This window comes from Manihot esculenta, chromosome 9, assembly GCF_001659605.2.
Source record: "Manihot esculenta cultivar AM560-2 chromosome 9, M.esculenta_v8, whole genome shotgun sequence".
In the NCBI taxonomy this organism is placed as follows: domain Eukaryota; kingdom Viridiplantae; phylum Streptophyta; class Magnoliopsida; order Malpighiales; family Euphorbiaceae; genus Manihot; species Manihot esculenta.
Window position 1 is genome coordinate 4640416 of NC_035169.2, and position 60948 is coordinate 4701363.

General features: G+C 34.5%; 3 protein-coding genes across 4 annotated transcripts in view; all 3 read right to left on the reverse strand.

Moving 5' to 3' along the window:
- Positions 1-852, reverse strand: part of LOC122724572 (putative disease resistance protein RGA3) — a 4824-nt gene extending 3972 nt beyond the window's left edge. Inside the window, exon 1 of the mRNA XM_043959869.1 lies at positions 482-852. The gene's annotated coding sequence lies outside the window, so the exon portion shown is untranslated. The remainder of the gene's footprint in view (positions 1-481) is intronic.
- Positions 853-10886: 10034 nt separating this feature from the next.
- On the reverse strand, positions 10887-60723 carry LOC110623799 (putative disease resistance protein RGA1). 2 transcript variants are annotated; one of them, XM_043960369.1, is made up of 5 exons: positions 32741-32891; positions 32577-32643; positions 26620-26961; positions 11466-13694; positions 10887-11315 (listed from the first exon to the last, which is right to left on the reverse strand). In XM_043960369.1, exons 3-4 carry the CDS (start codon positions 26926-26928, stop codon positions 11466-11468), a joined length of 2538 nt encoding a protein of 845 aa, XP_043816304.1. In that variant the 5' UTR covers positions 26929-26961; positions 32577-32643; positions 32741-32891; the 3' UTR covers positions 10887-11315. The 2 variants fall into 2 exon arrangements, with proteins under 2 accessions (XP_043816304.1, XP_043816305.1); XM_043960370.1 differs by lacking the exons at positions 26620-26961; positions 32577-32643; positions 32741-32891 and adding an exon at positions 60394-60723.
- On the reverse strand, positions 55382-57828 carry LOC110623796 (disease resistance protein RGA2-like). Its single transcript, XM_021768823.2, has one exon. It carries the CDS (start codon positions 57687-57689, stop codon positions 55437-55439), a length of 2253 nt encoding a protein of 750 aa, XP_021624515.2. The 5' UTR covers positions 57690-57828; the 3' UTR covers positions 55382-55436.
- Positions 60724-60948: the final 225 nt, after the last annotated feature.

Here is a 60948-nt window from a genome sequence, read left to right on the forward strand (position 1 = left end):
CAAATATGTTATCATCTAAAAAAATTTCTCATATTTCGTAATTTTAGATAAAATCATATTATTGTTTTGAGATTAAATATAAATTTCTTTTAAATTATTTTAAGACATTTTATTATTTTGCAATTGTTTATATATTTATTTCATTTGAGTATATATGTATACTATATAAAAATAAAATAAAATATTAAATTCCTAAAGCATTTCTAGGATAAATCTGTTTCTAAAAATAAAAAATTCAAAAATTAGCTCTAATTCTAATTTTTAACGAGAATCATATTAGAATTCAAACTAAATTATTCGTGAAATCACCTCTAAATTAAAGAAAATTATAATTTTTTTTATAAAACTAAAATTTTATTTTTTGGAAAAATATTGAATGTGAAATTTTATAAATATATAATAAATTTGTATATGTATAACATATAATAAATATCAGGATGAAATAAAAATAATTATAATATAAAACTAAATCGCCTCCTACCTTTTTGGTGGTGGTTCCATACAATTGAAGCACTCGTCTTCTCTGATCTTCACATTCAAATTCATCAAGCACATCCTCAGCATCATAGAGAGCATCCTTAAGCTTAGCCAACCACAACCGCAGTTGGTGGTCATTCACTTGCTTCTCCTCAGCATCCATTAGCACAGCTTTCACCGTCAACAAGATATCTTCAAGCTTTTTGAGTTCTGCTTTCAAGCCCCATGCAAAACATATCTCTTGGTAGGTATGGGATGCTATCTTCTCCAACACTTTCTCAGCAATATTAAAAGCGAATGACTCTATTGCCATTTTTGTGGATTTTGATTTTTATTTGAGTAGGAATTGAGATAGATAACAAAATTTGAATCAAAATCCCATGCATTTTATAGCTTACAAAACTCATTTGGCAAGCATCGAGTTTTCAAGGTTGTGAATTAAAGCATAAATTCTATTCTTTCTGCTGATGAACTTAAAGATTATACTAAGTCTTTGGAGTGTAAAATTCTATATTCTCCCATCTTCTTACTCATTCTTGGTATAGGCAAAAGTTACAAGCAACATGATGACTTTGGGTCCATTTGGTTTTGAAAATAGAAATGCAATATTGTATATATTAAGCTTATTTATATCATGTAAAAAAAGTATTTATTTATTTTTAAATATTTTTTAATGCTTGAGATATATTAGTGAAAATAGTTTTCTTTATAATTAAAAACTTAATTGTTTTTAAAGAAGATTAATTTTTCTTTTAAAGATCAAGTCATTTTTTATATTTTAAAATTTTTATTAACACCATTATATATTATGTCAGAAAATTTCTGGCGCTATTTAACATCGATATGTATAAATATATATTGTTTATTTTAATTTATACATCTTTGTCTCCCTCTCCTCAAATCGGCCAACTGATCTATCCAAAATCCCATAAGTTTTCTTTATCTCTCTTTCTTCACTTTCACCGTTCTCTCTACAAGTTCATGGTGATTTTTCAAGTTTGGTGACTGATATACTGAAAATTTTTCAAGAGAGAGATTAATAGTGTCACTAATAATTCATTCACACATTTCACCACCTCTTTCTTCATGTCGAGGTTTTAACTTGTATGTGTTTTTTGGGGTTTTGCAATTGGATATTGTTTGCCTTCGGAGCTTAGCATTTGATAAACCTTTTTTATTTTCTTTTGTTTTTCTAACGATGATAAAGCTACTTTTATTTATTTCTTTTAGTTGAAATATCAATAGTACTCATGATGATAAAACTTGTCTATACCGAGTTTACATGGACTGGTAACATAATGTAAATTAGTAAAACTTATCTAAATCGAATTTACATGGATTAGTAACATAATGTAAAATAATAGTGCAACCCACATGAAATGCATGTAATTATACTATGAATTTATATAGACTTAATTTAGATAGAAATGAAATGCGTGTAATTATACTATGAATTTATATAGACTTAATTTAGATAGAAATTGTAGAGAATACAAGATAACTACTGTTTTGTTATATTGTGTTATTATGTTTATGCTCTTGGGTTATATGGGTATAATTATCATATGTAAGGGTAAAGAGAGACTTTTCTTTTTTGATATGTTCTCACGTGTTACACAAAGTCATGTGATCTATAGGGTTATGTAACCCTCCTTAAACAGTTCTCAGACATAACATACTTTTTTGTACGATTCATTACATCTTGAATGAGAAACCAAATAGTTTTCTTCATCTTTCTCTTCATGGTATCAGAGCGAGTTAGGGTTTACACTCTTCCCTGTCCTCTCTCTTAGACTCCGGTCGTCCCTCAAAACAACACCTCTTCACATAAGATCCAGCTTATACGCCAGACAAACACCATCGCCGATCTCACATCGACTCTGGCTTGCATGGCAAGCAGATCTGGTTGAAATTCTTCTCTTCTTTCAAAATGACCACAACTTTGTCAAATCTAAAGTTTGTACATCAAGATCTGTACCTAAAATCAACAGATCTTGTGGATGATGGGGGACGAGGAAACAACAGTAAAGAAGGCAAAAACACGGAGATGAAGGACAAAGTTCATATCGCAACTGATAGAATCAAATTTAGACTATTTTATCATGTTGTTATTAATGTTAATTTATACTTTTTCTGCTTAATTCTGTGGTTTTGATCTTATTTTGCAGAAAATGGTGTAAAGAGGTCATTTGGTGAAAATACTCTTAAAACTGCCTAAAAAGGGATAAAAGAGAACAAGCTGTTTGCCCAAGTCAAGTTGCAGCTGAAGTGAAGATAAATAAGGAAAGTGTTAAATAAGGAAAGTGTAGTCAGCAGAGTAATTTGAAATTCAAATTTTAAATATTCAAGAAGTCTTTCCTTTATTGAGGAAGCCAAATCTCAAGAAGATGCACATTCAAAATTCAACATTCAAAATTTAAAATTTAAAATTCAAAATTCAGCTTGTTTAGGAAGCCAAATCTCAAGAAGACATATTTGCCTCCCAAGTAATCAAGATTCAAAATTCAAAATTCAAAAGAAGGCTCCACCTCATCTAGGGCAACACTCCCGCACTATAAAAGCATAAGGAGTGCCGCCCATCCTCTCTTCTCTTCCTCTCTTCTCCCACTCGGATTGGATCACACGCCTCCTTCTCCACCTTGCCGCCCGCCGATTCCATCTTTCCTTCTCCTCTTTCTTTTATTTTTTGTTTTATTTCAGCCATGAGTGGCTGAAACCTCTTTTTCTAGTTGAAGATTAGGTGAAACTTTAGTTGTTTTATGGATTGGGAGATCTGAACATACATTGTTTATCTTTTGTTTTTTAGTATTTATGCAATTTCATGCTTAATTTCATTGTTGCTTTGTTGTTTAGATCTATGTTGATTCTTGATTGCAAAGTAATAATTTGTTAGTTTGAATAGTTTTGAGTCTGTAATTGCTTGGATTATTCAAACACAAGAACACTTGGTGTAAAAACTAAGGAAATTGCATGATCTAGCGATATCACCATACGTTTGGGTAGCTTGAATTAGGTCTCTCTATTTCTTAATACAATTGACAGTTGTTAGATGCCAAAGGCCCAAGGACGTTCATTGGCAACTTGTTGATTAGTGATTAATTAGAGGACGTTCCCTAAGTGATTTATGCTTAAGGAGGGATATGGTGATGAGAAGCGTCTTCTATCTCCATAACTAATTTATTGAATCAGACAAAGGAACCTAAGTGTCAATGATCAATCCCAACAACTGAAGTGGATCCAACTCTTCAACTAGAACTTTTCTCATATTTGAATATTCTTTACTTTTATTATTTGCTTTACTTTATTGCTTTCAGTATTAGTTTAATTTAATCAATCTCAAAACTCCCCCTTTTTATTTTACTTTCAGTTTATTTTCTTGGTCTTGATAAGAAAAATAGGTGAGTATCAATTCCATGTGGATTCGATCCTTTTGCCACTATCTACAGTTGTAAGATTGTTGATAACCAAAAAGGTTATTTTTGACCGGCTTCGACAACCGCACAGTCAGCAACTAAAAATCTTGCGGATCCTCTAACTCTTCAGTTTTCGGACCATCCAGGTATGATTTTAGTGTCTGCTCCTCTGGTAGGGACAAACTTTAGATCTTGGTATAGAGCCATTAGGATAGCCCTAGGAGCCAAACAGAAACTCAAATTTATAGAGGGTGCAGTTACAGTGCCTAATAGAGAATCCGATTCCTATGAACAATGGAAGCGATGTGACTTTATGGTCACATCCTGGATCTTGAACTCTATATCCAGAGAGTTGGTAGATGGTTTCATTTACACAGCCTCAACCAGGGATCTCTGGCTTAAAATCACAGAAAGATTTAGTGAATGTAATAACACCATGATTTATGAGCTGAGAAGGAAAATATCCTTGATATCTTAAGACAATACCTCTACATCTGTCTATTTCACAAAATTAAAGGGGCTTTGGGACGAATTGGGCTCAATGGAAACTCTTCCACCATGCACATGTGGTGCATCAAAGGCAATAGATGAGCTAAACAATAGAAATAGGTTATTGCAATTCCTTATGGGATTGAATGATGCCTACAGGACAGTTAGAGATCAGATCCTAGGCATGGATCCTTTGCCCTCTGTGAATAAAACCTATTCTTTGTTACTCAAATTTGAGTCTTAGAAGGACATTCTGGGAAGTATAAATGGGAACACTGAACCTTTAGTCTTGATGAATAGGACGCAGAAACAATATCAAGGGAGGCAGAAAAGGCCTGACCAAAAAAAGGGACATTGTTCCTACTGTGACATGGATGGACATGTCAAAGAGGATTGTTTCAAGATAATAGGATACCCTGAATGGTTTAAAACAAAAACCAAAAATAATGGACAATTCTCCAAAACACTAGAACCATGGGACATGACAAGAGAGTTGTGGTAGCTGTTGAAGCCCCCCAAACAGAAAGGATACCCCCATTGACATGCCCGACACATCTACTCAAATAAATGACCTCAATATCATGCTGAGTTCCTTACAACAGGAGGACAGCAAACTAATCAAAGGAAAGGCTGTACTCAGCAAATACTCTCCAATTTGACTACACCAATGAATATGATTCAGATTCAGGTCTAGTCATCTTCACAGGTACCTCTAACTCTAAAAATCTGTCTTATGCATCTTTCCATAAGCACTGTAATTGGGTCCTTGACACTGGTGCCACTGACCATATGTCTTCAAATCAATTAGTTTTTCAATCCTTAGACTTATTAAATAAGCCAGTTTCTGTTTACTTACCTGATGGTAATGCTATGAAAGTCTGCTATACTGGTTCTATTATGCTTTCAGATTATATACACCTAAAAATGTATTGTTTGTTCCAAAGTTCAATTATAATCTTCTTTTTGTTAGCAAGTTAATCAAAGATTGCAAGTTGAGTTGTCTTTTCCTTCCTACTTGTTGCATTATTCAGGACCCTTTAACTAAGCGAGTGGTTGTTGTGGGCAAGGAAGAGGTAGGGTTATATAAATTGAATCAGATGAGTTTTTTGCCTATTGAAATTGATAAACAATTGACTGCTATTGTGAATACTATGTCTGAGTTGCAATCCTGTCGCATTGGGTTGCCTCCCAAGCAGCACCCTTCTTTACTGTCTTAGGCTGGACATTAGTAGCATGTTAGGCTTCATTGATTTTCCTTCTACAACCACTTCCATCTTCATATTCATTCAACACCCATATCAACTTCTTTGCTTTTAAAGGATTCAATTAGGTGGAGATTATGATCAGAAGTGTGTTATTACTTTAATTTTAGAGAAAAGTCTAAAATATCTTCAGTTGAAAAGACTAATTAATTTATAATTTTATAAAATTAAGGAAACAATTAATGAGATTTTTAATATTATACAAATTAAATAGTAGAATATTTAATATTTAAAATTAATAAGAACTGATTAATAGATTTTTTAATATCTCATAAATATTTTAATATATTTTTAAAAATTAAGAGATTAAATCATAAATTTTCTTATATTATAAAAATTAAATAATAAATTAGTCTAAAAAATAGTTTCACATGGACTTGTTAAATCCAAGTTGCTTAAAATAACAGTCCAAACATTTAAGAAAGGAATAATCTCCATAGTGCATCAAGAATAAACTTGCTTCACACAAAAATCTATCAATTTTCTGATATGTGCACCGCTTGTTACTCTTCCACAACAAGAAACTCAAAATATATGGATAAATATATGGATGATAATTATCGATTAAAAATATATAAACTTTTACTGACCAAAAAACTATATGCTTGATTTTTTTTAATTATTATTTTTTTTAAATTTTAAATAAATTTATAATTAATTTATAAAATAAAATTAATAAAACTAATATTTAACCTTTATGAGTATAATAATAAGGTAAGGTGAAGTGCAAAATCTACAATACATTAATAATATATCAAATATAAAATCTAAGATATCAATAAGATCCTTGCTATTCCTTTCAGCTTATTTCCGAATGAAGACGGCTATATTTGGCACTTTGAAGCTAATGGTAGATATACAACAAAGTCAGGCTATAGGCTGGCCATGGAACTATAAAAATCTGATAGAGTTGTGTTGGTTGGTAATCCGGGTCCTAATGCAAGTCAGGGAAAAATATTGTTTTGGAAAAGACTTTGAATGCCCTCATGCAATTGCAATTTGGTTCAATTCTTCCCTCCAGCTGAGGTCATCCTTGATACCACACATGCACATGATGGATTGCTTGGACAATCTTTATCAATTTTTAATTAAACAACAGGATGGAGCTCCCTTAGTTAAAATGGCAGGATCCCTGATGGGGCACATATGGAAGGATCGTAACATGTTCATCTTTGAAGGAAAGCAAAAGGTAGCCCTTGAGGTAATCAGACTTGCGTATCAGTAATTTGGGGATTACATCTTTGCCAACTCATCAACTGTTGAAGAAGAAAGGGTGGTACCAAATGATGCAGCAACTGAAGTCTCCTAGCAAGCTCCTCCTCTAAATATAATCAAATTAAATTTCGATGCAGCCATTGATACCAGGAATTCCAGAGGAGCGAGTGCAGTTGTTTCTCGTGATCATAGAGGCCACCTTTTACTTTGGAGCTGTAGGCTTTAGAACCATAACGTCGATCCTCTCTTAATGGAGTGCCTAGCATGTAGAGATACATTGCTTTTAGCAAAGAATAGGGGTTTGCACAGGGTATTTTTTAGGATGTATTAAGATATGAAACCTAATAATATATTATGGACTATACACTGTACCCTATAGCATTTTTCAGACATATAAATATATAATATTCTTTTGGTATATTTTGTTTGAATACTAACATAGAAATAAGAAAATTCTAGTTACCGTGAATATAGCCAAATTGGTAAATCACGTGTATTAATTTCTGATTCGATTTTTAATAAAATAATTCTGCAACCATTATCAAGCATGTTAAGGGAGACAAGCGCCTTTACTTATTCAAGATCTGATTATGGATATCTTTTTTTTTTTTTGGCTCAAGAGATTACCTAATATATATTTTTCTTTTGTAAGAAGGCATGGGAACCAAATGGAGCAAGCACAAGTTAAGAAGTTTAGTTTTGATGATGTTTTTTGGTGTAATCTGAATTACCAGCATATGTTCTTGCCGGTTTAACGGGCAGTAATAGTAGGAGTGAGCATTTGGTCGGTTTGGTTCAAATTCAAACCGAACCGAATAAATCAAAAATTGAAATTTTAGTATTTATAAAAATCAAATCGAATTGATTTTAGTCATAAATCAAATCGAATCAGATCAGTCTGATTTGATTCGATTCAGTTCAGTTTGATCGATTTTGATTTTTAATAAATTTTTTATTTTTTACACTTTATTTTTAGTATTTTAAAATTTAATTAAAATATTTTAATCTTAATATGATTTAATTTCTCTATTGAAAATAACATATTATTATCACTAATAGAGTCGGTTCGATTTTTTTTATTTTTTTTATCAAAACTGAACCGAACTGAAATTTTTAAAATTAAAAACCAAACCGAACTGAATTGAATAAAAAATCAAACTGAATTTTTAAATTAATTTATTTCAATTGATTTTTTCGATTTGAACCGAATACCGCTCATTCTGAGTAATACAACATATATTTTGAAAAAAAAAATAATTTATTTTCTTTATTATCCTTATTATTCTTATTATTTCTAAGCTAGATAGAAACATTTGCTTTACAAATAACAATTTTTTTCACATTGAATATATTTTTGAACACCATTATTAATATTTCACAATGTTTAAAATTCAAAATTTACATAATTTTTTTATCATTAAAAAATATAAATTAAGATGGATACTATTTTTAAAAAATTAACAAAATAATATAATAAATTTCTTAATATCTATTATAAATACATTATATATTAGTACTTAACAATAAATTAAATTCTAAAGAAAAAAAATTATTAATTAAGAAAACACAAAGATATTTGAAGTTAAAATAAACAAATAATTGATAAAGCAGTGGATCCAAGGGGGAAAAAATAGAAAAATATGCAAATAAATTCAGACAGATGAAAAAGGTCTAAATAATTAACAATTTGAAAAGAATATTTCCATTCTAAGGTGATGAAAATTGTAGAATTAAAATAGACATGTGTACACATGACTTCCCATTAAAAATGAAGAAGATGCCCCTAATGAATATGGATCTTAAGATCTTGAAATTGCTCATCTCCAAAAATCAAAGGAATGATTCAAGCATAAAACTTACAAACTCAAAACAAATTCTTGTAGTGTACAAATTTTAGAAGGAAAATTAATTCATTAACAAGGGCAATTCCTTTCGTTAAAGACTTTAAAAAAAATTAAGTAGCTATAACAAATTATTAATTGTCATATAAGATATTAGCTGTTTATTTTTTTAAAAAAAAATTAAAAATAATTTTTCAACAAAAAATTTATGAAAGTCCATACATCATCTAAAATGACGGATTATCTGTCTGCTTTCCATATACTAAAATGTTTATGAACAATGACAGATTATGAGCTTTTCGAGTTGGAGAGAAAATAGGTGGTGGGTTAATGAAAGAGTCTAATTAGATATATCTCTCCAAGAGGTTCTCTTGCATATTAGGTCGGCAATTGTAACACTGAAGTTTCTGATTTTTGAAATTTCTGTTGGAAATATATATCAACAATCAACTATAGCTTCTCTTTGATTTGACTTGGTTTTTACCTTGACATTCTTCAATCGAGTCTCTAGTGTTATTCTTGATTGCAAAGTTTAAGCTTTGGGAAGTAAAATCAGTATTGAAGAGTAGGAAATCTAGAAAAAATTTGAACTGTATACTAAAATTTTCAGCAGATGGACACAGCTTCAACGAGTAAGCTTGAATTAAGATATCCAATCATGAATACATCAATAAAGTTCACATTGATACAAATTAAAAACTCCCATAACATCAATTGCCTTGCTTATTATTATTATTATTTTTTCTGAATAACTGAATATTTCATTCTGTTCATATACAAGATTTTTTGGCCAGTCATCTTATTCTGCAGAAATTGGTCAGAAATAAAAGATAAAAGAAGCATTAAAAATATTTAAATTAAGAAAAAGGAGAGAAAAGATATGAAAAGGGAGGAATGTGAGCCTCTACCTGAATTCTGTGCAGGTATGGAAAAGCTTCAGCATGGATTCTCAGTCAGTTCTCTAAACACATTTTTCACTTGGTTTAGAACATTATTAAACATTAGTTTTCAACAGAAAGCAATTCCATGAACAAAAAGCAACAGAACCTTGAAGCCATAAAACAATGGAAAATTCACTAATTGGTCTTGTGATACAGGGAAGCTCATTAGTTGAGTTTAAAAAAATAGATTAAAACTATCCTGAAATTTTAAAAAATCTACTAATTAGTCCTGTTGTTAATTTTAACTGTTAAACGTTTTACTATTTAGTTCATGTGATATAGAAAAATTTATTAGCTGATTTCTCAGTTTCGTAAAAATATCTACTAATTATTCCCTTTATATCGAGGGCATTTTAGATTTTTTTACGGTATTTAATGGTTAAAATTAATAGACAGACTAACTAGTAGACTTTTTAAAATCTCATAAACGTTTTAATATATTTTTCAAAATTGAGAGACTACCTAATTAATTTCCCAATACCACAAGGATGAATTAGTAAATTTCTCTAAAACACAAGAAAATTAAGAAAGAAAAAGAAGTGGATAAACATACAACTTTTGATGATTTGAAAGATGAATATAGCTACATCCATATTCTGATTTGAGTGACTTAAGCAAACTGGGTTGATGATTTGCAATTCTCCATGCATAGGTTTTCATTACAAACTCATCTGATAATATAAAAATAATAAGATCCATTGATAAAATAAAAATAATAAGATCTCAACTAATAAGATCCGTTGAGATCGTGACACATGAATGTAGAGTATGATAAGACTTTATGCATTATTTTATTCTGTTTGAGGAAAGTCCAACTTAGAGGATATAAAAATCAAATTTCAGCACCTTAGATCTTACTATTATTCAAATTAGGTAGGTCGATCATTTTAAAGCCCATAATCAACGAGTAGATCTCTCTTAAATACGTAGGATATCATTAAGGTCATGGTTGTCTATGCGATAGGATTGACAAACATGACACGCGCGATGGACAAGTCATGGGCTAACCGACTCCATTAACGAGCCGTCTGACATTTCTGCCGCAATACACTATTATTCAATCTAAGGGGACGTCAACAAAAACGTACCAAGATGAACCAATCACGTTCAAAGAAAGATTTTTCAACTTCACCAGTATATTACAAACACAAATCCTTCTCTAAACCTCAATCTCGACGAATCGAATTTCAACCTTATTAATTTCCAATCATCTATCCAAATTTATTAACTTTCCCGTGAAATCAAGCTTATTGTCCACGTCTTCTTGAACCCATCGAATCTAAGATATCATCATCAAAAGCTGTAAGAGAAGAAATTAATGCAATTGATAAATGAACAATGAAAAAGAATTTAAAATAAAATGAAAAGTCAAAGTCTAAATTAGTTCCATGTAGCATTAACATAAAGTGACAGATCTCTCAAGAGTCAAGACTTTATGCAATTCTCTCAAAGAGCATCAAGTAATAGAGAGATAGTGTGTGCAACATTAGGTATGATACTGTTTAAAATATAAAAATAAAAAATCACAATAGTTTAGAGATACACATGTATTAGCAATTTTTTACAACACAACATCAAATACAAATATGACTAGATTCAACAATTGCCATATTTTCATCTGAGTTCCCAGGCTCAATAGACGCAATAGAAGCTGAAGTAGACAATTCCTCAATAGACCTGAAATCGAAATTAAATATAAATAAAATTATTATATTTTCCTTGAATTATAGGCATATACTAGAATATTTCAAATGCATATAAATCAAGAAGGGAGAATTTAGTTTAAATAATTATTTTGGATGAAGGGAAAAGATAATTTATACATACCTAATCGTCTGATGAATCGATATCAGAACCGTTAATAACAATTTTAGGAATATGAGCAATCTTGGACCAATCTTCACCTTTTCCACGTTCACATCTTTTGCTCAATTCATCACAATCTTTAATCTCCAATTGTTGGAGAGACGCGGTATTTTGTATGCATACTGGCAATTCTTTGATATATTCACAATTTTCCAATTTTAAGAACCGGAGAGCGTTGGAAGATCCTTGAAGAAGCCATTCTGGAAAATCCACCAATTTTGGTAACTCCTTAAGCATCAGCTTTTGAAGGTTGAATTGAGCAAAGTGTTTATCATCTTTTCCATTTTCCTCCAATGTCAAATTGAGGTTTTCACAATTGACAATAGCAAGATTCTCTAATGCAGTGAGGTACTTCATGCTTTGAGGCAAAGAGATTAAGCTTTCACAATCATAAATAACTAGGGTTCGAAGATGTTTGAGGCCTTGCATATCTTCAAACAAGTGTTCTAAGATTTCACAGTTAGCAATGCCCAAAAATCTAAGAGATGTCAAGCACCCTATACCATTCATCGGCAAACACTTCTGCTTTGTTGAAACCACTAGATATCTAAGGTTGATCAAGTACCTTATATCACTAGGTAGCTCCTCAATACCTTCACATATTCGTAAAGTTTGTAAATTGTATAACTTGCAAATAGAATTGGGAAGCTTTTTAATTCTAGAATTTCCATGTAGATGGAGATATCTCAAATGCTTTAGAGCACCAATCCAATCTAGTGATATTTCTAATTTGGAATCAGCCAAATCCAACATTCGCAAATATTGAAATCTCAATAAATATGAATCCAAGTCTGATTGGCTGCTAGGACTCTTTTTATCACTCTGGAATATGGCAGTTCGCACATGGTCTAAACCTTGTAAAAGGGTGGAAAGATCTTGGGGAAGTGAAGTGGAGTTAGGAAATAGCAAATGGCGAACATTGTGTGAGATGTGTCTGGTGCGTGAGGTTATTGCTAAAAATTCATTTTTTGTCAATGATAATGCAAGATCATGTACCAGATCATGCATTTTACATGAAATCCCTAGGCTGTCAGAACCAGTAAAATCTTGAAAAAAAGATCTAGATCCCAACTCCTGAAAATAACGCAACCCAATAGCTTCCGGTTCTTCATCTTGGTTGGCTGATCCAATAAGTCCATGTGCCATCCAAAATTGAATTAATGTCAAATCAAGGAATTCATAGTCCTTTGGATAAAAAGAGCAATAAGCAAAGCACTTTTTCAAATGAACAGGCAACTGCTCGTAACTTAATCTCAAAGCAGGTAAAATATCAGTTTCCTTCTGCTCTATTTTCCATAACTCACTATCTCTTATAGACTTCCAATAACTTTCATCAGAATTCAGAAGAAGAAGTGATGCTAATGTCTTCACTGCCAATGGAACCCCTTTGCATTTTTTGACAATTTCAACCCCAATTTTTAACAAGTTTGGATATCTCTTCACTTGGCCTTCTTTAAATGCACATTTAGTAAACAAAGCCACACACTCATCTTCAGGAAGACCCGATAACTCATATGCTTTTGGGATGGTGCCCATAATGGAGGCTACTTTGTTACTACGTGTAGTTACTAAGATTTTGCTTCCACTGGCACCCATACACAAGAGCTCTTTCAATTGGTTCCATTTCATAGGGTCATCATTCCACACATCATCTAAGATGAGCAAATACTTCTTATCACCAATGGTTTCCCTCAAAATTCTTTGTAGTTGTTCCATTTCCAGTTTTTTCAACTTCTCTACATGTCTCATTCGGTCTTCTGTAGATTTAATAATTTTCTCTGTCAAAATCTTTATGTCAAATTCTTCTGATACACAAACCCATATCTGAAGTTGAAAATGACTCCTTACCCTTTCATCATTATAAACAAATTTAGTGAGTAAAGTTTTTCCCAACCCTCCAATTCCAACAATAGGGATAATAGAGATTTGTGCAACCTCACTAGAGTCTTGTAAAAGTCTAATGATATTTTCTTTATCATCATATCTTCCTATAACTTCAGATGCTTGTACAAATGAGTGAGTCGGTGCTCTTTCTCTAGGCATAACATGCCCACTTGCATATCGTTCTGTGAGATGAAATTTAGATTTCTGACTTGCAATCTCATCTAATCTTTCTCTTATTTGCTTTACTTTTGCACTCATTTTAAAACGAAATGCAATTGGATTAGAACATGAAAAAAAGTGACCCACCTGTAATCCAAAAACATGCAGTGCAGCAGCGGTAAAATGTTAGTTTATATACTTTAATTATAGTCATAGGTTAATAACAACAATTTAAAATCTGACCTCTACTTATATCTCCCAACTAAGTATAACACAACAACCTATTTATTTTTTAGCAGTAAATACAAAGCGCAGCTAGAATTAAAATTTTGTAAATATAAATAAAATTTTTTATTAAAATATATTATTATATATAATTAAAAATTGATTTTTGTATAACAATTTTAAATTATTGTCAAACTGTTACTTTAATAGTATTAAGACAATAATTTTATAAATACTGCTAAAACATAGCTTTAAAAACAAAATACTATTTTTTTATATTATATACAGTTTTATTATTTTTTATAGTAATTATATTAACTTTATAAATTTTTAAATATAATCATTTTAATTTATTGGACTTTATGACACAATTTTTAAAAAGAAGTACTAAAAATTAAATAATACTTACTATTTTATTATTTATATTATTTTAAATTGTACAATAATTAAACCAATTAAATAATCTAAAAAATATATCCTTTACTCTTTGCAATACATTTTCGAAATTTTTTAATTTTTTTTCCTTTCTTCGTTTATAGAGTTAATGTATTTTCCTTTCTTAAGTTAATTCTTTATTCTAAAAAAAAAGTAACTTTTAATAAATAAAATTTAATACGTAATCATTTTAAGAAAAATATTTGTTAAATGGTCAATAAATATTAATTTCGAGAGTGCATATTTTTTATGATAATAATAATATTAATAATGAAAAATAATAAGACAATCAAAATCATTTATTATTTAATATTATTTTACAAAATGATTACAAAATAATATCATTACAAAATTTTTTTAAAAAAAAAAGTATTGCTAAAACATATTAGCAATACTCTCAATCAAAATTATTTATTATTTTGACGTCTATCTTTATATTTTGTTATTGGATTTGTTTTTGTCTATCAATTTTTGAAGTTTGATCTTTGTAAAAATGTTTTATTGTTTTCAAAGTGTTAAAGATTTTCAAATTGAAAAATTTAGGATGTGTTTGGTATTATTATAGGATTTTATTTTTTATTTTTTTAAAATTAAAAATAGTTTTTTTATTTTTTAAAAATGATTTATTTTAATAACTGTGTATAAAAATAAAAATAAATTTTTATATAAAAGTAAACAATAAAATATTTTTTAAAATATGATATTTAACAATAAAATAAATATATAAGTATTTTTATAATAAAAATAAATAATAAATTATATTATATAATATATGATATTATAATAAAAAATTATTACTTAATTTTTGTAATATAGAAAAACTTATTAATTCGTGCATCGATTTTGAAAAATACATTAAAATATTATTGAGACTTTAACAAGTTTGTTGATCGGCCTTTTCATTAATTTTAGTCGATAAGTACTATAAAAATAAAAATTACTATTTACTCTATGTGATATAGGAAAACTCACTAATCCATCCATTTATTTTAAAAAATATATCAAAATATATCTGAAATTTTTTAAAAAATCTACTAATTAATCAATTCATCAATTTTAACTGTTAAATGTTATAAAAAAAAATTTTTAAATGTTCTTGATATAAAAGAACTAATTAGTAGATATTTTTACAAAATTGAGAACCAACTAATAAATTTTCTCTTATTACAAAGACTAAATAGTAGAATATTTAATAATTAAAACTAATAAAAAGACTAGTTAAGATATTTCTAATACGTTAAGGATGCTTAATGTATTTTTCAAAATAAAAAGATCAACTAATAAGTTTTTTCATATCATATGGACTAAATAGTAAATTTTTCTTTTACAAAATTATAAATGTCTTAAATATGAAGGGACTAATTAGTATGTGATGACTGCTGGATTTCTTCACCCCGGCCTAAAGGCCAGGCCCATGAAAACAGCCCATGATTCGAAGGCTTCAATATTCCCCTCGAGAGCCAGGTCCAGCCCGCTCAGTCACAGGGCCGGACTCCGCCTAGACTCCTCAATCAAACCGGCCCAAACCTCTCGGCCCAGTAATCAGGCCCTCACCAGGCTCAACTTCAGCCCTACCATTCAACCCAGCCCGGAAAGGGGAAAATGACCAAGATGCCCCGCTGGTAGGTCCTTCCGCATGCGTATCAGAGGAGAATCATACATATCAGAGGAGAATTAATGGCCGTTACGCATGGAGCAGGCGCCTGACACATCCGTACATACGGAGCTAAGCGACAGAAGACAGCTAGCATTGTGGCAGAGAGACAGATATATATATATCACAGTAGAGGCCACGCAGGAGGGGCTCTTCTTCTTCATTCTCCTTCCTGGACACCATTTTTATTCTTTCTGTAACCCTTGCTTAAATATACTACTCTGAGCCATAAAATCTGACTTGGGCGTCGGAGGGCCTCTGCCGGGGCACACCCGGTAGGCCCCTGACCATTCTTTCTTATTTTACAGGTCCTTTCACCAGGAAGAACATGGAGAGACCCATCAGGGAGCCCAACAAGAAAGGACCCAGAAGAAAACCAGATCTACCATGGACCAGGAAGAGGAAAATATTTATCAAATGGCGCCGTCTGTGGGAAACGAAAGAGATTTTACTATCTCTGAAGTTTCTAGATCCACCCATTGAGATCCACATGAGAGCAACGCCCCTCAAGTATCAGAGCAACCTGGAGATAATAAGAAATAATCAAATATCCAGGCAAGGTGGATAAGCTCCGACGCGGTATGCCGTCCAGCTCAAAGACAAGGTGACGATCCAATGTCGCGTCCAGCCATGGGTGTCACCGGCGAAGCCCGAAGCCGTGCGTTGCAACAACAGAGAAAGCTCGGTCACCTCGAGGACGGGGAAGACAACCCAGCTGAAAAGAAAGACCCAGTTGGTTCAAGAATATTTTGATAATTTTTTAGATAATTTATTTTAATATTTATTAAATTTTATTATTACTGATTTTTTCTTTGAGATTTAACGAAGTGAAACCTCATATGATGAATATATTTGTTGAAAACTGTGAGATCAACCGTACACAAATTGTAGAGATTGGATGGGCAGATCTGATGTGAAGTCCCAGGTAACAAGCTAGAAAGGAGGAGCCCGCAAAAAAAAAAAAAAAAAAAAAAAAAAAAGAAAAAAAAAAGAAAAAAAAAAGAAAAAAAAAGTGGAGGTCGGATGTTTGGAACAGTAAGAGTGGAAGGAGCTCAAAAGACGCGCCGTGGTCGGGTCGAGCTCCAACCAGTGAGGTCGGCGCGACGCAGGAATAGATCAGATAGATAGACCTGATGATGCCAAAAGACACATTGACTTGAAGAGTAAGTCGCTGGTCTGGTCGAGCTCCAACGAGGGAGGTCGACGCGACACGACAGGCAGACATGATGGTGCCGAAGACGCGCCAACCTGAGGAAGAAGTTGCTGCTTTGGTCGAGCTCCAACAAGTGAGGTCGGCGAGACTTTACAACAATCCGACCATGTAGGTCGGCACGGAAACGAACGAGGTCGGTGCTGCCTATTTAGTCGCCATCGATCCTAGGGTGACCGGCATCAATAGCGCTCCATGGCGCGGGTCCTTCGAATTCGATGTCTGGAGCATTACTCCCTCATCACCACCCATCTCCTCTCTGAGCAGTCACCCATCTCCTCTCTGGTTGGTCGGAATAGCAAGACAGAAAGGAACTCGGCAAATCCGCCGACCACAACGTCAAATTACTCGCCGAGGTCAGATCCGTGCTCGAGCTTAGATCTGTGATCAAGGTCGGAGCCGTGTTTGAGGTCGGGTTCATATCTCCGGTCGGACAAAATGATGTCGCCGAGCAGCTGGGGCGTGACTCATAACTATCCGACCTGGTTGGACAACAGTACCCCTCAAGTATTGGTGCAACAGGGAGAAGACAGGAGATGATCAGAAACCCAAGCCGAGGGAGAAGACGAGATGAGTAGAGACCCAAGCCGATCGAGGAGAGATTCGATTTGTACATACTAGCCAATTTGAAGACGAGTGAAATCGGGTGCGGCTGCCATCTGGGCTCATTGGAATCGAGCGAGTTGTGCGGCACGATAACCAACTTGGAAACTGTAGATCCCAACCGACAAATAGACGAGCTGGTTACGGCTGAGAGGGCTAACCTCCGTAGAAGAAGACCAAGCAAATCTGCATTTGCTCAGTCAGAAGGAAAGAGGTCCTTTGGGCCGGGTTTGACAAGTTAGAGGATGAGGGTGATGTGATTCGGCGAGTTCTTCTCCTGGGTTGTGTTTAATGAGGTTGGGATGTGGACAAATGACGGAGTAGAGGAGGTTCGAATAGTTTGCATGGCTGGTTCTTTTAGAGCTGAAGCTAGAAGAGACGGGAAGAAAATGAAGCGAGAAAGAAGGGACTTGTTACTGAAGTGGCCACTCACTGAACTAGAGGCTTTAAATTGTTCAATGCAAGAGACAGTAGGATAGCTGAGACAGTGACAGAGAAAACGATAAAACTTTTTGTTTTCTTTTTCCTCTTTTTTACTCTTTATATGCTATTTGATTGGGGAAATGGGGGACAGAGGAAAAAGGAAAACTAATTTTATCTTGTTGGAACTGGAATTAGAGGGGAGAATATACGAAAGATAGTGATCGGCTGAGAGCCTCAAAGGCGTTGTTTGCCCTACCATTTGTTGAAGATTCAAGAAATGAGCTAAGTTCCTTGCGAATCACAGATGAACTACCAGTCCAGAGATCAGATTTTAGAACCTTTTTTCCTGTGCTGCAAAGCATTAAAAAGTTCTGATGAAGGATGGTGCTTACAGGATTATACATTATAGTAGCAGGACTGCAGGAGTGATTTCATGCAGATACTTGTGCATACACAGATGATTGCTAAGCCCCAACCAAGCATGTCCCAAACAAATGTTTTGATTTCGAGGAACCAGATTACTTGATCAAAAGGTTTGAATTTTGGGACATGCTTGATGGTTCTGGTTTTGCATTCAGAACATTTGTTCTTTCGTTGGAAAACAACCATCTCAATGCCTCAAGTTCATCTGAAGTTTTCTGGAGCTTGACAAATCTACACAAATCTTAAAGAACTCCTCTCCCGGATTCTGCCCTTAAGAATTTTCAGCATAATTTGCCATGTTCTTTGGTAGTTTTGTTTGTTGATTAACCAGAGTTGTATCTAGCAGCTTGTACAGCAGAGAGGTGCTTAGCATGGACTCTTGAAGGTCAGAAATCAACATCCATATTAAGTCAGCTTCCCGACGGCTGGGTCCACGTCAGCGTTGTCCGACAAGATACGTCAGCTCCTGCAAGGCAGTGTTGAATTTTGACGGTGGTAGCGGTAAATTTTCGCGTTACATGCGATGAGTGGAGGTACTATCTCTCCTATAGCTGCTCTCATATTCATCGGGAAAAGCTTTTGAGCCATAGAAATTGAGTAAAGTTACTTCATGGATGACTGACACGTAGAAATTGATTGTAGTTATATTTATTTTTGTTAAATAAATTAATTAATACTACCAATAATTTTGTATTTTCCTTTGCTCGGATTATTGAGTTATGTTTGTTTGCTTTCACGTGAGAGCAAAAAACAGAGGTTTGGATGGTTTGCAGCACAGATTGGCGGAAGAAAAATCTAATTAATACCTTTGGAGGGTCAGTGAACTTTCAAACTTCAGATGCTAGCCATGCCAGTAAAAATAGTGGATTAGGTGTAATGATGAAATCACCTGTTTTGCTGGCCACCTAACTTGGGTGTACAAATGCACGAACAATAGAACACTTACGTACCTGGTCCCCCTGTTACTCTCTCTGTTATCAGCAGAATAAGGAATGGATCTAATTGCTGGAGGGATACAGTAACTGGTGCTGCAGTGGCTGCAGCAGGAAGGTCAGCTCCCCGTTCAGGTGCTATTGCTTCCGCTTTTCATAACTTCTGAGATAACAATGATTTATAGGCGAATCGTGCCACTCTCAAATATCTTGATAATTGCTTATTACCATGAAATTTTGTTATTAACGCTAACGCAGACATTTCTGAAGAAAAGATCACGCATTTTATAAATTGAAAAATCCTGAGAAATTTACACATGCAAAAATATTGTTCATTGCATCTCTAAAATTGCACGAGTTAAATACTTGCATGCATATGAAATATGAAATTGAGTGACACATGCGACATATTATTGGTGAATATTATTGAATTAACAACAAGCATTCTCGTTATATACGCTTTGTGCAAGCTCTTATTTTGCAGAAAAATTCAAAAAAAATGAACAAGACCTCAGTTAGGCACAAAACCAGCTGAGATAACGAAGCGACAGTAAGGCCAATGAGCCTGAACCTTGCGCAAGACCTCCTAAAGGAGCAAAGAAAGCCGGTGGGGCCCCGAGGTCACCCCGGAACAAAAATAACTAGGATCCCGTAAGATCTCCTAGAGCACAAACAGCCGGCGGGGCCCCGAAACTTAAAAGGTCAGAGAAAGAAGCTTAAAAGTGGGAGATCTGACTTTAAGAAACCTGGAACCTACAGGAAAAAGAGCAGCCGCAGGTAAGCTAGCACCAACCTGGGAAGGTCCATTCAAGGTGACAAAAGTGGTTAAGCCCGGGGTATACCGAATTGAAGATATGCAAGGAAACCCCGAGCCCCACGCTTGGAACATCCAGCACTTAAAAAGGTACTTCCCTTGAAATATTTGAAAAGAAAAATATTATACTCTGAAAAGCACAAATAAACGCCATTCTTTACACAATGATATTATTTCCATTATGAATGTTACTTCTCTTTGAAAAAGAAAGAACAGAATTAGAAGACCTCCTTGAGACATAGAGACCTCCTGGAGGTAGAAGACCGGGATCCCCAAGATCTCCCGGATACAAGACCAGGATCCCCAAGATCTCCTGGCACTAGAAGACCTCCTTGAGACATAGAGACCTCCTGGGGGTAGAAGACCGGGATCCCCAAGATCTCCCGGATGCAAGACCAGGATCCCCAAGATCTCCTGGCACTAGAAGACCTCCTTGAGACATAGAGACCTCCTGGAGGTAGAAAACCGGGATCCCCAAGATCTCCCGAATGCAAGACCAGGATCCCCAAGATCTCCTGGCACTAAGAAGACCTCCTTGAGACATAGAGACCTCCTGGAGGTAGAAGACCGGGATCCCCAAGGTCGTCCCGGAATTACAAAACCAGGATTCCCAAAGATCTCGTGACAAAAGAAGACCTCACTGAGGTCCTAGCAAAGGAAGACCTCAATAAGGTCTTGACAAGAGAAGACCTCAATGAGGTCTTGACAAGGAAGACCTCAATAAGGTCTTGACAAGGAAGACCTCAATAAGGTCTTGCCAAAAGAAGACCTCACTGAGGTCCTAGCAAAAGAAGACCTCAATAAGGTCTTGACAAAAGAAGACCTCACTGAGGTCCTAACAAAGGAAAACCTCAATGAGGTCTTGACAAAAGAAGACCTCACTGAGGTCCTAGCAAAAGAAGACCTCAATAAGGTCTTGACAAAAGAAGACCTCACTGAGGTCCTAACAAAGGAAGACCTCAATGAGGTCTTGACAAAAGAAGACCTCACTAAGGTCCTAGCAAAGGAAGACCTCAATAAGGTCTTGACAAAAGAAGACCTCACTGAGGTCCTAGCAAAGGAAGACCTCAATAAGGTCTTGACAAGGAAGACCTCAATAAGGTCTTGACAAGGAAGACCTCAATAAGGTCTTGACAAAAGAAGACCTCACTGAGGCCCTAGCAAAAGAAGACCTCACTGAGGTAGAAGACCTCAGAAGACCTCACTGAGGCAGAAAACCTCACTGAGGCAGAAGACCTCACTGAGGTAGAAGGCCGGCGAAGATCTCGAAGATCTCCCGAAGCAAAAATGGTTGGAATCCCCAAGATCGTCCGGTACCACAAGCAAAAAACAACTCATAAGAACATAGTTCCGATCTCACCTAAAAGATTGGGGCACGAGACCATAAATGAAAAGATAAACTCCGACCTCCCAAAGGACCTCGAGTCATCAGGTAGAGAGACTTTGATCTCACACAACAGCCAAAAATACCAAAGCATCATGACGATCTCAAGAAAACGAACGCGGTACTGGTAAACCCAATAGGCAGACCGAATTAAGGCAAGGCGATTCCTAAGCAAACTGCATACCAAAATACAAAGCCAAACAGAGAATCAGGGGCAATCATAAGAGGCACCGAACTCGGGAATTGACCGCTCACACTAAACCAACTCAGCTGACCTAGAGAGAGGTCCAGGCAACAAAGAGCCCGCAAAAGGCTCGAAAGCAGACAGCCCATAAATACTCGGGGGCAAAAAACATACACGAGAGTCCAACGCTCAAATAAAGAATCAAGAAGGCAAGACGGTCAAATCCAAAAACAGATAGTCCGACCCCTGCAATCCAAGGTCGACCTTCCCGGAAGCCTGGAGGGGCCTCACATTTGGACCGGCAAGGCTATAAGCCTATAAAAGAAAAGTTAAAACCAAACAAATGAACAGTCAGACTGAAACACAGCCCGAATAATGGTCGACAAGAAAGCAAGAAATCAAGTCCGACTTCACAAAAGAGCTCGGGGCATCAAAGTGAAGAAAGTGAAATTCCGAACTTCGGAGCTCGCGATATAGACATCGTCACAGGCTATAGGCACAAAAGCCTAAGCGAAAAGCAAAGAACCGAGCTCCCAGCTCGGATGAACTCGTAACAGGAAAACAACAAAAGAACGAGTACTCTATCCCAGTGGAGCTTACAGCTCAAACCACACCGATTACCGGAAGGATATCTCAAGAGGAACAAGGTATTATATTCCTGAGCTCGCGACAATGACGAGATCGCGAGCCAAAAACAAGAATGCCCTCATGAGAATAAGAAAAATTCGCAAGTTAGAAGCTTAACCAGACTCCGAGCTCTTAGCCCGGATCGGTTCAACCAGCAAAGACCCAGTAGAGCCGGCTTGATCCAACAAATAAGTAAAGTTGACAAAACTAGAAGATAGTGTGAGTAGAAAATAATGATGAGGTACATGCCGAGGTGAAATATCATTTGTCATCGAACACACATTTTCATAACGCCATACATTCAAACATCAAAGTAAAGAGACAAAAAAATAATAAGGGAAAGAAATGGAACTTTCAACAAGAGCAGTTCTCAGACCACACATGAATAGAAATTAAAGATTTATCCTCTCACCAGTCATGGAATAACTGCTGAGGAGATAAAGGGGCAATTGATGACTGCTGGATTTCTTCACCCCGGCCTAAAGGCCAGGCCCATGAAAACAGCCCATGATTCGAAGGCTTCAATATTCCCCTCGAGAGCCAGGTCCAGCCCGCTCAGTCACAGGGCCGGACTCCGCCTAGACTCCTCAATCAAACCGGCCCAAACCTCTCGGCCCAGTAATCAGGCCCTCACCAGGCTCAACTTCAGCCCTACCATTCAACCCAGCCCGAAAAGGGGAAAATGACCAAGATGCCCCGCTGGTAGGTCCTTCCGCATGCGTATCAGAGGAGAATCATACATATCAGAGGAGAATTAATGGCCGTTACGCATGGAGCAGGCGCCTGACACATCCGTACATACGGAGCTAAGCGACAGAAGACAGCTAGCATTGTGGCAGAGAGACAGATATATATATATCACAGTAGAGGCCACGCAGGAGGGGCTCTTCTTCTTCATTCTCCTTCCTGGACACCATTTTTATTCTTTCTGTAACCCTTGCTTAAATATACTACTCTGAGCCATAAAATCTGACTTGGGCGTCGGAGGGCCTCTGCCGGGGCACACCCGGTAGGCCCCTGACCATTCTTTCTTATTTTACAGGTCCTTTCACCAGGAAGAACATGGAGAGACCCATCAGGGAGCCCAACAAGAAAGGACCCAGAAGAAAACCAGATCTACCATGGACCAGGAAGAGGAAAATATTTATCAGTATGTATTTTTAAAAAAATTAAAAAATTAATTAATGAGATTTTATATTACAAGAATTAAATAGTAATATATTTAATAATTAAAATTAATGAAAAGATTAATTAGTAGATATTTTAAAATCGAAAATATTTTAATTATAGAATATTTAAGATGGCGCTCGATTGCTTGCAGAGATACCAGACTCCTAGGGAAGGACAATATACTTAGTATAGATGACAATGTAATTACTGAGGTTGAACCTCTAATGTAATTTTGCTCCCTGTAATTATAGATTAATAAATAAAACGATGATTTTCTTTTCTTATGTTTGTATTATCTTTTCTTTTGTACCCTTTGTTCTTTTGCTTTGAAACTTGATCTCGGCCTGTACTTTGTGTATACTTAGATTATTTTCCATTCATATTGCCAATCTGCCTGTGTCTCCTTAGTGGTGGAATCCTTCTCTTCTGTTGGACTTATGAAATCTCTCCGATTCAACATAATAAAGAAAACCTTTGACAACCAGTGTTTTTATTAATTCCTAAACTTATCTACCTATGGATAACTGTCAAACTAAACTGCTTCTTTTGTAACTTTGCCAACTATTTCGGTACGAGCTGAGGACTCGACATCGGGTTAAGTTTTTCACCTCGTGAGTTTTTCTCATTTTGGTGGGGTCAGGTTGTCTTTTGGCTCGTGAGGTCTTCTTTGCGATGAGCTCGGTCATGCATGATACTTAAAGAAATGACCATGTTCAAGTGCTTGTTCAACCAACGATAATCCGAGCTAACTTAATTCTTGAGGTCGGATTGGCCTCCCTGGCTTTGTGTTGAGCTCGGTTTGGCTCGTCTGTTCGCGTTTCCATTTTGTTTTAGCTTGGTTTCCTTTGAATTTGTGGTTCGATCTCATGCAGCCTAGTTTGAGCCTCAGTCTCTTTGGACCTTCTTGTCGTTTCGGAGCCTTTATGCCTTGTGTAGGATTCGAGATTGACGCCCCTTTTGCTTTATCCCCTCAGCTCGGTTTTTGGGTGCTGGGGTCAATTTCCGAGGCCAGCCCCTTACCTCACTGAAGGCTTGCTCAAGATTCGAGCTCTTTGGCCTTACTGTCATTTCATCATCTCAGCACAGTTTTATAGATCCGGGAGTCATTTTCCGAGGCTGATAACCCACCTCACTTAGGTCTTGCTCAGGATTCAGGCTCTATGGCCTTACTGTCGCTTCCGGGTCCTTTGGCCTTGCATGGGATTCAAGCTCTATGGCCTTACCGTCGCTTCGTCATCTCAATTCGGTTTTATGGGTCCGGTGGTCATTTTCCGATGCCAGTAACCCACCTCACTGAGGTCTTGCTCAGGATTCAGGCTTTTTGGCCTTACTGTCGCTTTCAGGCCCTTTGGCCTTGCATGGGATTCAGCCTATATGGCCTTACTGTAGCTTCGTCATCTTAGGTCGATTTTATAGGTCCGGGGGTCATTTTCCGAGGCCGGTAACCCACCTCACTGAGGTCTTGCTCAGGATTTAGGCTCTTTGGTCTTACTGTCGCTTCCGGACCCTTTGACCTTGCATGGAATTCAGGCTCTATGGCCTTACTGTTGCTTCATCATCTCAGCTTGGTTTTATGGGTCCGGGGGTCATTTTCCGAGGCCAGTAACGCACCTCACTAAGCTCAGAATTCAGACTTTTTGGCATTACTGTTGCTTTCGGCCCCTTTGGCCTTGCATGGGATTCAGGCTCTATGGCCTTACTGTCGCTTCGTCATCTCAGCTCGGTTTTAAGGGTCTGGGGGTCATTTTCCGAGGTCGGTAATCCACCTCACTGAGATCTTCTAATGCCTGTTCTTTCTTTTTTGAAGAGAATTTAGACACATAATGGTAGGAATATCTTTGTGTGATAGAAATAGCATCATTTATTTCATTCATATTTTCTAAGTACAAGAGTTTTTTCTTCACATTACAAACATTTTTTAAGGGAAGTACCTCTTCAGATGCTGAATATTCCAAGGATGGGGTTCTGGATTTCCCTGCAGGTCTTCAATATGATATACACTGGTCTTGACAACTTTGATTATTCTGAAGGGGTCCTCCCAGGTCGGTGCTAGCTTTCCTACTGCCGCTCTTTTTCCGGTAGCTTCTAACTTTCTCAGCGCTAAGTCTCCCACCTTTAGGCTTCTTTCCCTGACCTTTTGATTATAGTATCGTATCGCCTTTTGCTGATAGGCTGCTGTGCGGATTTGCGCTTCGTCTCTAATTTCCTCCTGGGCGTCCAGATCAACCCTCAACTTGTCATCGTTGGTGACTTCGTTATTGAACTGAACACGGGGTGTCTGGGTCAGGACCGAAAGTGTTGATCTAGTCGTCTGAAAAAGGCTTCACGAGCTTTGGAACAACGCTGTCTTCTTGGGTCTGGCCTTACCCAGAAATGGTGAGGCCCATCAGTCATTAAATTTTATATTTTTTTATAAAATAAAAAAAATAATAAGTGATAAAAAATCAATGTCTGGGCTTGTTTTTATTCTTTTATAAGGAATGAGATTGAGAGATTGAGAGATTGAATTTAAAACCTTTTAAGGTTAAACTTAATATATTTATTATGGGTCTAATTCGGTGAGTGTAATATTGTAGCATTATTTAAAGTCTGTATATTATTTTAAAAATATAAAAATTGATTAGAATTAAACTTAAAAAAAAAATCATTTTATTTTGATTTAATTTTATCTATATATGTTTAATTTCAATTTGTAATACATAATAAGTTTATGTATGTATATCATAACCCAAATATTAGGATGAAATAAAAATAATTATAATATATGAAATGTTTTTATTTTTTAGAATAGATTGCTATATCTGATCTTGTTATATTTTTTAAATCGAATTAAATTAATTTATATTGAAAATATTTTTATTTAAAATCGTACTAGAATTAATTTTCTCAAAAAAATAAAAAATTATATTTCAATTCTAATTAACACGACACGAAATTCAAATTATAAGTTATGCATTTCAAAATAAAACTAAATCGCGCGCCTCGTACCTTTTTGCAGGTGGTTCCATACAATTGAAGCACTCGTCTTCTCTGATCTTCAGAATCAAATTCATCCAGCACATCCTCAGCATCATAAAGAGCATCCTTAAGCCTAGCCAACCACAACTGCAGTGGAGGGTCATTCACTTGCTTCTCCTCAGCATCCATTAGCACAGCTTTCACAGTCAACAAGATATCCTCAAGCTTTCTGAGTTCTGCTTTCAAGCCCCATGCAAAACATATCTCTTGGTAGGTATGGGATGCTATCTTCTCCAACACTTTCTCAGCAATATTAAAAGCCAATGACTCTATTGCCATTTTTGTGGATTTTGATTTTTATCTGAGTGTGAACTGAGATAGATAACAAAATTTGAATCAAATCGAATCGATTTTGATCATAAATCAAATCGAACCAGTTTCATTCGATTCGATTTGAATTTTTAATTATTTTTTTATTTTTTCACTTTGTGTATTATTTTAAAATTTAATTAAAATATTTTAACCTTAATATGATTTAATCTCTCCATATTATTGAAAATAATATATTATTATCATTTATTAATTCGGTTTGATTTTTTTAATTTTTTTATTAAAATATAATCAAACCGAAATAACCAAAATTTTTAAAATTGAAAATCGAACTGAACTAAATTTTTAAATTAATTCGATTCGATCAATTTTTTCGATTTGAACCGAATATTACTCCTCCCTAAATACAATATTGAATTAAACTTCATGTAAAAAATATTTTTCATTTAATAAAAAAATTAAGTTTCTTTTAAAGAATATGAATTTTTTTTTTTAAAGGCTAAGTGATTTTTATATTTTAATAATTTTATTAAAGCCATTGTATATTTTATATATAATTATTAACGTCGTTTCTTTTTAAATATTTTTTTCAACAATGAAAAGTAAATTATTTTTTAAAAAAACTCACGAAAATTATTTTCTGGGATATTTTCTTTGGTCCATTCTCTTGTTTGCCTTGTTACAAGTGTTTCATATCCTAATGGCTAACTTTTTTAGTAATGAAATATATTTCTTCATAAAATTTTAAATTAAAGGGGTATTATATAAAAAAAATTTTAATGTTTACTATAATTAATATTTATATCTAATATTTTGAATTTTAAATAGTAAATTAAATTTTTTTATTTTATTTAATTATAGATAAAAGGATTAAATTGAATTTGAAAAAATTAATGGTAAATTATAATATAGTTTTAAAAATTTTATATTATTAATAAAATATAATTTTTTAATTTAAATTTTATATTAAAATTAAATATATTTTATATTTATTTTATGTAATAATATTATTATAAAAATAAATTTTTATCATATAAAACATTACATATAAATAATATATTAAAATATTTTATTGAATATTTATATTTGATATTATAAATTATGTGTATATTTTTTATATTTAAAAAATTTTATTTTTTATGAATTTTTAAATAAAATAAAATATTATATATTTTAAATTATAATTTTCTTATATTTTAAATTTTTATTAATATCTATGATATTATATAAAAGTGAAAATAAGGAGTGAATAATGAAATTAATAAAAACTGATATTGTTATAATAAAAATATGTATTTAAATCTTCATTTATTATTTAAATAAAATTTTAGAGATTATATTATAATTTAATATAGTTTATATAAATTTAATTTAATTTTTTTAGTTATAATTATAATAAATTAAAAATATTTAATTTTATAAATATAAATGTAAATCAATATCCCCAAATTAAAATATGTAAATTGTGTTTTTTTATTTTTAACAATTTTTTATTATATTATTGGCATATGTAATTATTGGTTTATGAATCTAATTTAATGAGTTTCTTAAAAGATAAAGTATAACGTAGTTTTGAGATAATCAAAATGCCTTTATTTTGTTTTTTTTTGCTAATAATAATTTGATCTTAACGTTTGATTTTGTTAACAGATTAATACCTACAGTCTAACTTGATTAATAGCTCCATTGACTACTTTCATTTTAAAATAATTTATTTTATAATTTTTTATCAACATAATATGTAATATTTAAACCTAATTTTTTTATTTTAATAATTATATATTTCATCTAAATACAATTTAAAATACTTTTTTTAATAATTATAAAAATAATTGATTAATTAAATTTATATGCAAACACTGTTTTATTAATAATTAAATTATTTCAATTTAAACATAAATTAAATTAACAAAATCAAATTTTAAAGACTAAAAATAAATTACAGAAATCTCAATTCTCACGGGACTTTTCCCAATTCTTATTTCAAAAAAGACGAATTAATATGGGACTTTTGACACATCTCAATGACAAAAATTTTCATCAATATTAACTATACGGCCGCGTAGACTTAATTTAACATTCTGATGATAAAACATAAAATCATTAATTATTCATTTTAAATTATATATTTTTTACGGTTAGCTTCCAATACCATAGTGCATACAAATTTCAATTAATAAACTAAAATTCATGGTATATTTTTTATACCGTTTAATTCTTTAATAAATACATTACTAATAATTTAAGTAACAGTATCTTCATAAAAATATGTTACAGCAGGTTGACAATGATTTAAAATTGTTATAAAAAAATTTATGTAAATGATATATTTTAATAAAAAATTATTTTATATTTAATAAAATTATAATTTTAACTACACTTTTTATCCGTCACACAAAATAATTAAATCACTACTTAGTTTTAACAAGAAAAAAAAATATATAATAATCCCATTGTAAACAAGCAATAGAAAAACCACATTCTAAAAATGAAAGAAATTACAATATTAATCCCATTGATGTGGATCCAATTCATCCTCACGTTTTTTCCTTCCAGAAATTAGTTCTTTATGCATCCACTGCTTTCTTCTAAATATTCCAAGATTTAAATTAATGCTACAGTATAACATGATCTTTCCAACTTGATTCTTTAAATCACATATAAAAACATTAATGCCAAAGAAACCATAAACACACCTGAATCTGACTCACATTTATTTGATTCATTCAGTATAGGCAACAGCATTTGTCAATCAAACCCATTTCCAGGAAAGACTACGCAAATAAAAAGAAACAAAGATCCCATCATCTCAACTGATCATGGCTGTATTGGGGTACTAAAACCAGACAAAACATTACCAATAAAAGGCATTAGCTATAAATAACGCAGATGATCACCAGCTAAAATTACTTCACAATGAAGTTCTGGCGACTGATTGGATTCATCACAACTGGAGAACATATTCATCTATGTTATTAAAAAACAAAAACAAACAACATCCCAAGCTTTCTCAATGGTGTGGGCTTTTACCACATTTCCGAAAGCTTTAGATCTGACTCTTAAGTTCAACTCGGCTGTGGTTCTCAGGAAATCTAGAATTGAAAAAGAACTGAATTTATAGAAATCAAGCTAAATTTATGTTACTTCTTGATCTGATTCCAGTTCTTTACCAAAATCTGAATATAAAACAAATATAACCTGAACCAAAGCCAAAACCTAGTGAACAAATATATATGCAATTACAATGAATTTCATTATAATTAATTAGGGGGTAAATTTTACCCATGGTACCTAAACTTCAATTGAAGTAACCAAAAAACCACATTTCACCTATTAGCGAGTTTAGAGGTTAAAATAAGTTAATTTATTATTTAATTTTTAAATACAGTTAAATATTACTTCAATATCCTCATGTAAAAATATCTCTTCTCTCATTCATCCCTTTTCCCTCCCACCCAGTTGTCCTCCACCCATTCTCTAAATGAACTCTTTCATAAAGCTTCTTCAGCACCACTGAGCTTAATGAAGTCGGGCAAAATATTGAAGCAATCTTCCAGAGTATACTTGAATTGAAAAAGAAATAAATAACAGAAGGGAAAAAGCTAATTCCTAATTATGATGTGATGTAGCTATTTACCATGAGGTCAAGCTTCTGCAATGGTGGTATAACTGAGATCTTTTGCCAAAACAAAAGACACCTCTCACAGACATTCAACTCCAGAGATCCAAAACCCCTATCATCTCAGTGGGTCAACCACTGTCTAAAGGTAAAAAACTCCCTCTCAAGGTTTAGTTTCTCAGATTTCATCATTCTCTATTTGGGACACTTGCTAGCTGATGAATGTGTAGAATACTTTGCTTCAATGTTATAGTAGTTGATGCTTTTTTTTTTATGGGCTCCATGGAATGGTTTGTGTAAAGATAGATTTATGAAGTGGGCCTCGGTAAATTTCACAATCTAATGGATGGAAAATTGAGCTGAAGGGAAGCTTTATTCTATTGAAGGAAGATAGTATTGGTTTAATAAGGGTGTTCTGAGTATCTCAGTAAGCGGTCTGAAAACCTTTTACAATATGTTTGGATGGAGCGAAAGGAGTTTTTAAAATGAAGATAAACTAATGGAAAGTAAGGTAATAAAACCTCTATAACCCACCAATTTGGTACTTTGGAAAAGTGAGTTTTTGGAGGTTCTAAACGTCTGGAAACCTTACCTCCTTTAAACTAATAAAAAAAAAAGTCTCCCAAACAAACTCACTACTTTACAAATCCACATCTTACTTCCAAAACATCCACCCAAACAAATTAATGTTTTTGGAATTTCTCAACACGTGTTACAGGGATTTAGAATGAGAAATGGGTGACATTGGCAATTGAATTAAAAATGTTTCAATCTTTTTAGCAGTTCAACTTATTGTCTGGAGCTTGAAAATTAATGGCTGAACTGTTGTGAGTCATCATTTCTATATGATATCATAGCAAGGAAATTTGCAATTGAAGAAAAAGTTGAGATAAGAATTTTTGTGCAGTTATTATAAAAAATGCAAATCCCAGAATTTACAGTATATAAGTAACATCACCATTTGATGTTTTGTGATTAAGATTGTTCATTTCTCTATGAATATTTGTTTACATTTTGGAGTTCTAATTTTATTGTTTTCCATTGTTAATTTTGATTGTGTTATCCAGATACATTGCCAGAGCCCAGAGGTGATAATGTTGTTGTGTAGATTTAAGCCTTTTTTATATATTTTTTTTCTTTTGGTAATGGTTTTGTAGATTAACCGGCTTTCTTTGGACATGAAGGTAGATACTTTTGATAAATTAGCTGACAACTTTGGGGCTACATGACAAGCTTCTTTTTGTCTGTATGTTTGGAGGAAGTATAACAGGTTTCTAGTTGATATTGCTATCATGCCTTCTTTGAAATAAGTTCTCTGCATATTTTCCTTTTTCAATCATTTGTATGATTTAACTGAAACCTAATCCAACATATCCCACCAATCTGCTTATTGACCTATAGCCTAAGAATAAGGAAGTCGATTCCCTTATATCTTAACTGTGCATAAGGAACTCAAAATCTATAGACTACAAGTGATGTGTTGCAAGGTGTTTCGACCAATTGAAATGCTAAAATAGTAGCATCCGATAATATGTTATATTCTTCTCTGTATATTAATTTACGGATTTACATAATTTATTTCATTGGGCAGAAATCTCCCCTATTAGAATAATATAAAAAAGACCATACAACTCATGAATCTCAAACACCACTGCCATCCTAGAGTGAAGAAAAAATGCAAATGCCGTCACTTATGAAAATTGAGCTCAAATATTCACATAGAAAAAGTGGATCCAGGGAAAACAAATCTTAACAAAGGAAAGCAAGTCCACAAACAACCCAAATAAAACAGTAGATGATGTAATGTAAGCCACAATCTCAGCAAATCAGAAAACCCCGAATATTAGCAATCTATGAATCTGAACACCCAAAGTTAACAATCTTTGAATCTGAAAACCCAAAATTAACAATCTCAGCAAATCCTCTGAATCCGATACTTCAATATCAAGACATAATCGAAAATGAAGTGCTTAGAGAACCAGCAAAACTGAGAAAGTAATAAAATTAACAACCTCCGCAAATCTGAAAACCCACTAACCTGCGGTGATGTAATCGGGACCGTGAGTGGACGTTGAAGGATTATGAGCAATTAAACACACACTAACCTGAAATCCAAACCACAAGAACACAAATCTCAGCAACCTCGAACCCATAGAATCCCAAACCCACAAACATAGCAACACAAACCAAGAGAAACATAACCTGCAGAAACAGTAGCAGCGGGGGCAACTGAGAGGAGCCCGAGAGAGAGAGAGAGAGAGAGAGAGAGAGAGAGAGAGAGACCGCGAAGAGCCGGGGGGTGAGATCGAGAGGAGAGGGAGGGAGACCGATTGTCAGGGTTTAGAATGTTTGTTTCTACTTTGACGTTTTTACTAGGAAGAATTATTATTTAGGTACCATATAATTACAAAATTTATGAGTTAATTTATCAATTTAACAAAATATCTGAAAAATAATTTATATTTAAAAAAAAAATTTTAATATATTTTTTAAATAATTTATTTTTTATTATTTAATTTTAATTTAAAAATAAATTTTATTAATAAATTTATATATAAAAGTTTTAATAAAAATTTTTTGATGAAAAATTATTTTTTTAAAATAATTTATTTTTTATTAACTAAATTTTTTAAATATTTTATAGATTAAAAAATATTAAAAAATATTTTTATAAAATAAACATAGTCCAAAACATTATTAGTGTTATAAAAACTCTCATTAATTTATGCTATGAGTACTTTTATTATTAGCAATCAAGAATTTCATGGTTTTATTGAAAATATAAAGTAATTTCCTATAAATTAATTCTTTAATATATTCTTATGGTTTTTTTATCTTATCTATGATTATAATAATTTGTTCATATGTTTAATATTATTTATAATTTTTTAAATGAGATGTTAAGAATAAATTTGGTATTTAGTATAAAGAAAAAAGAAAAGGTAATTTCAACTCTTTTTATTTAGTAAAATTTTCTTTTATATTTTATAACAAAATTTGAATTTAAATATTTATAAATTTCTATGGTATTTTATTTATTTCAATAGTTATTGAACTCTTTTCTAAGATTTAAATAATTTATTTTTTAATTTATAAATAGAGATTTAATGCCGTTATAGTTTTAGGGATTAAGTGACTATTTTAAAAAATTTGTGGATTTAAATAGTTATTATAAAATATTTAAAAGTTTATATGAACCTTTTTTTTTAAGAGTTTAAATGATTTTTTAGTAATTTTTGAAGGGTTTAAAAGAATTTTTTTGCTCTTCTTTAAAATATTGTTTATAAAAGCAATAATAAAATCATAAAATTTATATTTAAATAATTTTTATTAGCATAGTAGTTATATAAAGATAATGATCACTTTCATAAATTTAGTGTCGTATTAACATATGTAAACTAATAATAAATATTATTATTATTGTTATTATTATTATTATTAGAATGACAGATATATATAGCATATGAATATTAACAACAAAGTAATATAGAGAAGGGAAGATATACATATTAGAAAAAATATTATTTAATTCTTATAATATAAAAATTTATTAGCTAGTTCTTCTATTTTAAAAAATATATTTAAATATTCTTAACATTATAAAAAAATTTACTATACTTTTTTCATTAATTTTGACGGTAATTATTTTATTATTTAATTTTTATAATTTAAAAAAATTTATGAGTTGGTCTTTTAAATTTTTAAAAAAAATTATTAATTAGCCCCTTAATATTAAGAGTATTTTAGACTTTTTATAATATGATTAAAACTAACGGAGAGACTAACTAGTAAATTTTTTAAAATATTAAGAATATTTTAATGTATAATCTGATATCCAGAGAAAATAGGGTTTTACAAGGTTTTTAGAATAATAAAAAACTTAGAGCTTAGGGGAAGATCATTCTCCTTTTATTTCTTTTTCTCTTATGCCAGTGACGTGCAACGGCCTGACTATCATTGGACCACCTGTCTCTGCCATATTGATACGATTGTACGAGGATATCCGGTATCTGTCTCGTGCGTAACAGCCTCTGATTCCCTTCGTGCGTGTGTAAATGGGTCTACAAGGCTAAAGGTGGGACTTTCTTTCCGATTCTGGGCTGGACCGGGAGATAGGAATAATATTGAGCCCAAGGAGGATCAGCCTGAGAAGCAGTGAGGGCTGGGCCGGCCTGAGAGGCAATGGGAACTGGGTCGGCCTGGTTGAGAAATCCATATGGACCCTGTATCAAGGCACAAACGGGCTGGACCTATTTGTATTGGGGTCGCGTGGGCCTCCGAGTGATGGGTCGTGATTGAGGCTTGATCCCTGACCGGGGTGGAGAAATCCAGCGGTCATCAATTGCCCCTTTACCTTCTCGGCAGTTATTGCCCCAACTGTCGAGGGGGTAAACATCAAGAATCATTATGACCGCGCCTGTTTGAATTCAGCTTGCTCCATAACGCCCTTTCATTTTTTTGTCACTTGTAGCTTTAAATCCTCTCTGTCTTTTTTCTATTTCTAGCTTTTCTCTGTTCTTCGTGCATATTGTTGTCTTCACTTTCTTGCCTTTATCTTCCAGGTACGCTTTCTTTCCTTTCTTTTGAATAGCCTTTAAGGATTCTGATGTCGCTAGCCTAGAGTATAACGTCGCCCTGTCTCACATTAAAATCTCAGCCTCCGGCTATATATCAATAACACCTCCTTCTCAGCCTCAGGCTCTTTATCGGGACAAAGGGATCCCTCTTTCCGATTCTCCTCCCTCTGGTTCAATCGATCTTCAGAAAGGTGCAAGTTTAGTTTTTTTTGTCATGTGGAAGAGGTATGGTTTATCCTTCCCTTATCTCCTTCTTTCAACGGGGTTTTCCAATATTTCGGGATTGTTTCTCGGACGCTAGCCCCTGATTTCACTCTCTTTATGTTTTCTTTCGAATCTGCTCTGTCTTTCATGGGGGTCTGCTCTAACATTGCTTTTGTGATTTTTGCAGCCTTTGGGGTAAAGATGAATCGAATTAAGCCCCCTAAGATTCTTACGCCGCCCATAGGGAGCTTGAACGTTGCTTCAGATGTCTTCCTAACGGGGTGATTAGCGGGGGAGGTTACTCGACGAGTCGCCAAAATCATGTTTTTCAGGTCGTCCAGACGGCCTCCTCCCCTTGCTCCTGTCTGAGCTCCGAAACCGAGTTTTCGCGGTGCCGAATCTTTAAGGCGGCCAAGTATTGACAAGTCCGTTTCAGCCGTGCTGGTTGTTCAAGCTCTCAGGTTCTCTCGGGCTTCAGGGCCGAGCGAGGACTCCGGTTTGACGACAGCGAAGCCTGCCCCGTCTTTTGGCGATACTTCTGGAGAGAGGCCTGAGGCCTTTATAGCTGAGATGAGGACCCTTGCAAGCTGGGCTGAGATCGCCTCTGCGAGGAATGTTTATGGGGTCCCTTCCGAGGTCGGTCCGACTGACGAGGATAGGGAACCCGACTTTGTGGATGCTGGGGGTGTAGCGGAGAAGGTCGGAGGCAAGTGTCCTATTCTCCTCAAAGTGTTTGTCTTGGTTCGTGCTCCAAAGAAGTCTTGGGCTTCCGGAAGATCGGCTCCTGTCTTTCTTTCTCCCGGGGAGGAGGAGAGGATTCTCGTGGTGCCCCTGATGTCTGCTCCTGACTCAAACTCATGGAATAACATGGTTTCTGAGGCTTATTATGGGATACAAGATGCTGTTTACACACGTAATATTAGCAAGGGTAATCTGATAAAATTAGTCCAACATAGTATGTGTGTAGATTTGCAACATTCACTTGTTCCATTGCTCTTCAGAATGCCTCGCCAATTTTCCTCGGCTTGCTCAAGTGTATCGTGCATCACACTTGGGCGTCAGGAAGCCTGCCTATGACGGAACAGTGAGAGATGCTTATGGGGATTAACTTGTTCAACTCTCCTATAATAACGAGATAGAATTCGGTTGGTGAGTAGGGGACCTCTAAGGGATTAGAAAGAGTCCGCCGAGCTAAAAGGGGAACAGGGTAGATAATAGCGCCTCTGGTTGTGTAAGTCCTTTGAGGACAGCTCTTTCTTCAGTGGAGTAGGCACTTGTAACATGCTATAAATGTACTTTTCTTTTAATGAAACTTTAGTTTTACTTATTTTGCTTGCTGTTTCAACTTCATCGGACTACTTATTCTGTTAAACAGTCTGACTTGTTTAAATTTTAAAGATTTGACAAGAAACACTTAAGCTGTGCTTAATAAACTTTGTAAAGAATTGACTACATCGTTTTTCATCCCTTTGTCTCTCAGCTAATAAGGCTGAAAATTTTAACCAGGGATTTAGTCTCTGACTCATAAACTTTTCTTTTTTCACAAGGCATTCTTATCCGTAAGCTCTTTCCGAGCTGGGTTGGCCGCACTTTACGAGCTCTGTTTTTAACAGTGACAAGGCGTTCAATTTACAAGTTTTTATCCTTGTTACTTTATTAATGTAAGATCGGGCGTATAGCCTTTGCTGAGTAATAATGAGTCAAATCATGTACCTGTCGCGATGATGAGCAGGGCTCATCTTTCTGCCTTTAGTTCTGTCTTGACAGGGACTGGAGCTGAGGTTTTATCTGCTTCGTGCCATTGGATTTTCCTCAGATTGCCCCCTTTACTTCCTCAGTATTTATTACATGAATAGTGAGGGAGTAAATCCCTGTACTTTATTTGTACTTGCACGGCTTTCTTTTAGGCGATTTTACTTTGCTTTCTGGTTGTGAGCTTGGATGTCTGGTCCTCCTCGAGGTGATCCTTCGTCAGGCGGTGCAACTTAATCTGCGTGCTCCATTGGGACGGGGAGGTCGGCCTTTGTCATTTTCCTTCTTCTTGGGTTATTCTTGCTAAATGTTTGTTCATGGCAAACTGACTCGTGCTGTGAGCACAGTCCTTTGCCCTCGTTTATCCTCTTATATGTTCCTGCATTTATAGGCCTTTTCATAGAGGGAGCTCGGTTCTCTGTTATTTTCTCTATACTTAGCTTCATTCTACCTGAGTGTTGCATGTTGCGAGTCTATCCGAGCTGGGAGCTCGGTTCTTTGTTCTTTACTTAGGCTTTTATGCCTACAGTCTGTAACGCCTCTTGTATCGCTAGCTCGGGAGTTCAGAATTTCGCTTTGGTGCCCCGAGCTCGTTTGTGAGGTCGGACTTGGTTTGGGAGCTCGGTTCCTTGCCCTATGCTTAGGCTTTTATGCCTACAGTCTGTGATGCTTCTTGTACCCCTGAGTATTTTCCGGGCTCTTTGCTGTTTAGACCTTTCTCTAGGCTAGTTGAGCTAGTTCAGTTCCAGCGGTCAATTCGTGAGGTTGATGTAGTACCGAGCTCATTTTTTGAGGTCGGCATGGGGCTGTGGCGCTCTTGGCTATTGTGCCCCGAGCTCCTTCGGGAGGTTAGAATCTGGTTTTTCATTGGTAGCTTAGGACTCATCTTTCACGTGAGATCGGAGCTGTGTTTTTATGAGTTGTCCCTGCACATGATATTGAGAATTTTTGCGCCGGGAGGCCCTTAAGACCTTCACCGACCGTTTTTGTTTTGTTTTCCCGGGAGTTCTAGGGGATCCCGTTCTTCTTTGTTTTCCCGGGAGTTCTAGGGGATCCCAGTCTTCTTTGTTTTCCCTAGAGTTCTAGGGGATCCCGGTCTTCGTGCTCCGGGAAGTCTTTTAAGATCCTCACCGGCCGTTTTTGTTTTGTTTTTCCGGGAGTTCTAAGGGATCCCGGTCTTCTTTGTTTTCCCGGGAGTTCTAGGGAATCCCGGTCTTCGTGCTCCGGGAGGTCTTTTAAGATCCTCACCAACCGTTTTTATTTTGTTTTCCCGGGAGTTCTAGGGGATCCCGGTCTTCTACCTCTGAGGTCTCTATGTCTCAGGGTCTTCAGTGCCAGGAGATCATGGGGATCCTGGACTTGTATCCGGGAGATCTTGGGGATCCCGGTCTTCTACCTCTGAGGTCTCTATGTCTCAGGGTCTTCATATTCTGTTCTTTCTTTTTAAAAGAGAAGTGACATTCATAATACAGATAACATCATTGGGTAAAGAATGTCGTTATTTTATTCATTTGTGTTTTTCAGAGTACAATATTTTTCTTTACAAATATTTCAAGGGAAATACCTCTTCAAGTGCTAGATATTCCAGGCATGGGGCTCAGGGTTTCCCTGCATATCTTCAATTCGGTATACTCCTGGCCTAACCACTTTTGCTATCCTGAATGGGCCCTCCCAGGTCGGTGCCAACTTGCCCACTGCCGCTCTTTTTCCCGTAGCTTCCAAGTTTCTTAGGGCTAGGTCCCCTACCTTTAAACTTCTTTCCCTGACCCTTTGGTTGTAGTAATGGGCTGCCCGTTGTTGATAAGCAGCAGTTCGGACTTGAGCTTCCTCCCTAATTTCTTCGAGAGCATCCAATTTGCTCCTTAATTTATCGTCGTTAGTGTTCTCGTTAACAAATTGGACTCGATGAGTGGGGATTTACAGCTCGACTGGGACTACGGCCTCTGTGCCGTAAGCAAGTGCAAAGGGCGTTTCTTTAGTGGACGCTCTAGGGGTAGTTCGGAGTGCCCACAGGATACTGTTGAGCTCTTCTGCCCAGTTCGCCTTTGCCCCATCCAGTCATTTCTTTAATCCTTGGAGGATAGCTCTGTTGGTAACCTCTGTTTGACCATTAGTTTGAGGATGGGCTACGGAGGAGAATTTGTGCCATATGCCCACGTTCGTCGTAAATGCTCTGGAGGTGCTGCAATCAAATTGTCTGCCATTGTTAGATATGAGCACTCTCGGTATGCCAAACCTGTAGATGATGTTTCCCCATACGAAGTCTATCATCTTGCGAGCTGTGATCGTGGCTATTGCTTCCGCCTCTGGCCATTTTGAGAAGTATTCTACAGCCACCACCACGAATTTTCTCTGCCCCGTGGTCTTGGGGAAGGGTCCCAGGATGTCTATTCCCCATTGCGAGAATGGCCATGGACTGGATATGCTGGCTTGAGGAGTGGCTGGGACTTTGATGGCGTTAGCAAATCTTTGGCATACGTCGCACCTTCGGACAAACTCTTCTGCTTCTCTTTTAACAGTGGGCCAGTAGTACCCTTGCCTGAATATTTTATTGGCTAATGTCCCTGTCCCTTCGTGAGCTCCGCACATTCCCCTGTGTATCTCTTCCATCACCTTTGTAGCCTCTTTCGGGCTCACACACCGGAGCCACGGGCTGGATTTCCCTTTTCTGTATAAGGTCCCCCTTACTGCTTGATAGTTGGCAGCACGAGCTGCTATCTTTCTGGCTTCGTCCTTATCCTTGGGGAGCTTTTCCTTCTCCAGGTATTCTAGGTATGGGGTCATCCAAGTCGGGCTTTGTTCCACCTGCAGTACCGTGTTTGTTTTACTAAAAGCAGGCGTATGGACGTGTTGTATGTACACTTCATCGGGGAGCTGTTCTAATTCTTCTTTGGACAACTGACTAAGCAAGTCTGCTTCCTCATTTTCTTCCCGTGGTATTCTTCGAAATTTGATTGTAACTCCCCGATCTATGAGTTCAGCCTCTATTGCTTTTACTTTTGCCAGGTAGCTCTGCATGGTTGGATCTCTGGCCTGATATACCCCAGTTATCTGATTGACCACCAGTTGTGAGTCGCTATTTACTTCGAGGTCGGTTGCCCCTACCTCCATTACCACCAGTATCCCGTTTATTAGGGCTTCATACTCCGCCATATTATTGGAGGCTTTAAATTCTAAGCGTAGGGCGTAGCAAACCTTAAATTCTCCGGGCCCCTTAAGCATTATTCCAGCACCGCTGCCTCCGGCGCCTGAAGCTCCGTCTACATATAACTTTCAGCTGAACTTTTGGGAGAGTTCTTCCTTTCTTTCCTTCCCCGATACTTCTGAAGATGATTCTCCTTGTTCCTCACTGAATGTGCACTCTGCTATGAAGTCGGCAAGGGCCTGAGATTTTATAGCTGTTCGAGGTCGATACTCTAGGCAGTAGGGACTAATCTCAATGGATCACGCTAGCATCCAGCCTGAGGTCTCTGGTCTATGCAGAATCTTCTTCAAAGGTTGATCTGTCATTACTACTCCTTGGTGGCTTTCCAGATAAACCCTAAACTTTCGGACTGCCAGTAGTAGAGCGTATGCTATCTTCTCAATATTCAAATATCTGACCTCGGCATCTTTAAGCACCTTGCTGACATAGAAAATAGGCTTCTGCTCTCCTTCTTCCACCCTTACTAATACGGTGCTGACTGCTTGTTCAGAGGCTGCCAGGTATATCAGAAGTTCCTCGCCTTCTATGGGACTACTAAGCACGTGAGGCGAGCTGAGATAACTTTTGAGTTCTTTGAAGGCTTCTCGACAGTCTTCTGTCCATTCGAAGTTTGGCATTTTCCTCAACTTCTTGAAGAACGGTAAACACTTTTCTGCCGACCTCGACATGAATCGATTAAGTGCCACTACTCTCCCGGTCAGTCTCTGGACGTCCCTCACACATGTCGGTTCTGGCATATTCAATATGGCCTCTACCTTCTCCGAGTTGGGCTCGATGCCTTTCCCACTCACCATGTATCCCAGGAATTTTCCTCCTCTGATGAAGAAGGCGCATTTCACTGGATTCAGCTTCATTCTGTACTGATCTAATATTCCGAATACCTCCCTCAAATCTGCCACGTGCTGTTGGAAAGTTAGGCTCTTGACCACCATATCGTCCACATAAACTTCTACGTTTCTGCCGATCTGATCTTTGAAGATTTTGTTTATCTGTCTTTGGTAAGTTACCCCGGCGTTTTTCAATCCGAAAGGCATGGCTCTATAGCAATAAGTCCCATCTTTTGTTATGAATGAGGTCTTTTCTTCATTCGACCTGTCCATTGGGATTTGATGATAACCAGACATTACGTCCAAAGACGACATATAATCGAAGCCGGCCGTAGAATCAACCATTTTATTAATATCAGGGAGGGGATAACAATCTTTAGGGCAAGCTCGATTCAGGTCAGTGAAATCTATACACATCCTATATTTGCCATTGGCTTTTTTGACTAGTACAGGATTAGCTAACCACTGCGGGTACATGACTTCCCTAATAAAGCCTGCCTCTTCTAACTTCTGCACTTCCTCCCTGGTGGCTTGTTGCTTCTCCCTTCCTACCACCCTCTTCTTCTGCTTTACCGGCCTGGCTTCGGGGAGGACGTTCAGCTTATGGGTTATCACTTCAGGATCAATTCTGGGGATGTCAGAAGGCTTCCAGGCGAAGCTTGACGCGTGACTTCGGATCAAGGCCATGACCTCGGTTTTCTGTTCTTTGATGAGGCCGGCGTTAAGACTAAAGACTTTATCTGTTTCTGCTTCTGTTAAAGGAAAAGTCTCCAGTTCCCCCACCGGCTCTGTCCTGGCTTCTGTTTTCTCGTCTCGGACCTCCAGGACTTCTAAATCCAGCCTATCTTCTATTGAGCTCGACTCTGCCACCGTAGCTAGGTACACTGCCCTTGCTTCCTCCTGGCTTCCTTGAACTATTCCCACCCCTGCCTCTGTTGGAAACTTCATTGCCAGATATCTGATACTGGTGACGGCCTCAAAGTCAAACAGCGCAGGTCTTCCCATGATCGCGTTGTAGCTCAAGGGGAGTTTAGCCACCAGGAACACCGTATAATGGGTGCGAGTCCTTGGTGCTTCTCCTAAAGTAAGGGCTAGCTTTACTTTCCCTTCCACCTTTACTGGCGTTCCTCCAATTCCTTTAATCGGGGCCTGATCCCGAACCAGCTGCTCTTCGGGGATTCCCATTTGCTAGAAGACTTGATAAGGTAGCAGATTCACCTTGCTCCCGTCATCCACCAAGATCTTCTTTACCCGGTAGTTGTGAATGACAGCTTCAATGACAAGGGCGTCGTCATGGGGCATCTGAACACCCTGGGCATCCTCTGGGGAGAAAGTGATGACCGTTGGAGAGTGTATGACGACCTGCATGACCTCAGCGCTGCTGCTTTCTCCCTCTCTACTCCTCTTTTTCCCCCTTCGACTCATCCGACCTCCTGTGCCTCCGACGATCATATTGATGGTCCCGCTGGACCCGTCGTTTACGGGGTTAACTCCCGTTCTCCTCGGCGCTTGGACTGCCGGATTGGGCTGGGGTCTCTGTCCTTCTGGTTTCTTCATGAAGTTCTTCAGGTGTCCCCTTTTTATCAGCCTCTCGATTTTCGTGATCAACTGAAACAGTTATTGGTGTCGTGACCATGAGTACGATGGAACTGACAGTATTTGTTAGGATTTCGCTGGTCGGCTTCCGTTCTCAGGGGTCTGGGCCACTGAAAGAGTTCTTTATCTTGGACGGCCATGAGCACTTCGGCTCTAGAAACGTTGAGGGGAGTCGGTGTTTCTGGGACCCACGAGGGGAGTGACCTTTGTTCTGAGGCCCGATGAGGGAGAGGTCTTTGGTCCCTTCGCTCCCAGGGCTGTCTGTAAGGCTTAGGCCTTTTGCCATGTCTCTTCTCTTGCTTCTCCGGCCTCCTTTCCTCCGGGGTTTTCTCCTTACCTGCCACTCCCTTGGCGAATCGGCTTGTCACCAAGGCGTCATCCTGCCTTATATACTTATCGGCCCGTTTCATCAACTCGGCCAGTGAGGTCAGAGGCTTCCTATTTAATGAGCCAAAGAACTCTGCTGAGGTCGTCCCCTTCTGCATGGCTTCTACAGCCCTTCCTTCATCGAGCTCGGAGATCTGCAGGGCCTCCGTATTGAAACGAGCTACGTACTCCCTGAGTGATTCGTCTCTTCTCTGCCTGATTGTCTCCAGGTAGCTCGTCTTCCTATCTGCGGGCACTCCGGCAATAAACCGGCTGATGAAGCGAGTGGCCAGATCCCCAAAACTGTTGATACTCCCAGCCTCGAGGCTGTTGAACCACGCCCGTGCTGTCCTCGAGAGCGTCATTGGGAATGCCTTGCACATCAAGGCATCTGATAGAGTCTGCAGCTCCATGAAAGTCTTGAGTCTTGTAGTTGAGGACATGCTCTCGGGGGTTTCCGGCTCCATCATAAGCCGCCATTGATGGCATCATAAACTTCTTAGGAACAGTCTCCTGTTGCACCCACTTCGAGAAAGGTGAAGAAGTGGGCAGGAAGGTTTGGCTCTGATCCTTCTTTCCCAGTTCAGCCAAGAGCTGCTCTCTCAGCTTTTGCAGCTTTTGGTCTACATTCTCATCTTCCAGCCTGGGTTTCTTCTCCAGGTGGTATTCCTCCTCCTCTGCTTCACTTCTCGTTCACCCGGTTGTCTCGGCGGAATAGTTGTCAGCCTCATCATTCTCTATCATCTCCCTCACCCTCCTTCCATGGACTCGGGCCTCCGGCTCTTCCTCTTCCCCGGCTCTTCTCCCCTTTTCTCCGGTACTATGGCTGTTGGTTTGGAGGCGGTCAAGGGCAGGTTGGGGCTCATTGGTTTGGGGTTCTTCTACCACTGGGAGTGTATTTATCGGGGTGCTGAGGCCCCTTTGTTGCATTATCTGCCCCAACCAGTGGACGGTGTTCTGTAGTTGGAGGGCCATGGTTTGAAGGTCCTAGTTAGATAAGGTGGTGGTGGGAGCATTCCCTGCCAAGCTTGGCGAGGGATCGAGAGGAATAGGTGTTTGGTTATTTAGTGTTGTAGGACTAGAAAAGGAGAACTGCTGCCCCTCCTGGGCAGAGCTCAGGTCATTTGGGATGTTAAGATTGCTTTCATTGCGATTGGCCATCGTGGATCTCAGTGGGTTTTATTAAGAGTGGAACTCCGGTGATGAAAAGATCTCCTTTGTTCCCACAGACGGCACCAATTGATAATTTGAGATCCAGAGAAAATAGGGTTTTACAGAGGTTTTTGGAATAATAAAAAACTTAGTGCTTAGGGGAAGATCATTCTCCTTTTATTTCTTTTTCTCCTATGCCAGTGACGTGCAATGGCCTGGCTATCATTGGACCACCTGTCTCTGCCATATTGATACAATTGTACGAGGATATCCGGTACCTGTCTCGTGCGTAACAGCCCCTGATTCCCTTCGTGCGTGTGTAAATGGGTCTACAAGGCTGAAGGTGGGACTTTCTTCCCGATTCTGGGCTGGACCGGGAGATAGGAATAATACTGAGCCCAAGGAGGATCAGCCTGAGAAGCAGTGAGGGCTGGGCCGGCCTGAGAGGCAATGGGAACTGGGTCGGCCTGGTTGAGAAATCCATATGGACCCTATATCAAGGCACGAACGGGCTGGACCTATTTGTATTGGGGTCGCGTGGGCCTCCGAGTGATGGGCCGTGATTGAGGGCTTGATCCCTGACCGGGGTGGAGAAATCCAGCGGTCATCAAAATTAAAATTTTTTTTGGATTAAATAGTAATTTTTTTTCTATAAAAAAATATTTAAAGAAAAGAGAAATCAAACTCTAATTATTAGGAGATTTTAAATATACTTTTTTAATCCGTCCAGTGGATGGTGAACTTATGTAAAAAATATCATAATAGAATGATCAAAAGATATAAGTATATAATAAAAAAATATTAAAAATATGTTTTAAAGTTTACAAACTGTGTATTGTTTAATTTATTAAATTTCAAATCATACTAAAAATACCACTAATATGTAAAAATATATTAGTAGTTTATTAATATACTTTAACATAATCCGAACAGGTGATATTTATGAATTATTCGAATCTATTCCATTAAAACACAAGAAAATTAAGAAAGAAAAAGAAGTGGATAAACATACAGCTTTTGATGATGTGAAAGATGAATATAGCTACATCCATATTCTGATTTGAGTGACTTAAGCAAACTGGGTTGACGATTTGCAATTCTCCATGCATAGGTTTTCATTACAAACTCATATGATAACATAAAAATAATAAGATTCATTGATAAAATAAAAATAATAAGATCCGTTGAGATAGTGACACATGAATGTAGAGTATGATAAGACTTTATGCATTATTTTATTCTGTTTGAGGAAAGTCCAACCTAAAGGATATAAAAATTAAATTTCAGCACCTTAGATCTTACTATTATTCAGATTAGGTAGGCCGATCATTTTAAAGCCCATAATCAACGAGTAGATCTCTCTTAAATACGTAGGACATCATTAGGGTCATGGTTGTCTATGTGATAGAATTGACAAACATGACACGCGCGATGGACAAGTCATTGGCTAACCGACTCCATTAACGAGCCGTCTGACATATCTGCCGCAACACACTATTATTCAATCTAAGGGGACGTCAACAAAAACGTACCAAGATGAACCAATCACATTCAAAGACAGATTTTTCAACTTTACCAGTATATTACAAACACAAATCCTTCTCTAAACCTCAATCTCGACGAATCGAATTTCAATCTTATTAATTTCCAATCATCTATCCAAATTTATTAACTTTCCCGTGAAATCAAGCTTATTGTCCACGTCTTCTTGAATCCATCGAATCTAAGATATCATCATCAAAAGCTGTAAGAGAAGAAATTAATGCAATTGATAAATGAACAATGAAAAAGAATTTAAAATAAAATGAAAAATCAAAGTCTAAATTAGTTCCATGCAGCATTACCATAAAGTGACAGATCTCTCAAGAGTCAAGACTTTATGCAATTCTCTCAAAGCTCCACCTAAAACCTTTCTTGAATTGAAAGCCAAGCCAAAGCCTTTCACAAGTAAATGTAAGATAAAAGAGCATCAAGTAATAGAGAGATAGTGTGTGCAATATTAGGTATGATACTGTTTAAAATATAAAAATAAAAAATCACAGAATTTAGAGATACACATGTATTAGCAATTTTTTATAACACAACATCAAATACAAATATTATTAGATTCAACAATTGCCATATTTTCATCTGACTCAATAGACACAATAGAAGCTGAAGTAGACAATTCCTCAATAGACCTGGAATCGAAATTAAATATAAATAAAATTATTATCTTTTCCTTGAATTATAGGCATATACTAAAATATTTCAAATGCATATAAATCAAGAAGGGAGAATTTAGTTTAAATAATAATTTTGGATGAAGGGAAAAGATAATTTATACATATCTAATCGTCTGATGAATCATGTCAGAACCGTTAATAACAATTTTAGGAATATGAGCAATCTTGAACCAATCTTCACCTTTTCCACGTTCACATCTTTTGCTCAATTCATCACAATCTTTAATCTCCAATTGTTGGAGAGACGCGGTATTTTGTATGCATACTGGCAATTCTTTGATATATTTACAATATTCCAATTTTAAGAACCGGAGAGTGTTGGAAGATCCTTGAAGAAGCCATTCTGGAAAATCCACCAATTTTGGTAACATTGCAAGTATCAGCTTTTGAAGGTTGAATTGAGCCAAGTGTTTATTACTTTTTCCATTTTCCTCCAATGTCAAATTGAGGTTTTCACAATTGACAATATCAAGAATCTCTAATGCAGTGAGGTACTTCATGCTTTGAGGCAAAGAGATTAAGCTTCCACAACATCCAATAATCAGAGTTCGAAGATGTTTGAGGCCTTGCATATCTTCAAATAAGTGTTCTAGTTCTTCACAGAAAAAAATGCCCAAAAATCTAAGAGATGTCAAGCACCCTATTCCATTCATCGGCAAACACTTCTGCTTTGTGGAAAACTGTAGAACTCTAAGATTGATCAAGTACCTTATATCACTAGGTAACTCCTCAATACCTTCACATAATAGTAAAGTTTGTAAATTGTATAACTTGCAAATGGAATTGGGAAGCTTTTTACAGAAAAAAATGCGCAAATATCTCAAATGCTTTAGAGCACCAATCCAATCTAGTGATATTTCTAATTTGGAATGAGCCAAATTCAACATTCGCAAATATTGAAATCTCAATAAATATGAATCCAAGTTTGATTGGCTGCTAGGACTCTTTTCATCACTCTGGATTATGTCAGTTCGCACATGGTCTAAACCTTGTAAAAGGGTGGAAAGATCTTGGGGAAGTGAAGTGAAGTTGGGAAATAGCCTCCCTTTTCAGAAATGCAGTCATTTGTGATAAGAAAATTGAGGAAAACAAGATTATATACGGAGTAGCTTTTGGGAATAAAAGTACTTGAAATAGAAACAAAGTGATGATTTGTTTTAATAGATTTTATAAATTAAAACTGAATTTTTTTTTATTTAATAGATTTTGTAGATAGGGTAAATGAATATTAATCCAACCCAACGAGATCTCAAATTTAATTCTTATGACGGGTGAGAAAAATGAAAACTGTTTAAAACAAAAAGAGAAGAAGAAAATTGCAATTGAAAAAGTTGATTTTAAGAAAGAACAAAAAAATTTAAGAAAATAATGCGATTGGACGATGAAATAAATAATTAAATTAAAAAACTTGGTTGAAGGTAATTAAAGTTGAAAGATGATGAAAATAAATAATCAAATTAAAAAACTCAGTTGAAAGGTTTACCGTAAAACATTGATTAAAAAGATGATTTATTTAATTGTTTATTATTTGGTTATAGTGTTCAAATAAACGAATCCAACAATTATTTTTTAAAATTAAATTAATTCGCGTAGCGTTTAAATTAATTTCTAGTTAATTAATAATTCCATCAAGGGTATAGATTTAATTAATTAACTATTTAAGAAAAAGAAGAACTCAAGCTTCATCAATAATAGTAAGCAAATTATTTAAACCAAATCAATTAATTTCTTAATATAAACAAATATGCTAATTACTATTTGTATTAACATAATTAAATAATTATGTATTTACTTGCGTTAACTAGCAATATATTGTCTTCTTAAAAGATTCAATGGATCTCTTGAATTTCTAAAAAGATAACAATGAGGTGGTGTTTTTCGAAAACAAAAATTGATATAAATATAAATTAAGAACAAAATCTCACAACTTAATAAATTTCACTTAATTAATTTTCAATTGAAAAATAGAGTTTAGCCTTTAAAGGTTATAACAAAATTGCAGAAAAATAAAAGAAGGAGAAGAAAAATTCGGTCAAAAAGGAACCGAGAAAGAGAGAGAAGATGTTGAGAAGAGATGTGTTAGTCTACTTTTAGGACAACCTTTATATAGATTTTTCTCAAACAAAAACATAATTATTCGTAATTTAAAAGAAAAAGTAAAATAAATCAATTATTTTTAGGATAACTCTTATCCTAATCCTGATCTGATTGTGTTTTAATTTATCTGAAATAGTTTTGAACCGTGTATGACAGGCAGAACAGTAATCCTGTAATCTGTCTGTTTGGCTTGGAGTCTGGCTTGGAGCATAACCTTGGGTAAGACTGTACATTTCAGTCAGAAAAAGTTTTAAAATAATCTTTTTTGGGCATTTTTTCATTTTCAGCTCAAAATTTGTCCAAAATCAAAATTCAAGTAAAAACCAATTGTTTATATCAAAATCATAGCAAAATTATGAAATTTAATATGAAAAAAATGGTGAGTTTTGCAACTCATTAGATTTCCCATACTTATAGTTTTGCTTGTTCTCAAGCATAGAAATTCAAATCCTTAAAAAAAAATAATAAAAACATAGCCCTGTTCTCAACAATTTGAAACTTAATTTGTCTACAACAAAAAGCTAAATTGTCATGCAATAAGATAATAGTAGAAATAGTTTAATTTCACCAAAGTTCTTTTCAATAAATCTCATTTTTAAAACGTGTTTTTCAAGACGTAAAGTTGACTCTTTATTCAATTTCAAGCACACAAAATATTTAGAATGCCATTAATATTAAACTATCATTTTGAAAGAATAAACTCTTAGAAACTCTTGGTTAGACCGATAAAATTTAAAGAATTTGAGGAGTTTTATTACACTTCCTACTATATTTTGCCTGAAACCGGTGAAGTGAATGTGAAACAAATGATTACTGAGTCACTTGCCTCAGATTATTCAACTGAGGTTACTACTAGCTCCACTCATGGTCACATAACTAAAGGCATGGGGCGAGTTTTAAACTACCCAAAATGGGTGATACTCTCGCAAACATTGATTTTTCATACAGAATCACCTTAAGAGGTCACTAAATACCATACTATTTGAGCCATCAGGTTGGTAACCAAATAACCAAATGACTAGAGGAGTGGGTAATAGGAGTCCAATTTATAATTTTTGCTTTTGTTATTTTTCTCTTTTTTATATTACTTTTTCTTTCTTTTCTTGATGACACCCTTTTAATTTACACATAAAAGTATGTTATAGACAATGTGTTTAAAGTCATTCTTAACAAAGGGCAACAATTCATTTAAAAGATGGAGCTCCCTTAGTTAAAATGGCAGGATCCCTGATGTGGCACATATGGAAGGATCGTAACATGTTCATCTTTGAAGGAAAGCAAAAGGTAGCCCTTGAGGTAATCAGACTTGCGTATCAGTATTTTGGGGATTACATCTTTGCCAACTCATCTACTGTTGAAGAAGACAGGGTGGTACCAAATGATGCAGCAACTGAAGTCTCCTAGCAAGCTCCTCCTCTAAATGTAATCAAATTAAATTTCGATGCAGCCATTGATACCAGGAATTCTAGAGTGAGTGCAGTTGTTTCCCGTGATCATAGAGGCCACCTTTTACTTTGGAGCTGTAGGCTTTAGAACCATAACGTCGATCCTCTCTTAATGGAGTGCCTAGCATGTAGAGATGCTTTGCTTTTAGCAAAGAATAGGAGTTTGCAGAGGGTATTTTTTAGAGTACATTTAAGATATAAAATCTAATAATATTATGGACACTAAATTATATCCACGATATTTTTTCAGGTATATAAATATATAATATTCTCTTAGTATATTTCATTCGAAACTTCACAGAAAAATAAAAAAATTTTAACCACCGTAAACATAATCAAATTAATGAACCGTATTAAATTTATATCAATTCTTTTCGTGTTTATTTTTTTAATCGTGTGATTGTTGGATTCTTAACAAAGTGATTTTGAAACTGTTATCCAAACATATTAGGGGAGACAAGCGCCTTTACTTATTCAAGATTTGATACCATTATTAATATTTCACAATGTTTAAAATTCAAACTTTACATAATTATTTTATCATTAAAAAATATAAATTAAGATGGATACTATTTTTAAAAAAATTAACAAAATAATATAATAAATTTCTTAATATCTATTATAAATACATTATATATTAGTACTTAACAATAAATTAAATTCTAAAGAAAAAAATTATTAATTAAGAAAACACAAAGATATTTGAAGTTAAAATAAACAAATAATTGATAAAGCAGTGGATCCAAGGGGGAAAAAATAGAAAAATATGCAAATAAATTCAGACAGATGAAAAAGGTCTAAATAATTAACAATTTGAAAAGAATATTTCCATTCTAAGGTGATGAAAATTGTAGAATTAAAATAGACATGTGTACACATGACTTCCCATTAAAAATGAAGAAGATGCCCCTAATGAATATGGATCTTAAGATCTTGAAATTGCTCATCTCCAAAAATCAAAGGAATGATTCAAGCATAAAACTTACAAACTCAAAACAAATTCTTGTAGTGTACAAATTTTAGAAGGAAAATTAATTCATTAACAAGGGCAATTCCTTTCGTTAAAGACTTTAAAAAAAAATTAAGTAGCTATAACAAATTATTAATTGTCATATAAGATATTAGCTGTTTATTTTTTTAAAAAAAAATTAAAAATAATTTTTCAACAAAAAATTTATGAAAGTCCATACATCATCTAAAATGACGGATTATCTGTCTGCTTTCCATATACTAAAATGTTTATGAACAATGACAGATTATGAGCTTTTCGAGTTGGAGAGAAAATAGGTGGTGGGTTAATGAAAGAGTCTAATTAGATATATCTCTCCAAGAGGTTCTCTTGCATATTAGGTCGGCAATTGTAACACTGAAGTTTCTGATTTTTGAAATTTCTGTTGGAAATATATATCAACAATCAACTATAGCTTCTCTTTGATTTGACTTGGTTTTTACCTTGACATTCTTCAATCGAGTCTCTAGTGTTATTCTTGATTGCAAAGTTTAAGCTTTGGGAAGTAAAATCAGTATTGAAGAGTAGGAAATCTAGAAAAAATTTGAACTGTATACTAAAATTTTCAGCAGATGGACACAGCTTCAACGAGTAAGCTTGAATTAAGATATCCAATCATGAATACATCAATAAAGTTCACATTGATACAAATTAAAAACTCCCATAACATCAATTGCCTTGCTTATTATTATTATTATTTTTTCTGAATAACTGAATATTTCATTCTGTTCATATACAAGATTTTTTGGCCAGTCATCTTATTCTGCAGAAATTGGTCAGAAATAAAAGATAAAAGAAGCATTAAAAATATTTAAATTAAGAAAAAGGAGAGAAAAGATATGAAAAGGGAGGAATGTGAGCCTCTACCTGAATTCTGTGCAGGTATGGAAAAGCTTCAGCATGGATTCTCAGTCAGTTCTCTAAACACATTTTTCACTTGGTTTAGAACATTATTAAACATTAGTTTTCAACAGAAAGCAATTCCATGAACAAAAAGCAACAGAACCTTGAAGCCATAAAACAATGGAAAATTCACTAATTGGTCTTGTGATACAGGGAAGCTCATTAGTTGAGTTTAAAAAAATAGATTAAAACTATCCTGAAATTTTAAAAAATCTACTAATTAGTCCTGTTGTTAATTTTAACTGTTAAACGTTTTACTATTTAGTTCATGTGATATAGAAAAATTTATTAGCTGATTTCTCAGTTTCGTAAAAATATCTACTAATTATTCCCTTTATATCGAGGGCATTTTAGATTTTTTTACGGTATTTAATGGTTAAAATTAATAGACAGACTAACTAGTAGACTTTTTAAAATCTCATAAACGTTTTAATATATTTTTCAAAATTGAGAGACTACCTAATTAATTTCCCAATACCACAAGGATGAATTAGTAAATTTCTCTAAAACACAAGAAAATTAAGAAAGAAAAAGAAGTGGATAAACATACAACTTTTGATGATTTGAAAGATGAATATAGCTACATCCATATTCTGATTTGAGTGACTTAAGCAAACTGGGTTGATGATTTGCAATTCTCCATGCATAGGTTTTCATTACAAACTCATCTGATAATATAAAAATAATAAGATCCATTGATAAAATAAAAATAATAAGATCTCAACTAATAAGATCCGTTGAGATCGTGACACATGAATGTAGAGTATGATAAGACTTTATGCATTATTTTATTCTGTTTGAGGAAAGTCCAACTTAGAGGATATAAAAATCAAATTTCAGCACCTTAGATCTTACTATTATTCAAATTAGGTAGGTCGATCATTTTAAAGCCCATAATCAACGAGTAGATCTCTCTTAAATACGTAGGATATCATTAAGGTCATGGTTGTCTATGCGATAGGATTGACAAACATGACACGCGCGATGGACAAGTCATGGGCTAACCGACTCCATTAACGAGCCGTCTGACATTTCTGCCGCAATACACTATTATTCAATCTAAGGGGACGTCAACAAAAACGTACCAAGATGAACCAATCACGTTCAAAGAAAGATTTTTCAACTTCACCAGTATATTACAAACACAAATCCTTCTCTAAACCTCAATCTCGACGAATCGAATTTCAACCTTATTAATTTCCAATCATCTATCCAAATTTATTAACTTTCCCGTGAAATCAAGCTTATTGTCCACGTCTTCTTGAACCCATCGAATCTAAGATATCATCATCAAAAGCTGTAAGAGAAGAAATTAATGCAATTGATAAATGAACAATGAAAAAGAATTTAAAATAAAATGAAAAGTCAAAGTCTAAATTAGTTCCATGTAGCATTAACATAAAGTGACAGATCTCTCAAGAGTCAAGACTTTATGCAATTCTCTCAAAGAGCATCAAGTAATAGAGAGATAGTGTGTGCAACATTAGGTATGATACTGTTTAAAATATAAAAATAAAAAATCACAATAGTTTAGAGATACACATGTATTAGCAATTTTTTACAACACAACATCAAATACAAATATGACTAGATTCAACAATTGCCATATTTTCATCTGAGTTCCCAGGCTCAATAGACGCAATAGAAGCTGAAGTAGACAATTCCTCAATAGACCTGAAATCGAAATTAAATATAAATAAAATTATTATATTTTCCTTGAATTATAGGCATATACTAGAATATTTCAAATGCATATAAATCAAGAAGGGAGAATTTAGTTTAAATAATTATTTTGGATGAAGGGAAAAGATAATTTATACATACCTAATCGTCTGATGAATCGATATCAGAACCGTTAATAACAATTTTAGGAATATGAGCAATCTTGGACCAATCTTCACCTTTTCCACGTTCACATCTTTTGCTCAATTCATCACAATCTTTAATCTCCAATTGTTGGAGAGACGCGGTATTTTGTATGCATACTGGCAATTCTTTGATATATTCACAATTTTCCAATTTTAAGAACCGGAGAGCGTTGGAAGATCCTTGAAGAAGCCATTCTGGAAAATCCACCAATTTTGGTAACTCCTTAAGCATCAGCTTTTGAAGGTTGAATTGAGCAAAGTGTTTATCAGTGGGGGAGGCGACCTAATTCCCAGAGGAAGGAATTGGGCCAAATCCACTCGGGCTAGGGCGGGCCGTAATGGCTCCCCCGAGGGACAAATCCTGCCTGGAACCCGTGAGGGTGAAGGGATGTTAAGAGCTGCTCACGACGCCAGTGGAAAGCCCGAGGTGGCAAGAGGCCAGGCGAGGGATAGCCCTGGGCCGTGAGTGGTAATAGTGCCGTGCGTACGGGCCGGGCTGTTACATAAAAAAGGCGCCTTTTTATGTAACAGCCCGGCCCTTTTCCACCGGCACTGTTACCACTCACAGCCCGGACTGGCTCCAGCGCTGTGAGCCAGAGGAAGGAATTGGGCCAAATCCACTCGGGCTAGGGCGGGCCGTAATGGCTCCCCCGAGGGACAAATCCTGCCTGGAACCCGTGAGGGTGAAGGGATGTTAAGAGCTGCTCACGACGCCAGTGGAAAGCCCGAGGTGGCAAGAGGCCAGGCGAGGGATAGCCCTGGGCCGTGAGCGGTAACAGTGCCGGGGATCACGTCCGGGCTGTTACATATGTGCCGCAACAAACTACTGTTCAATCTGAGGGGACGTCAACAAAAATGTACCAAGATGAACCAATCACATTCAAACACTGATTTTTCAACTTTACCAGTATACTACAAACACAAATCTTTCTCTAAACCTCAATCTGCACGAATAAGATTTCAACCTTATTAATTTTCAATTATCCATCAAAATTTATTAATTTCTCGTGAAATCACGCTTCTTGTCCACGTGGATACATCTTCTTGAACCCATAGAATCTAAGATATCATCATCAAAAGCTGTAAGAGAAGAAATTAATGCAATTGATAAATGCATAATGAAAAAGAATTTAGAATAAAATAAAAAATCAAAGTCTAAATTAGTTCCTATGTAGAATTGCCATAAAGTGACGGATCTCTCAAGAGTCAAGGCTTTATGCAATTCTCTCAAAGCTCCACCTAAAACCTTGCTTGAATTGAAAGCCAAACCAAAGCTTTTCACAAGTAAATGTAAGATAAAAGAGCATCAAGTAATAGAGAGACAGTTTGTGTAACATTAGGTATGACACTATTTACAATATAAAAATATAAAGTGATAAGAGTTTAGAGATACACATGTATTAGCAATTTTTTATAATACAACAACAAATACAAATATTAATAGATTCAACAATTGCCACATTTTCATCTGAGTTCCCAGACTCAATAGGCACAACAGAAGCTGAAGTAGACAATTTCTCAATAGACCTGGAATAAAAAATATAAAAATAAAAATATTATATTTTCCTCGAATTATATGCATATTTCTAATGCATATAAATCAAAAAGGAGAATTTAGTTTAAATAATAATTTTAGATGAAGGGAAAAGATAAATTATACATACTTAATCATCTACTGAATCGATGTCCAACTGTCAATAATAATTGTAGGAATATGAGCAATCTTGGACCAATTTTCACCTTTTCCAGGTTCACATTTTTCGCTTAATTCATCACAGGCTACAATCTCCAATTGTTGGAGGGATGCTATATTCTGTATGCACACGGGTAATTTTTTGAGATATTTACAACTTGCTAATATTAATAACCGGAGAGTGTTGGTAGATCCTTGAAGAAGCCATTCCGGAAAATCCACCAATTTTGGTAACTCCGCAAGTATCAGCTTTTGAAGGTTGAATTGAGCAAAGTGTTTATCATCTTTTCCATTTTCCTCCAATGTCAAATTGAGGTTTTCACAATTGACAATAGCAAGAATCTCTAATGCAGTGAGGTACTTCATGCTTTGAGGCAAAGAGATTAAGCTTTCACAATTTCCAATAATCAGTATTCGAAGATGTTTGAGGCCTTGCATATCTTCAAATAAGTGTTCTAGTTTTTCACAGCTACCAATGGCCAAAAATCTAAGAGATGTCAAGCACCCTATTCCATTCATCGGCAAACACTTCTGCTTTGTGGAAAACAGTAGAAATCTAAGGTTGATCAAGTACCTTATATCACTAGGTAACTCCTCAATACTGTCACTTAATACTAAAGTTTGTAAATTGTGTAACTTGCAAATGGAATTGGGAAGCTTTTTAATTCCAGAATTTCCATATAGACGGAGATATCTCAAATGCTTTAGAGCACCAATCCAATCTAGTGATATTTCTAATTTGGAATGAGCCAAATCCAACATTCGCAAATAGTGAAATCTCAATAAATATGAATCCAAGTTTGATTGGCTGCTAGGACTCTTTTCATCACTCTGGAATATGGCAGTTCGCACACGGTCTAAACCTTGTAAAAGGGTGGAAAGATCTTGAGGAAGTGAAGTGGAGTTAGGAAATAGCAAATGGCGAACATTGTGTGAGATGTGTGTGGTGCTTGAGGTTATTGCTAAAAATTCATTTTGTGTCAATGATAATGCAAGATCATGTACTAGATCATGCATTTTACATGTAATCCATATGCCCTCACGAGTCTCAAAGTCTTGAAAAAAAGATCTAGACCCCAGCTCCTGAAAATAGCGCGACCCAATATCTTCCAGCTCTTCATTTTGGTTTGCTGATTCAAGAAGTCCATGTGCCATCCAAAATTGAATTAATTCCCAGTTAGAGAATTCATAGTCCTTTGGATAAAAAGAGCAATAAGCAAAGCACTTTTTCAAATGAGCAGGCAACTGCTCGTAACTTAATCTCAAAGCAGGTAAAATATCAGTTTCCTTCTGCTCTATCTTCCATAACTCGCTATCTCTTATAGACTTCCAATAACTTTCATCAGTATTCAGAAGAAGAAGTGATGCTAATGTCTTCACTGCTAATGGAACCCCTTTGCATTTTTTGACAATTTCAACCCCAATTTTTAACAAGTTTGGATATCGCTTCACTTGGCCTTCTTTAAATGCAAATTTAGTAAACAAAGCCACACACTCATCTTCAGGAAGACCCGATAACTCATATGCTTTTGGGATGGTGCCCATAATGGAGGCTACTTTATTACTACGTGTAGTTACTAAGATTTTGCTTCCATTGGCACCCATACACAAGAGCTCTTTCAATTGGTTCCATTTCATAGGGTCATCATTCCACACATCATCTAAGATGAGCAAATATTTCTTATCACCAATGATCTCCCTCAAAATTCTTTGTAACTGATCCATTTCCATTTTGCTCAACTTCTCTACATGTCTCATTCCCTCTTCTGTAGACTTAATAATTTTCTCTGTCAAAATCTTTATGTCAAATTCTTCTGATACACAAACCCATATTTGAAGTTGAAAATGATTCCTTACCCTTTCATCATTATAAACAAATTTAGCGAGTGAAGTTTTTCCCAACCCTCCAATTCCAACAATAGGAATGACAGAGATTTGATCGCTATCACTAGAGTCTTGTAAAAGTGTAATGATATTTTCTTTATCATCATCTCTACCTATAACTTCAGATGCTTGCACAAATGAGTGAGTCAGTGCTCTTTCTCTAGGCATAACATGCCTACTTTCATATCGTTCTATGAGATGAAATTTAGATTTCTGACTTGCAATCTCATCTAATTTTTCTCTTATTTGCTTTACTTTTGCACTCATTTTAATACGAAATGCCATTAGATTAGAACATGAAAGAAAGTGACCCACCTGTAATCCAAAAATATACAGTATTGATTTCATATGCTTACATTTAGACGTAATCAGTAACTAATCAATTAATATAAAAGCATGCTTTTCTAAATGACTATCCGATTGCAAGTAATTATAATAATATTTCAAACTCTACACAGGGCTTTAGTTTTTTATTCTCAAACTTAAAATAATGAGAAATATTTGATTTCGATCATATATTTTAAATTTCTTTTTGGATATGTTGACATATGAATGGTTGATTAGTGAGTTTTTTATATTATAAGAACTAAGTAATAATTATTTTAAATAATAATTATTTTATATTAAATACAGTTTTATTATTATTTTTATAGTATATATTAACCTTATAAATTTTTAAATATAATTATTTTAATTTATTGGAGTTCATGATACAATTTTTAAAAAGTACTAAAAATTCAATAATACGTATAATTTTATTATTTATGTTATTTGAATTCATAAAATAATTAAAAAAATTATTTTTTCATGAGTTAATAACAAAAAAAATTATTTTTGTTTATTTTTATAATTATACCCTATTTTTTTATAATTGACCAATTAAATTTTACATTTTAATATTTATTCTAATTATACATTCACGTTAATTTTTCATTAAAAACTAATAAAATTATCACATTATTTAATATATTATTGTTAGATCACTGCTAGTTCAACAAAATTCATAATACAATTAATTACGACTTAAAAAGTTAAGGTTTAATTGATAAATTTTTAAAATTTAAGATATAATTATAAATTTTTTTAAAAATTATGATTTTTTTTATCATTTATCCTAAAATTAAAATTGATAATATTAAAAAATAATTTATAGTATTATTATAAATTTTTTAGTTTTATCAATGATTTAGTATATCAATTTTATTTTAATTTAATTTAAAATTAAATTACACTAATTATTATTATAATTTAAAAAAATACATAATTAACAATATGATTGAAATTAAAAAGAAATATTATTATAAAAAATATATTAAAAAATAATTATAATTATTTTATTATTTTATATTTTAAAAATAAATTATGCAAAATATAATTTTAAATTAATTTTATATTTCACGTTATAAAATATAATTAATATATATTATTAATCATATAACTTTTTTTAACTACAATGATGATCGATTTAGATTAAATTAAAATAGATTGATACACTAAAATGATAAAATTAAAAAATTTATATAGATTTAATACGGTTAAAATAGTAATATTTTCATGAGTTAATAAAAAAATTCATTTTTTTTATTTTTATAATTATATTTTATCTTTTGAAGAATTAAATTCTAAATTTTAATATTTGTTTCGACTAGAGGTTCACGTTAAAAACTAACGAAATTGTCACATTAAATAACGCATTATTATCAAATTACGATATTATTTTAACAAAATTTAAAATACAATTAATTATAACTTAAAAAGTTAAAATTTAATTGATAAATTTTTAAAATTAGGATATAATTATAAATTTTTTTAAAAGTTAAAATTTTTTATCATTCTCTTAAAATTAAAATTGATAATATTAAAATATAATTCATAATATTATTATAATTTTTTTAATTTTATAATTTTAAATTAAGCCACATTAATTATTATTATAATTTAAAAATGCATAATTAACGATATAACTGAAAATAAAAAAAATATATTAAAAAATAATTATAACTATTTTATTATTTTATATTTTAAAAATAATTTATGCGAAATATAAGTTTAAATCAATTTTATATTTCACATTATGAAATATAATTAATATATATTATTAATTATATATTTTTTTAACTACAATGATAATTATTATAAATTTAAAAAAATTAAAATGTGGATTAATTTAGATTAAATTAAAATAAATTGATATAATAAAATTAAAAAATTTATAATAATAATAATAATAATAATATAAATTACTTTTTAATATTATAAATTTTAATTTAAAAAAAATTAAAAAATTAAACTTTAAAGTAAATTTATAATTACACATTAAATTTTAAAAAATTACTAATTAAATTTGATTTTTTAAATTGTAATCAATTATACTCGGCACGACAATGACATTAATCTGTAACGAAAAGTTTAATGTTAGTATATAATTAAAATAAATAGAAAAATAGAAAAATATGAGATTTTTTGTTATTAACTTTATTTTCATTATTAAACTATTTTTGTAATTAATAATTTTTTTTAGCATATATTGAATATATAGGAGTATATTAAAACGCTAATATGTTATCATCTAAAAAAAATTTCTCATATCTCGTACTTTTGAGATAAAATCATATTATTGTTTTGAGATTAAATTTAATTTTCTTTAAATTTTAAAATTAAATTATTTTAAGACATTTTATTATTTTGCAGTTGTTTATATATTTATTTCATTTGAGTATATATGTATACTATATAAAATAAAATAAAATATTAAATTCCTAAAACATTTCTATAATAAATCTGTTTCTAAAAATAAAAAATTCAAAATTAATTTTAATTCTAATTTTTAACGAGAATCATATTAGAATTAAAATCAAATTACTTGTGAAACCATTTCTAAATTAAAGAAAATTATAATTTTTTTTTATAAAATTAGAATTTTATTTTTTGAAAAAATATTGAATGTGAAATTTTATAAATATATAATAAATTTATATATGTATAACATATAATAAATATCAGGATGAAATAAAAATAATTATAATGTAAAACTAAATCGTGTGCCTCGGACCTTTTTGCTGGTGGTTCCATACAATTGAAGTACTCGTCTTCTCTGATCTTCACATTGAAATTCATCAAGCACATCCTCAGCATCATAAAGAGCATCCTTAAGCTTAGCCAACCACAACCTCAGTGGAGGGTCATTCACTTGCTTCTCCTCAGCATCCATTAGCACAGCTTTCACTGTCAACAAGATATCCTCCAGCTTTCTGAGTTCTGCTTTCAAGCCCCATGCAAAACATATCTCTTGGTAGGTATGGGATGCTATCTTCTCCAACACTTTCTCAGCAATATTAAAAGCAAACGACTCTATTGCCATTTTTGTGGATTTTGATTTTTATCTGAGTAGAAATTGAGATAGATAACAAAATTTGAATCAAAATCCCATGCATTTTATAGCCTAGAAAACTCATTTGGCAAGCATCGAGTTTTCAAAGTTGTGAATTAAAGCATAAATTCTATTATTTCAGCTGATGAACTCAAAGATTATACTAAATCTTTGGAGTTTAAAATTCTATATTCTCCCATCTTCTTACTCATTCTTGGTGTAGGCAAAAGTTACAAG

Coding starts and splice junctions, on each gene's coding strand:
- LOC110623796 (XM_021768823.2), bottom strand. CDS start 57,689: ATGAAATCAATACTGTATATTTTTGGATTACAGGTGGGTCACTTTCTT.
- LOC110623799 (XM_043960370.1), bottom strand. CDS start 60,702: ATGGCAATAGAGTCGTTTGCTTTTAATATTGCTGAGAAAGTGTTGGAG. Junction 13,695..60,393: donor ATGGAACCACCAGCAAAAAG/GTCCGAGGCACA, acceptor TTTGGATTACAG/GTGGGTCACTTTTTTTCATG.